Source organism: Mercenaria mercenaria, chromosome 5 (assembly GCF_021730395.1).
Source record: "Mercenaria mercenaria strain notata chromosome 5, MADL_Memer_1, whole genome shotgun sequence".
Taxonomy (NCBI): domain Eukaryota; kingdom Metazoa; phylum Mollusca; class Bivalvia; order Venerida; family Veneridae; genus Mercenaria; species Mercenaria mercenaria.
This window is the reverse complement of record NC_069365.1, coordinates 70,494,582-70,566,670: the sequence shown is the minus strand read 5'-3', so window position 1 is coordinate 70,566,670 and position 72,089 is coordinate 70,494,582. Positions and strand designations below refer to the sequence as shown.

The following is a 72,089-nucleotide window of genomic DNA, read 5'->3' as shown; positions in this document are numbered from 1 at the left end:
GAGGATTTAATGTTTATTACGCGTTAAATATAGATATTTATAATCGGAGCAGTTTACCTCAAATAAAACGTTACAAACCTTTTTCGATTTTCATCGCAAAAATAGTAAAAACAACTAATTATCATGCGTTTCCTTTCAGTAATTTTGTTTCAAAGTATTCTTAAGAAATACAGCATCAATTTCCAGATATCTAAAAATACTACCTTTTGTTGTCATACGATCTGGAGGCCGGTGCCTTTAATAGTGCCATTATTAACTGATATTGTAAAAAGGTAGTTAATACAACATATCACTATATGTTTTGATATATTTCGATAATGGAACTTTTACTTATTACGATAGCAAATGTCATGGCATCTCAGATTATTCTTTGGGCAATTACCAATGATCAGTACTTCATTCTGTTGACATTTCTGAAAGAAGGCAATAAGCCTCTCAGAATTCCCCAATAAATCTAGAAATATGTCAGCCGTACCTGATTTATAGGGATTCTATGCATAAATGTTACTCTAGATGCATTCAATTTGAAAGTTAAATTTGTTGTTTTCATCTCGAAGCGTTCCCATGTTGCGCACATTAGCCCGACATTGATAGAAATATTTCAACGTTTGCAGAGAAAGAAATCTTTTTAACATTGATATTTATACACATGCGCGTTGTGTCAAAGACACATTCTGCTGCAGCACTTTGTACAAACATTCTGGTGATTACATGCAGCTCTGACTGTCCTGCAATTTGCACTTTCTGTTTCCTTAAGATATTAATATAATGCAATGGTTTAATACATATGTAATGGAAATATCAGATAAAAAATTGAAGTAAGTGTGTGTTCGTAAACGGTTGTCATCAAAATGTACGTACTTATATCGCCGACAATAAGTTTTGCCTCTGTCAATACCGACGGATAACGTTTCTTGTATCTGCCAGAAAAACACTACACATAGGCTATACGATCATGACTGACAATACAGAAATACATGACTGACATACCCTGTCATACCACTTTACAACTGGCAAAATCACCTTACTCTTTATCTCCATGTTTTAACTCTACAACACAAATGAAGTAAAAGCTTTCTACAACATTAACGCGACGAAACGAAACTAGCAACGCGACATAACTTAACAGAGAACGAGACAGATAGAAACATTTTATGTCGTACTGGCGCGCGCACACTAATCAACAATGTTTTACGGAGAATGAGTATGTTGGCACTTTACTTCTTTGAACAGTTTGGCATGCTACGTTTCTAGGCGCCACTACCCTTTTTGAGGATAACTTTGTTTATAATAGCACTCTACTGACGCCGTAGAAAGAAATGTTCATAAAATGGTATGATCTTTGATTTTAATTGCAATTCAATGTTTTTGTTCGATTTTTTACGGTGAAGAAAACATTTACTTAATTTGTCTTGTACAGTTAAAACTTGAAGATAAAGAGTAAGGCGATTTTGCCAGTTGTAAGGTGGTATCATACTATGCCAGGGTATTCTATTTTTTTGTTTTGTCTGTATATTATTTACTTTGGCTATGTATTATTAAAGACAAAACAAAAATGGCCAGGACGACACTACGAAATGAGTTACATGGCCGCACGCACGCCAACGCGACAAAACGAAACATAATATTTTGTCTAAGCACGCGCGCCAGCACGCCAAAACGAAACCTTTGTTAATGGCGCACGCCAATGTGAAACAAAATGTTTCGTTCTGTCACGTTCTGTGATTCCTTATGCCAAGTTGTTAGTTTCTTTTTGTTGCGTTGGCGCGCATGCGAAAACGACTCCCAAAACTTTCAAAATTTCGTCATGGCGCAATAGCGCAGGCGGCAGGACGACACAACGAAATGTGCTACAAACGCCGAAACAAAGAAACGAAGATATGTACCCGTAAGAACACACTTTTCCAAGCATGTTTTCCATTTTTGCAGATGGCGATTCTATGACAAAGAGAAACTAATAACCAAGAATAAATCACACTTTTATGATTTAAAACAGTTTTTTTTTTCATTCCGAAAACAGAATTTAACGTTTTAAAAAGATAAATTTTTATCTTAGAAAGAATTTCCAATTTGTGAAGTTCTACAATATCTATTTCGTGTAAAATTCCAAAATGCACATAATTTGATTCCTTCTAATATAGTCTGCTCTAAATTGTGATTGATCACCCACCTAAAGATGTTTTCAATAACTCTCCCACTGGCATCTTTTAACAGTGGCAATAAACCACTACAATAATGTAGGAACATGTCAAATGTAAATGATTCATGGAGATTTCATGCATTCATAATACATTTTACGAAGTCTATTTTGAAAGTGAAATCTGTTTGTTCTGTCTCAGTAATAGCCTTCCCGTGTTGCTCAAATTAGCGAAAATGTTTTAAACTGCAGACATATCTCTTTTTTCGCATTTGCGATGTATCTAAAGAAACTGGTTTGTCTACAAGGAAAGGGGCAGTGGACATGATTTATATGTGATTTCTGTAACAACGTTTTTCGGCATGTTCGTTTTCAAATACTTAAGATTTGATAAAGTTTAGTAAATTAACAAACACTCAAATTGTGATTAAATAACTTTTTAATAAGTATTTAAACGATTTGAACAATTTTGATTATAGATTTGGCAAATTTCATCCATCACCAAATTTGATAAAATTGCATTTTGTCTGTGTGCGTATTTTATTTCCTCCCATACGCAGACAAATTTTGATCGATGCTACTTTTCTTGCTTAGAAATGTTAAATGCAAATGATGTTCCTGTAGATTTTAGTTAATATCTAAGTAGTAGTCTTTAAACCTAAGCTTGCTAAATTTCTATAATGGACTGGTCCATCATTCGATTTGGGCAATACCATTTATTTTTCCAAGGAGTGTTCACTGAAAATTTACTGACTGAACAGCGAACAGTACAGACTATGCAGGCTGGATCTTGGTCTGTACTGGTCGCAAAGGCAGAATCACTTGCCGCCAGCAGGCGAAAGTTCAAGTATCATGTTGTAGCTGTAGAACGTCTCCTCAAATTCGAAGTTAGTGTTGTTATATTTTCGAGTCTTATTCATCATCCTAGATCATGACTTACTCAAACCGATTCTACTATCCTTTTTTAAGGATATGTTTTTTTTTGTCTGGTTCTATGCTTCTAATGGATCTTTGTATAGGCCGTATTATTAAATTTGATGTTAGATTATTATATCCTAATAATAGTCTCCAGATGTGTGTCCGCAGAACTGCAAGTCAACGCGGGCTCCCAATCTTAATAAAATGTTTGACACCCGTCAAAACAATAGCCATTAAAGATGCATTCAAACATTAAGAAGTACATAAGAATAATAATTTCAATAATATTTCAAAGTTTTTTGTTGTATGTGAAACAGAAGTTGTTCGAAAACGAAATGACACAAACACTCGAATAGTTTTTGCTGTTGACTTTTTGTATCATAATACAAATACCAACAGAACTTGAAATAGCCGAATCACTTAGTGTTTTGTTAAGCACATCAAGTGAAACACAGATTGTAAAGAAAAAGCTAACGTTACGGTACCGGAAACATAATTGTTTACACAAAACAAAAGGAAAACACTAAGCTTCTATGTATGATGACTCAATGTCTTTATCAGTTTTGTGCCATTAGATGCGTTTATAATATGCACTTGTTTACTGTCACCAATGAATGAAGACTGTTACAGAAGAACGCATTTTGTCATACCTTCTTGTGAAATAAAGGGCAAAATTGAGGGGTACAATAAATTTTGCTCTATAAGGTCAGTGACTAAATAAACTTTAGCCGGACTTATTTTTTTCAAAACGACGCAATTTTGTTTTTCAGAACAACTGCTATAAATTATTTTTATAAACGAGCTTTTATTAGGTACGTGAGACCGTATCACTTATGTATAGCGTATGCCTACCGTATTTGCAATATACCATATTTTTTTTATAACGGAAACGCTCAGAGAAACGGAAAATGACTCGTCTGTAGTGTTTGTCTAGGATTTCAGCTTTCTCCACTTAAATCAAGGAATATTGCAACTGGAATGGAATGCTATTGAATAAAATCAACCTATTGTTTCTGTCAATCGTTGTTATGGCTTGTATAAATCTAAGTCACGTCTTGCTTGGTGAGTATGGGTATCCGACTTGCAACTGAACTTCGGATGAAACTTCACTTTGCAGCAAATAAGCATATTCAGCAGTAAAAATGGGTTTGGATACAAAACACAAGTTTATATATAGCCTTTGTTTTCCCGCTATTATTTGGGATTTTAAAGATCTATTTCAATGCAGTATGTGTATGTATCTTGGTGGGCGTATTAATTATTAAATACAAAACAGACACATACCTAGTTTGTGGTAAATGTTGATTAAAAATGGTTTAAAATCAGAAGGTAGGATAAATAAAACATTAGGTTACTGTCTTTAAAAATTTAAATTGATTAGGTTTGCCTACGAAAAAATAAAAGTCTCGGCTAAAGTGTCGACTATTATATTTTCTTCGCCTCCCCTAATAAATTTGAATTGATGAGACAGTAACCTAATATTCTTTATATATTTAACTGTTTGTGTGTAGACAGTCATACATATCGTAACCACAGTCATGGCAACATGACAAATAACACTTTACTGTTATAGACATCGTTTCTAACCAATTGGAAAGTATTGCGACAGCGCTATCGGTATTCCATTAAATAGCCGTTTCATTAGTAGAAAACGAAAACTGCAAGCCAATTTACGATGTAAAAGTAAAAAAAAAAATAATCAGTAGTGGCAGAAAAGGTGATCCCCTATACCGTATCCCTATAGCAGTGTTATTATGGATGCCCAAAACATTGACAGATAATGAAAAACGGATTTCCTCGCAAGGTGAACCTACACTATTAAATGCAGATTAATTAGATAACCATCGTTATTTATTTGTTCGCTTCATTGATAGATAACGAATATCTATTTTGGCGCTTTTGCCCGGAGGTGGACAGGCTCTCAACACAATAAAACGTTGTTTGAATGACAAGTTAATTTTAGACTGGAAAAAACAATGGATGATACCACATGAAAAAGGTTAATGAAATACTGCTTTCTCAAGCTTTCATAATATAAATATGTATATTGAATTAAAAACTAATTTCTTGTCATCTATCTGTTGAGCCAGTAAATACCATACGCTTGTATATTACATGTCAGTGTCAAGTATGCAATTTTAGATACCGGGTACTTGGATATTTAGTTTGAGCTTCATACGCCTCGGCAATAACAATCTGGGGTTAATATACGTTGAGTTTTGAAAATGTGTTACTGATATTCAGACTCAGTTATATAGGTAAATAAAGCTGTTAACTCAATATGACAGTTTTTCATCATAAAAGTATACACAGAACTTCGTGTTTCACATGTTTCATGTATTGATTTTAAAAGCGCCGGTCATCTCTTTTGAAGAAAGTTCTTATTTCATGTGTTTGGTGATGTGACGTACTCGATGTGAACCGTTTATCTAACACCAGGAAAACGCTTAATAATCTTATCATATGCAATAAATATTGCCCGAGTGGTTATTTCTATATTTATTTTCTCTATCGCAGTAATATGTAAACGTTTTTCTTTGTAGTGGAGGAAGTATAATATATTCTGTTTGTTATTCAATTTAAAGGTACAAGCTTTTAGGTGAAAACTTGAATTGACAACAGATATTATCAAACAACATTAAACACATTTTCCAAATTTTTATCATATAAATATTTTATTAAGTAATTAAAAGTCAAATGCCTTCTTCCTTGCATCACATTTCTTTTGATATATTCACATTTCTATTGCTATGCATGTTTAGATTTCTATTGATATATTCTCATTTCTATTGCTATGCATGTTCAGATTTCTATTGATATGCTCACATTTCTATTGCTATGCATGTTTAGATTTCTATTGATATATTCTCATTTCTATTGCTATGCATGTTCAGATTTCTATTGATATGCTCACATTTCTATTGCTATGCATGTTTAGATTTCTAAATGATATACATCACGTTAATCGAAGTCAGAGAAGGCCTGAAATCCAGCGACAAAGACATCCGCAGTATTACCAGCAGAAACCCGCAAGAGGTTCGAACAATCGCCAGGACACGAGTAAATGTGGCAAATGTGGACATACACAGCATAAAACTGGAAATGTGTGCCCAGCTCAGGGAGCAGAATGTTACGCGTGTCGAAAATTGAATCACTTTTCATCTGTGTGTAGATCAAAGAAAGTTTACGACATTCAATATGACAGTGCTAACGGATGTGATAGCTTGGATTACAATGATGTCGACACCCAGGATTTTTACGTTGACACGGTAAACAATTCTTCTCATCCTGATCGTGCATTTGTCACCCTACATGTTGGCCCCTCCTGTTCCCCTATAAAATTCAAACTTGACACAGGTTCTCAAGTAAATATCATTCCCTTGGATAAATTCCAAAGCCTTGATTATAGTGCCCCGTTGTTACCCCCAGACAGCAAACTATCATCCTACACTGGGAATGAGTTACCTGTAGTAGGTAAGAAAAGAATGCAATGCTCTTACAACGGTATCACTACACAATCACTGTTCTATGTTGTAGATTGTAGTGCATCCCCACTAATTAGTCTACAGACCTCACTTGACCTTAAACTCGTACAATTAACATATTCCGTGGTAAATACAGGCAATGCAATGACCACAGAGCAGGTTAAAACGGAATTTAAGGATTTATTCCAGGGTGTAGGACTACTCCCTGGAACATGCAAATTACACTTGAAACATGATGCTGTACCCGTTGTTAATCCCCCGAGACGCGTCCCTGAGGCTTTAAGGACACGACTTAAAGCAGAATTAAAACGTATGGAGGATCTTGAGATAATCAAGAAGGTTACTGAGCCTACAGATTTTGTCAACTCTCTTGTCGTTGTTGAGAAACCTAAAACTGGAAAACTTAGGATTTGTCTTGACCCAAACGCCCTAAATGAGGCAATAATGAGACCACATTACCCTATGCCAGCACTCGAAGATGTTACTACGCGTCTTGCCGGTTCTGAGTATTTTAGTATACTTGACATAACCCATGCATATTGGAGTGTAAAACTTGAGGACGAATCTTCGTACCTTACATGTTTCTCTTCTATATTTGGTCGTTATAGATTCTTAAGACTCCCTTTTGGCATAAAAAGTTCCCAGGATATTTTCCAACGCAAGATTCATGAAATCTTTAAAGGACTATCAGGCATCACAACAATTGTTGATGATTTGCTGATAAGTGGGCGCTCAAGACAAGAGCATGACGAAAACCTACGTCGCGTACTCGAACGTGCGCGTGTGAACGGTATTAGGTTTAACCCCGGAAAATGTGTAATTGGTGTCACTGAGGTGCCATTTTTTGGCCACCTCATTACATCTTCCGGCTTGAAAGCAGATCCGAAAAAAATTGAGGCTGTCACCAAATTAGGTATCCCAAAGAATCGAGCAGAACTTGAAAATGTGCTCGGTATGGTCAATTATCTTCAGAAATTTGCCCCAAATTTAGCAGAGGTTACAAGCCCGATGCGCGTCTTGCTTAAAAAAGATGTCGAATTTATATGGGATCAAGCCCAAACGGAGGCGTTTGAGCGCATGAAGCAAGTAATTACCGAAAGCCCCGTTCTAGCTTATTTTGACCATAAGAAACAGGTTACTCTTGAATGCGACGCTTCCAAATATGGTATTGGTGCAGCCATTATGCAAGATGGCCGCCCATTGGCATTTGCATCTAAAACAATGACCCAAACTGAGACTGGTTATGCCCAAATCGAAAAAGAAATGTTAGCCATTCTATTTGGGTGCAAGCGATAATGGTCCGCAGCTGTCATCAGCACTTTTTGCCGATTTTGCAAATAAGTGGGGATTTTCGCACCAGACATCAAGCCCTCTTCATCCTGCTATTAATGGATTAGCAGAAAAAACTGTGTCCATTGTCAAGCGTTTATTCCAAAAAGCTAAGGAAAGTAAGAATGACCCTTACATAGCTATACTAGAATATAAAAATACTCCATTAGATTGTGGGTATTCCCCTTGTCAGTTGTTGATGGGAAGGAGAACAAGATCTATCCTACCTATAACAAATAAACAACTTGAACCGAAAACAATCAACCCAGAAGAAGTTCGTAATAAAATACAAAAGGCCAAAAAGAAGCAAAAAGGTTATTATGACAGACAAACAAAGCCCTTAGCCCCACTTCTAATAAATGAGTATGTACGAGTTCAAATGGGAAAAATCTGGAAACCCGCCAAGGTTATTGAGAAGCACGATGACGTCTCTTACTCAGTACAAACTCAAGATGGAGCTATTTACCGCCGTAATAGGCGAGTATTGAATAAGACCAAGGAAAGATTTCCAGATATTACAGAATTCGCGCCAAATATTTTAGCTGGAACTTCAAAATTTTCCACTGAGATAAATAACCCTTGAGGAACCTCCACAGAAAATGCTGACCATTCAAATGTTCCCAGCCTACCTAGGCTACATTCCCAGACCCCTTATGTAACACGATCAGGTAGAGAGATAAAACCGAACAGATAGTATGCTAACGAGAATTGGATTACTGATAGCAAATAGATGGAATGTGCATAAGAACAATTTAAAGTATGAAGATACATAAACAGTTTAGTTATACAGTTAATTCATTGATTATCAGTACATCGATCTATCAGGAACTTTTAAATAGTGTTTTATTTGTATACTTCTAATATTATTTTATATCTATGCTATATTCAGATGCTGGCCTAAACTAAAATATAAAATTTGATTAATTGTCTTTAATTTCAAAAAGAAGGAAATGTAACAATTGGTAAATTTCTATTTCTAAATTTAACCTGTGAACCTTGACCTTAAGTTATCAGAATATGTCCATGAATGCATCACTGACCAGCTCTGCAATATATACATATAATTCCCGCCATAAAGGCAGTTCTTAGATAAAACTTGAATAGCTCACATCTGTGTCTTTCTTGTTTATTACCTCACGTTAGTGAAATCCCGGAATGAAAATAATACAAAAACATTACAATTGATATATTCTCATTTCTATTGCTATGCATGTTCAGATTTCTATTGATATGCTCACATTTCTATTGCTATGCATTTTTAGATTTCTATTGATATATTCTCATTTCTATTGCTATGCATGTTCAGATTTCTATTGATATGCTCACATTTCTATTGCTATGCATGTTCAGATTTCTATCGATATGCTCACATTTCTATTGCTATGCATGTTCAGATTTCTATCGATATGCTCACATTTCTATTGCTATGCATGTTCATATTTCTATCGGTATGCTCACATTTCTATTGCTATGCATGTTCAGATTTCTATCAATATAGATATACTTACGCTTTTTACTGACTATAAGAAGTGTTTTATAGATAAGCAATATGTACTGATAACAACTCACTTGTTGTATATTAACCATTTTCAAGTAGCGGAAATAAATTTGAATCTTTTATGCAAAACTTTATATACATATTCTTACAATTGAAAACAATTTCTAAGTTTTTAATTTTATTACATGAATATGAGGCGTACCTTTTCTAGAGGCATTTTTGTTGTACGTAGACAACATTTAATACGTCTAACATTCAAGACAGACAACCCACTCAAAAAGAGATAAAAATTACAGTTTTCCATCAAAGCATAAAACACTACAAATGCAGTGTAAGTAGCTAAACACAAGATCAACCAGTTGAGTCAAAATCGACCACATCGTACGGCACATGAATTTTCCAACATTGTGTATTTGTACCTTAAAAGGAAGAAGAAAATAGAAATCCAGAATGAGCTAGAAATTGGCTTACGTGTAGTAGTGCTCTGTGATTAAACATATTGTCACTACTGCGTTTCGACTTTGCAACGTTGGGTTTTCCGCCAGCCATTGCATTTTAGAAACCAGTTCAGACTACATCTTCTCAGGCATTGAGAGTTACTACCAGCTAACGTACACTTACTTGTTGTTTCTATTAACATCGTTTTTCAACAATATTTCAAGAGAGTAAAGCGAGCAGTTAACCTAACCAGTGTTCCTCGATTCTGTACCAGTACAAACCTGTTCTCCGCAATTAAATGCTAACTTCCCCACGAATCAGAAGTGGAGGACGAATGATTTGATTTCAGTCTTAATGTCTTTTATCAAATCGTTACGGAGAACAGACGACTTGTCGGGGGATCGAACTCACAACCCTGCGATCCGTAGATCTGCGCTGCCCCTACCGGCTTTAAAGTACGATTATAGTACAAAATCTTATTGTTCCAAAATATGCGCAATAGAAACTTTCAGATATGCCTTTAAATGCATACAGCAGGGCATCCTTACATCATTGGTGGTTACATCATACCACAAGACATCGTGTCTAGCAAATGGTAATTTAATGTGACAGTTGTTGCCATTATTTCACATAATTCCCGCGCTTTATAACTTCAAACCAATTAATGATGCAAGGAAATGTCATGTCAGATTTTGTCTGGAAATAAAAAAAAAAAAAAAAAAAAAAACGATTCAAATTGCAGACTTGCTGTGGAATTATCGATTGTCTGTAGGGGTTAAAAGTCCTGGTCCCTTGTTTGTTTCGGAAAGATAATGATAGCTAACAGAAAACAGTATTTTATTGTTATTATTATTATCATTATCATTTTTTTATTATAGAACTTAATCAGGCATGAATTATTGTCTGTGACAATATAGACTTAAAGGCTTTAAAAGGGGCACGCATGTAGTATTTAGCGGCAGACATCTTACCGCTGAATACCTATTTATAAGCAGAAATGGTATACAGATAACATGATTTTGTTTATTGAAAACTATTTGAATTTTATATCAGACAAGCATTTTAAAATTGCATTGTATGGGACTGGTTCAGAACGTCTTCACACAGTCAAAATATCGAAACTGGTAGATAAAACAAAAGATAGGATAAACAGTTTTTGTTACAATTGTAACATGAAAGTATTAGAAGAAGAAAATCATTTTATCAGTGTGTCCAAAGTAAAGAAATTTGAGACTGAAATATTTTTAAAGATACTTTGCCGATTATGTTTAATTTTGAAAACTTTATGTCCAAACATAATTAAAGTACTGTAGTAATTGATGAAGCGTATGTTATACACTTTGCAAAAAAAAAAGAAGATACAATGTATATGTAATGATTTATACTTCTCTGACTTCTGTTAATATATTGAATGATGTTACTGCATCAATTCAAGTTCACATTTGTTTATGTATATAAATGATCGGTTATATACACCTTTCATATGTTAAATGCCTAATACATTTTGTTGTTGTTGTTGTTGCAGTATGTTGAATGCTGTTACTAGTAAAGAACTGACTGGAGTATTGTCTGTTTGTCACAAAAAGTGAATTCTTTGTACTACTGAAAGAACGAGAAATGGCCACAGATGATGTGAAGAAAATGTCTGCAATCGGTGTATATTGTCTCTGTTAATGTAGTCTCAAATGCAATTTTCTGTCGTCTTTAGAAAGATGTAAATGAACGTTAAATGCCGCCGAATTAGATAACCATTTATTAATTGTCTTCATGAATAATGTATGTCTTTGGTTTTGAGACCTGATTAGACCAACAAAAAGTACAGAATTGAGAAACTAATTGAATTTCTTATAATTATATAAAGCTTTCCAAATCCATCTAAAGAAAAAAAATGAATCGTGTAAAAGAAGCAAAAAAAATCGTCACCATTGTATAAGATTTACATTGTTGTGTACAAAGTGGAAAATTATTTTCTCACGTTAAAATACACTTGGAAAAAATAATTACATATTATCTTTTTTGAAATGATTATAACTCTAGCGTAGTAGATATACTAGTAGATATAGTAATTTCGAACGCTTCTGTAGTTTATGCATTTCCGTTAAAAACTACATCAACTCTATGGCAGATGAAAGCCTATTTCTTGTAAACAATTACGCAGAGTAGTTTATGCAAAATATAAATACGTCTTACGATATATTCTGTATCATATAACCTTATATTCTATATAATATAATCTTTAACATGTATATTTAATTGTTATATATTTTAGTCCGTTTTAATGGATAAAAAATAAACGCTGATATAAAAGACTTATGAAATTTATGACAAATGTAGTATGAATAGCTGTCTAAATAACAGATAGTAGTAACATTTGATTGTTGTTTTATATTTATTTACTTTCTGGGATCAAATTAGATTAAGTGGTTACTCAAAATACTGCCAAATCGTCAAAACTCTTTTGCACGGAAACAACGTTTAACTATAGTTTCATTTTTTTTTCTTCCTTTGCCTCCCCTTTAGTAATATTTATCAATACTGGAAGTTCACTGTTTGAATCAGGTCGTATTTTGTTTGAAGTTGAGATAAACTGATTGAAACTTGACAAGAATAAAAAATTGCAGCAATATTTTGCAATCCACAAAAATAACTATCTACGATTTTGCATTGTAGTCTGTTTCTGAAGCCGTTTGTATGCTAACCGCCTGTTGCTATAAACTGATAGAAATTAAGATTGATTTTTGTTCTGTTGTCATTTCTTAAAAGAGGCAATAAATCTCTAAAAACCCTCCAATAAATCTAGAAATCTGTCAGCTGTAAATGATTTATAGAGATTCCATGCATAAATGTTACATTCAATGCGTGCAATTTGAAAGTTTAATTTGTTGTTACGATTTCCTCTCACAGATTAGTTTGAAATTCATTGAAATTTTTCATCGTTTGTAGAAAACGGCATCGTTTAGCAAGAATGATTGGTGAAAATTAGGTATAATGACAAATGACGTCAGTGACATGTTTAAACAAAGTTACTTACTTTTATGAATCGTTATTTAAAATGTTTTACTGCAGCCGTACGAATATTCTTCGAGCATGCATTCTGATCATTACATGTGAATGTGACACTGAACACCTTTTCCCCATAGCATATAAATTTCCCTTCACTAAATATAGTCTTATAGCGGTAGGTATGGTATTCAAAGTCTTATTCTTTTTTATTTGTTATGTAATGTACAGATTTGTTCACTGTGTCTTGTTTCAACGTCGTGAATGTGGCTTGACCTCACAAAATAGTAACCTATAACCAGTTCCTACTCGATCTGTCAGAAGAGCCTTGGGTGCATGGAACGCAACCAATACTATGCATCTGACACCCAAACAATTATTTTAATCAAGAGCAAATAACTAAGATATACAAAATACTATTTCGATTCTAACATGTTACCACTATTATTGGTATCTACCTACTTGACGACAAGCGCCAAATATTTGCCGGTTATGTTTGTATTTCTTTTCCAGCGCACTGCAATGACGCTTAACTTTATGACGTAATAAATATGACGTACATGTACTTAAAGTGATGCATAATGACACATAATTTCAGACCTTTTTTTGTTGAAAAAGGAAGTCCAAAAATAAGTCATGTCGTAAAATGGCGTTAAATTCTTCATGTGAGAAAGCCATCCAGCTGGCTTACGGAAGGTCGGTGGTTCTACCGAGGTACCCGCCCGTAATGAAATAGTGCACGGGCCTTTCTCCACCATCCATCAAAGCTTGAAAGTCGCCATATGAACTATTATTGTGTCGGTGCGACGTTAAACTCAATAAAACAAACAAACAAACAGACAAAAGACATAAGATTCAGATTTAGTTTTTATGAACGACTTTACAGAATACATTTTTTAACACAAATCTTTTAATTATTTTACTGGAATATTAATTGCTTCGTTCGTGATACCTTTTTTATCGACACTGTTCTTGAGAAGTTGGGTTATGTTTTGTTCATACGATTTTATTTTCGCTTTTGATTTGTCAGTAAAATAGGTATGCAGTGATATGCACTAATCACATGTATCAGTCAGCTATTCAACGTTGCGTTTTCTGGCGTATTGCGCCGAAAAGACGATAAAATAAAATGTTAAATTGTTTTTTCGATCTTTTAATATTACTTGCATAAAATTTATGCGTTTATTGCAACATGTTTGTGAATTACTTTTAATGTATTTATCGTAACACCTATATGTATTACTCTATATTCACCTTACACTTTGATCTTGTCTATGTACAAATTAACCCCGCTGTATTAAGTGCTGGGTCATTTTCGGTGCAATGTACTAAGGTATGTGAATGATAGTAGGTGGTATTAATAATTCAAATAAAATCAAATCTGTCAGTTATGATTCTTAGTTTTATTTAAATGTATATGAATAAAAAGCAAACATTAACTATATGACTGATAAAATTTATTACGTTTAAAACGTTCATGTGTGATAATAATTTCAACGCAAACATTTGTTTTTTAATACATACTCTCATCAATAAATAGTTTATAAAAGCCTACAAGATGAGCTGCAAAAGTTGTCCAAAAAAAAAAAAAAAAAAAAAACTAAAATAGCATAAAATATAAAAGTAATACATGTACATGATCGTATTTATTGACTCGTAAATTCCGCTTATCTTATTGGTCGATAACTAGTCACATGGAGATCCATAAAAAAGCGATATTCATCGCTGAAAGCGGTACTCTTTTTTTTAATAAACAGACTTTAACAAGCAACTATTTTAAGTACAAACTCATGCGCTATACTAAATATAGATCTGTCAAAAACGAGCCAATTATATCTGCTTTCTGTAAGCGTGTTATCCAATCATCTGCCTCAGTACGTTGCGTTACTGTCTGTTATCATTGTTTCTTATGAATAATCTAACTGAGATATTAACCACACTGCTTTTGTTCTAAGTGCAGTCATAAAATAAAACATTTATTTTATTAGTATATCGGTGAATATCTAAGTTTACGGACCTCACGAAGGTTATATTTACAGTGGCCAACCCTTTCTAATACATGCAATACTGTCCGGTAGATTACCTACGTTTAGATAAAGTCAAACACGTCATGTGCTTTTCTGAAATAAAGTAGTGAATACAATACGTTGAAAATGCATAATGAAAGTGGGGGTGTCTTGTGTCAAACATTTAGTTTTTAGGAATGGCGTTTTTCTTGGATCAATGTCAGCACTACAAAGGGATCAGTCATTCCTATCTGCTGCAATAAGAACATGATGTTAAGTCATATGACATCCTTTCTGATATCTGTAATCGGTGGAAAACGAACATTTATATAAAAAAAAAATAAAAATAAAAAAGGTGTTTATATCCTGGGAGGACGACATTTGTCTGTGACAGCTTTCCATATCTTTTTAGCAGCATGTTGGCAGTTTGGAAATGCCACGCAATAGGACTGACAGGGATAGCCTTCCTCAGTGATATCAGGCATTATGACAGCATTGTGACAGTTAACCTCTAATCCATTCCGTATTTCCATCTGAAAAGACGCAAAATATTTCAACTATAGTAAAGAACTATTAGTTTCACTTTTGTTTGAATATCAATTTTCTGGAACAGTCTCTGTGTGAGTTTATGCATTATTTGGTCCGGCTTATTAATTATGAATATATTGTGCATTATCTAAAATATTAACTTGTGCATTGTTTTCACATTGCACAATAATAATAAATCCATTGTTTAATTATATATACATCTGAACATACAAAGATGATTTATTTCATGATGTACATAATTATGTATACGCCAATTGTAGAGTATGAATGCCGACGTCCGTTTTGGCACGCCGGTGTCATTGCCTTATTTCCTACTGTTAAATTTGTATTCAACATATATTGTTTGTCAACTGAAGAAGCTTATTAACGAGAAATATATTTCAACAAGACGGGTATTTCATCATGAAATAAATCTATGATTTATCTATTCAATTTTACGTAATAATTCAAACAAAACAGGGAATGGTTGTTTTGATAAAAAAAGTTCTTGCTGTGGACTATGTGTGAAGTCGCCATCTCAAATCGAGAAATAGTAAGATAGGTCGAATACATTATCGCACAAAATTGCAGAAAGTCGTTACGAGTCCACTGCCAAATGCCAAGTATCCTGCATAAACTTGATTACATTAAAGGCAGGGCCCCTCAATTTGTTGCAGTTACTCGCTGTCCTTGTTTGTTTATGAAACTTGTATATAATGTCCTCTCTGGTAGCATTGCAGTACAGTAATTTTGTCATTGATCAGAGCGCTAAAATACCTTACGTCCATTTGAAAGAATATCCTAATCACTCACGTTTATTTAAGTGTTGTGTTACTATAAAACGTTCGAGATACTAATTGTTACACACTGAGATTATGAAACGGGTGATTTTAATTCATCTTATTTAAGATTAAATTTGCGTCAATGCAATTTATTGGTAGCGATGTGTTATTAAGTCAACTTTAGACCATCTCATATGTTAGGGGCCTCTGTAGCAAAGTGCATAAGGACTTCAAACCATTTACCCATCATCGATGTGGGTTCGGGCCTCACTCGTGGCGTTAAATTCTTCATGTGAGAAAGCCATCCAGCTGGCTTACGGAAGGTCGGTGGTTCTACCGAGGTACCCGCCCGTAATGAAATAGTGCACGGGCCTTTCTCCAACATCAAAGCTTGAAAGTCGCCATATGACCTATTATTGTGTCGGTGCGACGTTAAACTCAATAAGACAAACAAACAAAAGACATAAGATTCAGATTTAGTTTTTATGAACGACTTTATCACGTGACTCAACAATGAGTGTTAGAAACAAGCTTCCACATTGCTTCTGAAGCAGTTTCGTCACTGCAAAACAGCATACTGTATGTGCACGGTATTCTTCCGGCAGCCATGAAATCATAGACGGTATGAGAGTGTACGGTCCCGCATTTGGATCTTGACCATCTGTAATTTTAAATAAAAACATGGAAATATGATTTAAATCAGGAATATATAAAATGCTTTCTTTTTCAATTCTAAATTGGAAAAAAAAGGTTTTTAATGCAGTTCTTAATATCAGTTAGGGATATTCGAGGGCTGGATTTCGTGGGTTCGATCGCCGGCCGCGTCATATCAAAGACTTGAAAAAATGATACCAGTAGCTCCCTTGCTTGGCGTTCAGCATTAAAAAGGAAGCTGGCTTCTCTTCTCTCCCATATCCTCGTGGCGATGGATTCCATCCGGAATGAGGTGTCAAGAGTGATTAATATAAGTTGTAGAACTTACTTTACATTCTACCTAAAATAAATTAAAATATACCAAGTGTGGAATAAGAACTATAAAAAATTGATTACAGCTTCTTAGAACTATGCTTAAGGTAGTTACATGTATATAATCGGCAATTTTCATGCGATTCTCGTGTGCTATTTCGGCACATTATTTGTGAATACTGAAATATTAAAAATGCCACTTGCCACCAACGATCAAATACCATAAGTTAATAGTTGAATCTCCTAACAGAAAAAAAGTCATTTGTTTACATAACAGGTTCTTTTCAGTATTTATGAATGTGTTAACTCTGCCGAATAACTCACAAAAGCCCCAAACCGTTTGCGTTAAAATGTGTGTGCGTTATAAGATAGGATAATGCATGCATATCCATTAGAAAAATGTAATTCCACACTAATTATTCACATTTAGATCATTTTATTCTCCAGAACAACTGATCATTAAATAAAACAAAAATGATCGTCGAAAGAGGTAACTGCTTTGTATGCTGATTTAGAAATATGAATGTTATCGCCATTTTTTTTTAAATTTTACTGCTGTCAACTCCAACATAATGCAACGCTGAAGGATATGTATAAACACAACATCAAAGTATGTTCATCTCGTTTGAAACAATCAAGTTATTTAAATTTATATGTACTGGAATTACAAATGTGTAAAGATTGGATAAACCTGTTAAGTTACTCGATTTCATATATATTGGGATTCATAATCATCAGCATCATCATCCTCGAGTAATCGCCTCAATATAGAAGAATATGCTTCCTAGCTATCATATTGGGAATGAACAGAAACGTGAATCATAATAATTATGGACCGTAGGCTATAGGTACTTACGATGAGGACATACGGCTTGCTTCAATAATGGCAGTGTCCATGGCATGTCCATAATCGTTTGTGTTGTAAACAAGCCACTTCTGGTTATCATACGTTGTGACAACGACACCATAGTGGTTATACCGCCATTCTCTTTTCCCGAAAACACCACTGCTACTGTTGCTGCTGCTACTACTGCTGCTGCTACTGCTACTGCTGCTGCTGCTGCTACTACTACTACTACTGCTGCTGCTGCTACTACTACTGCTGCCACTGCTGCTACTGCTACTACTGTCGGTGTTGCTGCTGCTACTGCTGCTACTGTCGGTGTTACTGCTACTTCCGCTTCCGCTGACACTTCCTTCGCTGCCAAAGTCAAAACCAAATCCAGTAACTGAGCTTCCTACAGGTCTGCAAAATTAAATAAAAATAATTTACAATGGTTACTGTTTAACATTGTTACTTTAGTAACGTATTTCACGTATTGATAAAAAACATCATTCAGAAAACAAAACATATTTTATTAACTGTATCAGGAGCAGTTTTGTAAATGATGTGTGGCAAGCGTAGATTATCTCCTCCTAATTGCAACTTGTGATTATTTTGTTTCTTATCATTTGGGATTAAGGAGTAAATAAAAGATTTCAAGATATTAAAATAGTCCTCTCAAACTGTTGCAAATGGTGTGATTTGACAGATTTAGACTTTTAGCTAAGTCCTTTTAATTCTGATATACACATACGTTATATGTTTATTCTAAGTATTTCAATTATCAAGGTATTCGTGGCTGAGTGGTTAAGGCCGGTGACTTTAGATGACTTGTGACTCACCGCTGTTTCGCTTAAACCGCGCATGGGGTGTATAATTTTCTCGTTTGAGGAAGTCATCCAGTTGTCCTACAGAAGGTCATTTGTTCTACACAACCCATACGGGCCCGTACGCCCAGAAGGTAACATGAGATTTTTTTTCCACCATGAAATAAAAAAAAATCACCATATGACCTATAACTGTGTAAATGTGACAATGACACAAACATAAAAAACGAAAAGAAACGAACCTTTTATACATCTCTGCATATACAACTGTCTTTGTGCCTACAATAGTTAGATCAACCGATCTGCATATGGCACACAGAGCAAAAAGTACAGCAACGTATAGTAGAGTCATGTTTAACAGTCCGATGGTAAATGATAGAAGAGGAGGTCAGTTTGAGATTAAATACAGGAGACCTCAAAGTAACCTTTTAACCTGTACTTACATGTCAGTCTTTATCAGACGAATGGTTTAAATTTTGGCATGAAAGAGCAAAATCAATTACAGTGCATCAGGGTTTACTTTGCATTAAGAAAGTACTGCTAGTTTAAAAATAAAGTTAAATATACGACAGAGAATAGACCGGTTCCACCGACACCTGCTAGGAGCGACATTCGTTGTAATACGATACATTCATATGGTTCTAGCATCTTTTCTCTGTATATTCATAAAAGTAAATACTGGGTTCTTCCATGTATTTTGATCATAATATATGTAATTAAAGATATACTTTGTCCTCCCTCCATCCCCGCCAATAATATACTACAAACTAGTAAGCATTTACGTAAATACAGATTGAACTAGCACGCACATAGATGGTACCAACGACCTTCCGTAAGCCAGCAGATTAGCGAGTTTAAAGGGCAAGCAAACGAGTCGAAGTCAGCGATCTTTATCACACGGATGCCTCTTTGTACATTGAATTCAAAATCAATTTCTAAAGATGACATTTTTTAGTAAAAGATACCCTTGGTACTTCTTTTTCCGTACTCTATTTTATTGGGTTGTCAAGAAGTCAATGCGCATTTATATAGAGGAGAATTCGAATTGACGTTCTCACCACATTAGCCGAGGTATCTATAAAATGCTATTGGATGAAGTACTTGTCATAGAGAATGATGGATACTGCAATAAATCCTAACAATACTTCGGCGTATCAATTTATTGTATTGGGTTTACTTGCAACAGTTATCACGCTCTCAATTGAATTTAAGTGATCTATACTGCTTGGAACAAGAAAACGTGTTTTATTACGAGTTTTTTTCTGGTGTTTTAAAGTTCTTTTTGATGATATTTCTTCTCACGCTGAAATTTGCATAGTTGGTGACACCAGTCGAGAAAAGGCGTTGAAAAGATTGGCTTATAAGAAAGCTTTCAAAGTTTTCGGAGTAAAATGTGTACACATACAGCGGAATTAATTTGGATCATATATCATAATTCATAGCTTCCGCCTTTTAACCTTATGTTATTTATTGTATCAAATCATTATCATTGATACTAAGTATTTCGCAAATTGATATATTGTCCTCTGTAGACACATTTCTTACCTGATTCATGTCGTTATATGCCTGCAGACTTTTAAATGTCTTCTGCTATACTAAAACATATTACAGAAACATATCTTATTTTAAGGTAGATTCATTGCCGCAAAAAGCCAAATGTCATTCATATGGCAGAAAGCTTTTAGAGGGAAACAATATAAGTTATAAATATTTAAGTTGGGTCCTGCTGTGTTCTGCAGCCACTGGAAGTTTTTTTGTTAACTTGATACATATTGAGAAATACCATTCATTTAGTATGTTAATATCTATAGCGGATTGAGGAGGCCGTAATGATTAGTCATTTCATTTAATATCCCATTTTCTCCATACCATGTGTTATATAATTACTAACTTATTTTGCATTTATATGTAAATATGTAATTTTTTTTTTCAATAAGAGTATTTTTCTTTTATTTTGAAAATATCTCTTCGTAAAACACAATTTTCCCAACAACTAGCATTTATGTCTCATATTCAGTACCAGCCTTCATATAAATACTTATTTCACTAAATATCTCAATTAGAGTATAATCATTTTTTTATGTCCGCAAACTATAAATAAATGTTCTATTTCCTAACGTTGCATTGACGTCATTGATAAGCAAAATGAAATTGTAACGAAACAATTACATTTATCTTCTAAAGTTAAACACTTCACTGCAAAGTGTTACTCTGTAGCATTTGCAGGAATACATTTATATAGGATATTGTAGATCATGCATGCCATTATATACTTAGGGGATTGAGAAGTAGTGCTTGTGCAGCTGTTTGGTAGCAATAAATTTAAATTTTCAAAGCAATATATAATACAGGTAATACACAGTTAATCCACACATCTTTTCTTAGCTAAAGTGTTTCAATTTTTTAACAGTTTTACGCATTTTTTTTGTAATTCGAGTATGCATTTCTAATATATTTGTATCGTTTAGAAGCACATCGACAAAGCTGTGGTCTTATGGCGACGTTTCCAGATTTTTTGTTATTTATTTCAGGCATGGGAGGGCCCTTGGCGTTTAAAAATCGATTGATGTTTTCATGTTATAATTAACTTGGCTAAACATTTCTTTTTCCAGTGTAGCACAATTAAATTCTCTTTTGTTCTGTGACACTAAAAATTTCAACAAATTTACTTATATAGCTTGTTTTGAGAGATGTCATGTTAGTTATATTAGTATTGAATAAGGTAGGTGCATCATTTAATTATTTAATAATTGTGTCAATATCTGCTGTAAGGTAGCTTTGAAAATGTTCTTGAAAAAAAAAAAAATAAAGTTCAGAATTTTGGAATAATGTTCAGTAAAAACGTATAACTAAATGCATGTGCTAGGTCTTTAATATAACAGTCTTGCATAGACTTCGCATATATTTTATCAGTTCTTCGTTAAGATTTTATATCAAACCACAAAAAATGAGCTCAATATTTTAGATACACTGTAGATTGTTTCCTTGGTCTCAGAAGTTTTTTTTTCTGAATTGAATACTCCCTATTATTGATGCTTCTTCTCCATTCAATTGTAACAGAAATTTACAGCACCGAAAAATGAAATAAATCATAGTGTCTGGTTGATATACAAATTAATATTACATAGTTATTGTTCGCAGTGAGATGAAAGATGCCATTAATACGGCCGAACCATGATATTTATTGCAGATTTTCACTGGCTCAGTTTCGCCGATTTCTTGTAGTAATATCAAATTGTTTGAAATGATTTATGTAGATTTTTTGTTGTCTTTAAAAACCATACGGATATATTATAGAAAAACATTGATGTATTGCTTAAGTTCAAATGATGTGTAGAAAAAGCGTCAGCAGGCGTAGAGTGTATTGTGATACAAGTAAACATTTCCTGTAGATGTATCATCTCAGTATTTGATTTAGTTGCTAAGTCTATAATCATAACAATCAGTAATAGATCTCTAGTCAGTCAGTGAGTTTGGCTTTACGGCGGAGCGCAAAAACGGTTATATATCGCCGACTTTATCTCATAGTCTTAAAAACGGAGGTAGCAAAATGTTTGATATCAAGGTTTCAAAAGGCGTGCAGATGTCTTCTGTCGATTTCAAGTGTACGTGTAAGTGTTATCTTATAAATGCATTGCAAATGGCTATCATTTACACGTACACTAATCATCTGCCGAAAGTTTAGCATTTGTAACAAAAGTGTAAAATTCTGATAACATATTTATATACGGTGGAACATGTACATGATATTGATACGGTATGTGTGTGAAAGCGTAGGCTGAGGTCTGATCACTGTTATAGTTTTCAAGAAAATGATATTATTGTCGATTTATTGCCGGTAACGCATTTCCTTGTCAGACAGATACCTCCAATGAAGATATCTCCAATGTGCTTAATACATCAAATACATTAGACTGGTTAATGTTTTTTTATACTGTAGTTTTCCTGTATTAAGTGTTGTTTGTTTAGCACTCTTATTCAAAGTGTTAAGAATTTGCAAAACGTGAGTGTTTGTGTTTTAGTGTTTAGGACATAATGCGAATAATTATGCACGAATATGTTGAATAAGCGAGTGGCGAATATTAGGGAAAATTAAACCATCGCGAATATTATACAATCTAAATTACTGAGATTTTTGACTTGGATCATAAAGTATCTTCAATTGTTATTATAATAGAATAGAAAGTGTGTATTCTATACTCTCAATTGAAAAATCTTAACGCTCATTGAATAGAAAGATGCTCTAGAGGTTAACTTCCAGCCACTTATCACGGAAGTTCGTGTTTAAGCCCTATATTGCTAACTTTGAGAACAACCACTTTCGTTGTATTTGAAGTAGCTACAGGAAATATGTTGAGAGATAACTATCCTCAAGATCTGAAATATTATGTCTTTTCAATGGGAATTACACCAGGCAGAGAGTTGTTCTGTTCTTCTGTTCTGAATTCAAAACAGGACAATCTTATTATTAACGACTTCCTGAGCCATGCATGTTAAGGTATAATTAAGCTGTACGCCAGAGATGGTCACATCAGATTCAATTCAAACAGAAAAAACAAGAAACAGTTCACGTTGCGCCAAATTTGGATAGTTAAGACTTAACGTCCATACTTCCGTAGAAACATAGTTCAGACTGTCGTGGTGCTAACAGGGCGTGATCCAGCTTAGACTATATATTGTAAATCTGATCGTTAGGGGAACAGATTAAAAGGAAAATTGCATATTATCCAAATTTGAAATGAGACTTATTTGTAGTTTGAAATGCACGGATCACCTAAAGAGACATCTAGTACTTTATTTATTTTATACTAAATTGTTTTTTTTTATTTAGTGAATTACAAAATGTATATCGTTTTTTAAAGGAGTAATATTTCGATTTTACGACGAAAACATGTTATACATAAAATAAAGATACAGATTGATACGTAAAACGCAAAAAAATATTTCATTGTTTAAAAATCGTATAAACGAAATATTATTTTGTATAAAACGAATATGAGTAAATGTGTTTTTCTAGAAATATATTCAATTATTACATTTGTAGAACCTTGACGTCAGATTTCAAATGAAAGCAACAAATACGAAACTAAAACACAACGTCTTTCTGTAACTCCCTAGCGATGAAAAGATTTCGTTCTCAACGTTTTAACGAACCTGTTTCAATAATATAATTTTATCATTACTTTGAGAATTTAATATCTTATAGTAGCTTTAATGTATTCTTAATAAACATACAAGAAAATTTGAAAAATTTGATCAAATGGAATCAAATGTTGCTTACATGGTACTTTTTGTTATCGATCATATTAACGCTTTTGTCTTGGAGTACTTCAGAATAATTATAATATAACTGTCAAGAAAATATATTTACTATTGACCCATTGCCGGTAACAGTTGTTATATTTTCTGGTCCTTTGGGATCATGGAGTCCATTCAATAGAAGTGTAATAGAATTCCGCTTAAGCCGGTGCTAGTGACCGTGAGAGATGTTGCACATTTCATTACCTCTCATGAACAGACTCCGTCGAACCGAGTCTGCTATTATTCCGCTTAGATGCATTGTTTGCTTCCAAAAGATCTTTTTCCAGATTTTATTATGTAGTTTCAGTCACAGTGTATCTAGCGACGATGCCATGAATATCACTTCGTTCCAAATATGGCTGTAGAGCAATTTTCCCATAGTTGAAAAACATAGAAAAGACCAAATAAACATTATCGTGGTTACTTGAAACTTGCTTATTTATCTGTGATAAATCCAGCATTTTACCCGTTAATTTAGGCAGCATCATAGAAAAGTCATTCTAAATAAGTAAATAATTAAAGTACGCTCATGAAGAGAAATGTGTTATTATTACAACCGCAGTTTATAGAGTTCAATAACAGAAGCAGTGCAAATGATGTGTGTAGTATTAAAGCCATAGAATCATGTATCATGTATTATAATACACTATAAAATATGACATTTTAATTTTACACCAAGCGATATGATACGTCGGACACGCTAAAATATATCAAACACTAGCAATAAACACATTCGACGATGCACTAGTCGATACACTAAACACATTAACGCTATACTACAACAAAAACGATTCACACACTCGAAGACACACCTAACACACTTTTGGTATAGTATGGTTATTTATTTCTCAAACAATGTTGCTATTGTTTGTGCTTTTTTCCGATTAAGCTATGAAAAGTTGCTTCTCTGCCTCGAATGTTTCGTTGAATTAACAATTGTTGACTTCTATATTTGATGGATTACCAGCGACATTAAAACAATCCAGGCCCCTGACGGAAGCAGCATGCACATCAGCAACCCGGTTTCTGTATTTCTTCTCGATGTTATACTGAAAATCAGCCTTGGTTCTTCAACTTTTTGCTGTCAGTTTTACTTCAAGAGTAGGTAGGGGTGGGGGGGGGGGGGGCTTTTGCGGCGGAGTGGCTTCGGCCGCTTGCCCCTCACTGCTCTTGGTTAGAAACCTCGCTTTGCATGGGTGTAAAATAATTCCATGTGAGGAAACCATCCAACTTGCTTACAGAATACCGGTGGTTCTACCCAGGTATCCGCCGGTGATAGAATTATACATTGAGGGGCAGTGAGGGTCTTACCTCATCCTCAAATCTGAAAATACGACCCAAATTGTTTTGGTGTGATGTCAAAACTTAAATATTCATCGTTCTCATTTGAATGTGTTTCATGTGGACTTTCTATGCAGTGTAACAGACTATAAGAACGATCTTATTCTAATTAGAATTGAAAACCTGTATATGTGAACATATGGCGGATTATTTTTACATCTAGTATAAAATTGTATTTCAGACAATATTGCGAAAACAATCTTTGCACTACATTTTACATCAGCATGTCAACTGAAATAAAGTAAAACGATATTTTACTGGTTTGAGTGAAACCAAAATTTAGGAAACATTGTAAGTACCATTAATTTGAAAACTAAATTATTGAACAGACATTGCGTACAAGTTTCTTCTGGAATCTGTTTTACATATGACGTGTAAATATAGCACTAGAAACTGTTTCAACTGTCAAACCTTAGACATTGGTTGAGATTTATTGTCATCGGGGAGGATATTATAGAAACTTTCACAGGTATCTTTTGACAAATACATAACGTAAATTTGTTTACAGGGAACCTATTCGGAACTAATCAAATATGAACTCTTTATGTTTTATACAATTTATACGATTGGGATATCTGTTTTTCTGCTTTGTTATATCATATTTAATATCTCTACAAGAAAATAAATGACATAATATCAAAACCATCCTCAAGGGACTAACATATGTCTAACATCTATGTCATTTAAATATGATTACCATAAATAAAAGGAAGATAAAAACCAATCAATCTATGGGATATAAATGATATAATTTCGTTTGGTTTTGTGTGAATGCCCCTGGGGGTTTGTGTTTGCTTTTGTTGTGTTTAGGTTACAGACACGCCGACGCAATTCAATTATAGTCATGTAACAACTTATGGTGGTGGAGGAAGACCCAGAATAAGAATAATAATAAACATTTCCAGAAAAAAATCAGAGCACACAAACTGTCACACAACACCCCACAAACACACACCAATTTGTAACAAAAGCAACAAGATGTTAAAACTGACTCGACGGGTACCAAACCTCACTCCCGGTTTTTTGGAATATTTAAACCTTTTATTGAGTGCATATACTCTCTTTGGTTTTCTCTTAATGTTAACTTCGATTAAAAAATAAATCTAGATGGTGTCAATCTAATAACGTTTGGTCTGTTGCAGAGTGGACTGTTTGGTCATATTCCATGTGTTGCGAAGTTCGATGATATTTAAACATCATGTCAATGCTAATGGTTTTCATGTCATATTAGTTATCATTTCAGTTAGATGTCATTTACAAAAATAAGAAATGTATATAAAAAGAAAATATACCAAACCTATACAAATATTTTCTTTACTTTTGCAACTACTTTAATCGATCGAATATATGCGATTATCTATTAAAGATATATCTTTTCAAGTGAACAACAGAAATACATGTTTGAACAGATATTAAATTCTCTAAATAACAAATCACATATATAGGTAGTGCTTAAGTAGATATTTTGTTAAAGTAAAAATAAATATTTTCATTTTTCGTAGTTATTTCTGATACGTTAGTCACACTTTGAAGAACAAGCCTATGTATTTTACAGACTACACTACGGCAGTTTTTGTAAATAAAGTTGGTATTTCTTTTCATTGAAATTCAATAAATAAACATTTTCTTTAATTTTGAAACCTTGCATGCCCCTATAAGTCTTAAATGTGATTTAACGATATTATAATCTATTTTGCATATTAACCGACGTGCTTTCAAACTTTACTGGCTGTTTTCGTCAAGAAACATGCGAGCATAGCGACAAGAGATTATTGTGTGACGTTGTTAAGTGGCATTATCAAATGACATGACACGCAACACTAAATGATAACATATTGTCAGAGCGTGTATGTCTAGAAAATTTATCACATACTGTCAGATTGAAATATCTACATTCGTATTTAATGGCAATAATTAGAACAGCAGTATAACAGACTCATTTTTAAAACAATCTTGTATGAATTAAATCTATTGGAAAATCCTTTGGAAGCATAGAATATAACCAAACAAGATAATTAATAGCACATTTGGTTTGACAGCGTCTGTTCATGAAAAGTAACAGAAAGTGCAACACCCCTCACACCCCACTAGAATCGACTTAAGCGCAGATATTTTACACAGATATACCAAAGTGTCGGAAAATATAACAACACTGAATCATTATACGGGGAGATCTTTTACGGCCGCCACACGGCACTTAGAGATTGCAATACTTAATAAAAACTATAAAAAGATCATTTGGAAGCATATAAAGCTACCAAGCGTGATCATAGCAGTAAAAAGTAGGGATGTCAACGGATATCCGGATATCCGGTTATTCGGTCACGGGTCCGAATATTCGGATCTAATTTAAGTATTCGAATATTCGGTAGTACTATACAGATTACTGAAATATTTATTTTCATGTTCATAGCATTACAATTTTTCGCCACGTAGACAGCGTGTCAAAACGTAATACACAGTCGCCATGGCGATGACACCTACCCGACAGGTGTGCGAAACATACTTGACATCTTAGCTAGTCCTGTTTGATCAAACAATGCAATTATTGTCAATTAATAATTATGCAGAATTTAAAACACGTGTTTACAAATCGTCGGCAAATATTGCAGCTTTAAAGAAAAGACGCAAGAAAGTGCGAAAGTGATAATTAGTACACGTGCATTATATGCTCTTTTATTGATGCCGGCTGCAACAAACATTTGTCGATAAATATCGGCGCTGCACTTGATAATGTGTTTGTATAATTAAAGAAACAAATCCGTCTTTTCATACTGAGTTTGCAATTATAATTATAAAGCCTATTTTTGAAAGAATATATTTTGGACCCGGACTTATATAAATAATTACATATATCTGACAGAAGGGATTCGAATCCTTCCAATTTGCATAATAAAACTAAACCGAAAGTAGAAAAATCTTGTCAGAGTTACCTTTCTTCCATTTCAAAATGGCGACCGCTAATTTACTGCAAGTACGACGGGTCCTAGAAAAACGTCATAAGCCCTTATATAAATACGTTTAGGTCATCAGAAAAAAGAGGTTATGTGCGGGAACGAATATCCGGATATTCGTTCGGATGGTTGACCGAATATTCGGATACCAGTTTTGGTATTCGTTGACATCCCTAGTAAAAAGAAAAACATTTTAAGCTGTATGTACAATATATTTGGTTTACAGGCAAGAAAGATAGCATACAACACATACAAACCTGTATTTTGTAGAGATGGTACCTAAAAAATTCAAATTCATCTTTATAGGTTTTTTTCAGAGTGAAATGGTAGCTAAGTGCACCAATTTTCTAAATATATTTATGGTTTTCCTCTTCTTCATGTCAAAAATAGAAATATTTGTTATCTAAAAAATGACTTTCTCAAAATATCTGAAGCAAAATGGACAACTCTTGTATTGACCGTTTTTCAAAGATTTTAGGACTTCCCCAGTTATAGTCTATATCGAAAGCTCCCACAGCTAAATAAATTCAATAGAGTATAAGGTAAGTTTACTCTACTTTCAACATTTTGAAAGAGCCTATACTGAACTGCCTTTTGTCTTTAAATAAAGTCAAAGTCCAAGACTAGCCAAGAGTCTAAGACGCTTGAAAAAAATCTGAGTGAAAGAGAATGACATGCTCTTTATTATAAGCTTACCAAAACCATACCAAACATGTACCTTAAAGAAGTTATTAAAGATTTTATGTTGTAAACAAACCTCTACACCATTTTACAATCAATATTTTCCACTCATGAATGCACTCAATTCATGAGATAATTGTTGATATATTTGTAAATGAGAGGCCCCAACAAAAACCTTTTTTCAAGTTGTGAAAACAGTATAAGTTTTGAATTAATGTTGATATCTGAAATTATCCGATTACTTTGCTTTTAACAATAAATAAAACACCTTCTAGTTTGTTTAGGGTAGTTGACTGGTAACGAAAGTCATCAAATAGAGTAATCTCCATATGCTTTTTCAGGATTTATTCGTTTTTCAACGAAAGCAAATGATCGTGCTAGTTCTCTCCAGAGAATGTTTAAATTCAGAATTGCATAAAATACATTACATAGAGTCATTACCTGTCAGCTACCTTAACATGTAGTAATTACAACCACTACATTTAAACATTGTAATTATATTTGACGACAATGTATTTTTGTGTTACCAATTTAACTTTATTTCTTATTTCTTATTGTTGGATATATACATTTTACATTTTTATATATAAATGTTGTGTAAACCAATGTATCACCATTGAGAACAATAAATAAACAACTTCGGCTAAAAGATCAAAACTTAATAACGTTTCTTAATGTCGTTAATTTTCTTCAAAGGAATGTATGCATTATTCTATATAATCTTCATGCATAACTAAACTTTCTATCAGGGCCTCACTACAACTTACAAAATAACTGTCAGTGTAAGTCATGAGAAAAGCGTGCATATTGTATATTGAATACAAAAGGGATTTAAACAAATGTAGGTCATATTTTGTCTGCCCGATAAATTGTTTGAAAAAGGACCTATCTGACCTATCTCACTTTTGATCAATGTTTAATGTTGGCTTCAGTTTATTGATCAATTTAGAGTTGTCCCCCTTTGATTTATTTGGGTAGGTACAATCTCTATATTTTGAATCGATTTTTACCAGACAGAAGCAATTGATAGCATGTCTGACCTCAATTAATCCTGTTACAGTTTGGATCAGACGATGCATTTAATATTATAGACAGAGTGAGGTAAGATTTTGACATGTTGTCATTTGACGTTTCTCAAGTTAAAGATTATGCGTTTTCTAGCAGAGCTATGAACGTACATTCATTTGCAAATCAGAATTTTGTCTGGAAAAAAGAAATTATTTCATTAATCATATACACTGTAATTATTACATCTTTTGATAAATATATGTACTTTTATGATATCATCAATATTATAGACTACAAAATGCAGCATTTTTGCTCGACGCTAATATACCAAGACGTATTTCAATCTACAGTTTGCTACAGGAGAAATTTTCAATAAAATCTCGAAAAGTGCTCTCTTTTTTATCATTAAAAAAATAAATATGTTAAATATTGTAGATCAGGGAACACTTAGTTGATATGTCGAAATCATATTTTCTTTGGACAATTAATAAGCAAATGCTAGTCCCAAAGGTAATTTAATGTGACGTCAACCAGCTCAGTGTACATGTTGTCCCTTTTTCTGTTTTGCATTTGCAAAATCGTTACTTGCAAAGTACCTATTTCTCAAGCTTCCTTCTTTCAAATTGGTTGAATATAATCGTGAAATGTAAACAAATCGCCAATAATGTCAAATTGTAAATGTGATATCATTTAAATGTTTGGTAGGCATATTGTGTTGGTCATCGCTTGAAATTCAGTGTTGAACTGAGGCATGAGATAACATTTTGTGTCTTGAATCAAAATCATTAGCATGACAGACTATATTTATCTAAAACACAATTTGATAATGAGTTCGGCCTATACTGACCAAATGTGAAGCTAACGGCAGTACTGATTGTCTCTCTGAAATATCGACTTTCCTCCTCACGGAAAAGTCGTGAAAGCTAAGAAATAGACTTGCAGTGACTATTTATTCTCTGTTATTAAAACGGACTGTTTGTTTTAAGTGATGTTGAAATATTCGACAATAAATTACGGTAACTTTTACAGCAATCGCATTATAAACTTCATTTGCAAAGGAACGCAAAACGTAGAGTAAAGGAAAAATATACAAGCTATTGTCACACAGTGTTATGTACTGTGGTCTTATCTATTAAATGAAATAACCTTACCATAAAGGGCTAGTTTTATTATACAGTTAAGTCCCGAATTGAGTAAGAATGTTCATTTTAAAAGTAGTGATAAGTTATGATAAAACATAAGTTCTGAAAGATCAATAAACAATTTAGTGTAAGATATGTGCATTCTGAACAAAACTTTTATGCTCTGGAATTTCAGATTGGGAATTTGGACTTAAACTGACATGTTTATGTCATGACGTAAATACAACATTTCTTTAATATCCACAGTATTTTTACTGTCATTCAGTTTAGTAGAATTTCGTAACTTTTTCTTGTAATTTCTTAAAATTTCTACCAGACAAAAGAGACATTTTCACACATTTGATCTATCTCCTTATTAGATATTCAAGATCGTATCTTGTTTGAACAAATATTTGTGCTTCGGGATGCAATATCGTCATTTCAAATCCTGCAATCATGTGTAGATAAAATAGAAGTAGATGATTAAAGATGTAAGGAGATCACCGTTAATCGTGATTGTAACGCAGAAGTCAGAACATGTCTTTGCTAGAGTTTACAATTTTCTTCGTAGGAAGGTAAGATGTAAAGCAATACTTTTACTAGTTTCTGTGACAAATAATTTAAAAAAGCTGATAAGCATCACGTGGTATAACAGTAAATTTATTTATAGTTAGGGTGAAAACTATTGCTCTGTTTGAAATGCAATATTTTATATACTTGTAGTAGGATGTGGGTGGTTGTCGCACGTTATAGTACTTAGTAATACATATATTCATCTTTTGATGATAAATATATAATGGTCAGACAATACCGCTATTTTGACCGTTTTCATTTTTCTTACGATTCACGTCTTTATAAATACAAAAATAAATATTTTATATATTCAAAACAAAAAACCTTTCTCAAAATATGTTTGAGAGGTGTTGAACATTTCATTACCTCTCATGAACAGACCCTGCAACATTTTCGTTTTTGTTTTTGTTGTGTTGAGCGACCTGTGGAGTTTCCACTTTTTCTATTTCATTCAAATCGAGTCTGATTTTATGCTTCTTGGTTGCATTCTTTGCTTCCAAAGGATCTTATTACAGATATTATTAAATATTTAAAGAAAATTCTCACACCTGTAATGACATCTGGCAAGTTCCGTACGATTCGGTATTTTCCCTATGCAATTTCGACATTTCCTTCTTTTTTTGCCGCATTAACTATATTAGCAATCGGAAAATGTCGAAAAAGCATTAAAGGAAATCGGAATCAAATTTGAATTGCCGAGTGTTTTTACGGGTCCATTTTCGGAAAAGAAAACATGAAAACCTACAAATTTGGTCAGTAAACACGTGTAATATTATCACTCATTTAAATGTATTTTATATATTGAGTAAGCCTTTGTTAGGAATATACCATGTCTGAACATATTCCTTAAACTAAAAAGAAAATAGTTTATACAGTTATATACCTGGCGTAATAAAGGAAAATGTAGACTATTTTGCTAAAGAACATGGTTATGCTGATTATGTCAATAATGATAAAAGGTTATTTTACTCGTGGTGGGAGTAATGATAATAGAATTATGACTAATAGCATCTGTTACGAGAAAGACAACTTCTTTACTGTAGATTCTAACCACATTTTAATCTTTAACCTAAATGTATTATAATCTATTGTGTTTTTACTTATTTTATCTTTCTTGCACTACGGCAATTACCTTATACTGCAAGATACTTCATTACATCATTGGAGATACACTTAACTGTCTTAAAGGAATAAGTCATAAGAATATATAGGACATATCCATGATATAATGAAATTTTCTTCGATATTCAATGTTTGTATCATTGACATAACTCAAGGTATTCCGCAAACCAACGTAAGGAACAATGCATTGGTTGTTGGGATGACATTTCCCCAATAGTTGTTTTAATGACATTTGTTTTTAGTAATATTTGATTCTTTTAATTTAATACATTTTTCTTCCCCTTCGTACGAATCTGCTGTGAACATTGTGATTAACGTAGTGTTGGAAACTCTACAATAAACTACCATTTCATTATATCAAAAGAAGGAGACACGCAGTCGCAACCTCTCTCTAGAGACACCCAACATCTGAATGTCACGTCCTTTCTTTATGTTCAAACAAACAAAAATGAAATGGAGACGATTGTATTAATTGACGATGTATGATTGAACAATCGGCTGAACATTTCCATGAGGAAATAACATGGTCTGTACGTGGCAAGCAGAATAATATTATATTTTTTCCATGAAAGGACGTTTGCCGAATCAGTGTGTATAAATATCCCGCGTCAAAATGCTGTATTGATATACGGACTACACCAAAATGGGATAGGCATTTTACTAAATAACTGTTAGTCCTGATATATGAAGCTTTAGCATATAAAATCCAAATCATATGGTTTGTTTGCATAAGTTTTATAGGAGTTCTTGTTTTTATGTAAAATGTTGAGACGTCTAAGGCTTAATCTAATCTCGAAAAGCAAGGGTTTAAATAAATATGTGCTTTCTTTTCCTGTTCCCATAATATTCCAAAATATCACAAACCAACTAGAGATAAATCATCGTTCTGTAAGTCTTGGCAAATGCAAATCATTCTGTCAGTATATTGACATCTAAAGGCTTCCAGTAGAACAATAATGTGTTAACAACTAATGTCTTGGCACGCAACTGAATTATGACGTGTGTCATAACGTCCATGTCTAAATGTGTTGACAGTTTGAACAAAGATATCCTCCGATATGCTTAGTACTCTGAAATGAGAGGTGGCGAGTTCGATCCCAACGGAGAGGTGGCGAGTTCGATCCCATCCCGACAGATGGAAATATTATTGTTATTATTATTAATCAATTCAGTTAATCAAACTAAACCATACACATTTATCTGACAGACAACAATTACATTTCAGTCATGTTCCATAAAGAATTCTGACAATTATAATGTTATCCTGATGCCTAGCTCAAGCAGTTACAGGACTAACTAAGATGTATTTATAACAGGACGAACAACTACAGAGAAACTTCTACCAGATTTCGTCTTTCTCTGATAATTTGTTTAAAGCAATTTCAGATAGTGTTTCATCAATAGTTTGTAGCGGCTAAGCTGTTTCAGACATACCATGTGCTAGTCTAAGTGTAGATATATGACACAGGGTTCTTGCGTTATAAAACTGATTTTGGGGACTAGCCTCAAAAGTTGTCACTTTGAAAAGTATTACCAAAAACAGCAAAAACTCTTGGTTATAAAAGCAGTAAGAAATACTGTCAAAATGATTTTCTTTCAATAGACAGTGAAATTTGTCATGATTTTTTAAAAATGTGTAGTCATTTTAATAATATTTTTCTTGTATTGCCTCAGTTTTAGTTAAAAAAAAATACCGAATGTCGAATCTGAATTTTTGTCAAGATTCTATAAATAAAAGAACCCTGATAACAGGGAACTTCACTTGAAACATGTTTCAGAAGATTTTGTTCTTAAGGTGTTGCGTTCTTTGAATGCAAGTAAAAGTATAGGATTAGATGGCATGCCTGCTAGGTTTTTAAGAGATGGCGCTGATGTGTTGAAATTTCCAATCACTTTTATTGTAAACATGTCTATCTCTGAAGAAGTTGTTCCTTCTGATTTTAAACAAGCTAGAGTCAATCCTTTACACAAGAAAGGCAGAACATTGGACATAAATAATTATAGACCAGTCAGCATATTAAGTATTGTCTCAAAAGTTTTAGAAAGAGCTGTCTACACTCAATTGTACGAGTGTGTGAGTGTTGGTATGTATTAGTCTTGGTAGGTATTAGTCCACGTACTGTGAGTTGCGATGTTTAGAGGCGGTGTTTTAGGAACACCCTTTTGTACAGTTTAAACACTTGCACGCGAAATAAGAGATCACTTAAATATACTGCTATTAAAACCAATAAAACTGCATAAAAACACTTAAGACAACTTGCAAATATTTTAATTAGCAAGCTAAGTATATTTCATTTAACTAATATAAAGTGATTGAGGGTGCGTTGCTGAAGAAAAATCTTATAAAAAATGGCATAAATAAATAAGAATATTGGAATTGTCCTGAATTAATCTGCTGTTACCAACGCTCTTTATTGGCTTCCTCTACAGACAGAAGTTATTGAAATCTTAGCAGAGTGCAACAACTGACTGTGCCGCGGCGAAATATCTTTATTTTCTTTTATCTGTTAGATGTTCATAAGCTTTTGTTGGTAATAACAGGTTTTCATATTGGAACGTAAAAACTAGGGTGACTTAAAACTGTGAGACATGATTGTAATAAATTTAATCGTCTTTCATTTATTATGTTAAGAAAATGTCTTCGACCAGTACAGAAGTCATAGTCGAAATAAATTTCATTGGTATTAAATGTAATTATAATGCTGCAGAGAAACATTAGTAAATTGACGTAAAAGCGGACTATCATAAAAGCGACGTGACCTTTACAAAAGTTGTAATGCAGAAGTCAGAAACGCTGCTCGTAAGCGTCTATAAATTTCTGAGCAGAAAGGTAAGATTTTGTTAAATTTTGATTCACTTTTTTCCATTTTAAATACTTGAATTTACTACAATTCAATTCGCCTGATTTTTCTGGAATGTTTCATTTAAATACTTGACGGACAAAATTAGGTGTACACCATCTTAAAGACATCGGAAAGTTTAGTTATAAACAATATTTTAATGTTTTTAATGAATTTAGTACCTTAATTCAGTTCATTCTGGAAACACTTTATTTGTGGAGTACATGATAGACAGGTGAACCAAAAGTGCAAACTTCAAGTAGGCACTCTTTATTTTAAATATATTGAGTAGTTAAATGATTCAAAATTTAATCAAAATACTAAACAATTTGGAAAATAAAGGATATTACATGAGTATCTTTTCATATTGATTTTATTAAACGAGTTGAATAAAAATAATAAAGCAAGCATAATAGAGCATTTTATCAACTTCATTCAACGAGTTTAATAAATTCAGTATGGAAAGACACACATTTAATGTTCATTTTTATCACATGTAATCTGAAACATCAAATTTTCTTATTTTCTACTTATAATAGACCAAGTAAATTCGTCCAACGTCTCCTATACTTAAATTGACGTCAACGTCAAATCTTTATTACATTAGTGTATTACCAAATTTATGTAATGACATTATTTCACTCCCACAGCGTCAAACATGGGATACAAATAATTAAAGGAACATTTTTCTGATAAAGATATATCTAAGTACAACAATGATCCTGCGTGAAATATTTTGAAAACATGGAGAAAACTTCGCTAAAAAGTTTAGGTTTAGGTGACTACACACTTTTTATCTCCTGCAAATTATGCACGTTTTCCTCTGGGCATGGAAAACGCACGCATAATAAGTACTGACCGATATGAGCAAATCTTTAATTGTACAGTGATCAACGATGTGAAAGATAAAATCGATTTGTTTAAAAAAGTTAAAACTCACAGAATTTCTTCACAAGGTGAAATATTTTGACAAAGCAACTGATGGAAAGATAACAATCTCTGCTGATCATATATGCGTCGAAGCATAGGATATATCAGAAATACGAGAAAATCAAAGAGAACAATAAGAGGACTGTTACATGACTGTTTTCTTGTATTGCATGATAAAGAGATAGATTACTTTTCTATTGCATTGAAATGGATGAGATTAGGATTCACACAATATTTCCATTCAATACACAAAGCCCGTCCGCTTACCTTATTAGGGAGAGCGCAGATCTGCGGATCGCTGGGTCGTGAGTTCGATCCGGGAGAAGTGTATGTTCTCAATGACTACTTGATAAAAGACTGTGTATGAAATAATTTTTCCTCAACTACTGGTTCAAGTGGGGCAGTTGGCAATTACTAGCGGTGAACAGGTTTGCACTGGTAGAGAATTCAGGAACACTAGTTAGGTTAGCTGCCAGCCGTTACTGTTGAAAAACGGCGCTAAACCCAAAATAAACAAACAAATTTCGCTCAATACACAGGTTATTTCCCTTGAGTAAAGTTTAACGTAAGTCTATATACATAATTATGTCCTTCCTGTAGTAAAAATACTTATTTTATGGATTTTCGTATTTCAAAAGGAAAATCGAATGCAAAATTCAGTTATTTTCATTCAAGCTGTAATCATTCCTAGACAAAATAAATGTTTATAGATAGCTTATAATGCCATCTGACAAAACTAATCAAAATTGTTCTTTGTTGTGGTGAGGTGTACGAAACATATGTATTAACTTCTAACAGTAAAATTACTCCAAAGTTAACATAATTCTATGAAAATATCTATTACATAATGTATCCAAACCATGCATACATTCTATTTTAAGTGCAATATTAGAAAAATACCCTATAGATGTTCAAAAGAACCCCTTAAACGAATATACCACTATAAAATTGTTTCTAACATGTTCAAGTATTTATTTTTCTGAAAAATAATAAAGAATTGTTCATACATTTTACATAATATCATTCAAAGAAAAAATATTGGACAAAACAGTACTAAATTTTTTAGAAGATTGTTCTTTAAGGACTTGAACCCACGAACGGGAAATGATTGTTGGAACTGCTAATTCGGAGTCTTAACCACTACACTACGGAAGCTAGCCTTAATAGTTACATTGTACATATTGCTTATAGTAGTTGAAGAGATTTTTATTTACTTAAATCAATTAAATTATTTACAATTTTGTTAACGATAAAACAATCTTGTTTTTCATCTTAAGATATACCATGTCCATTTATTAGAAATAGAACTATTAGAAAAATGATGCACCAACAAATGCATTGGAATTTCCTTGCCATTATTGAAGCTGCTATTGTCACAAAAAGAGAAACACTTCTGAGTTTAATCGTTACAACAAATAAAATAATTATCGCTTTGTTTCTTTCAAATTTTTTAGCATTATATAATCGTGTTGTTCTGATACTTGTCATTAATTACAAATGTTTAATGTATGTACTTAAGGAATTGTTGCGTTGGTGATCGATATCCTTTTTATTTGCTTCTAAACAATTTCGTGAATTTCAATGTAAAACTGTAACACCCGAGTAGCAGACTATGACTTGCACATGTTGAAATAATACGCCTATAAGGCTTAAGTCAAGCTAATTTAGGCTTATCTTGCTTTCACTATCTTTCATTCCATACTCAAAAATAAATGGTAAGTTAAGCGTATATGTGTTCGCTAGGTTGAAGATTCATAACTGTTCCATTAAAACGGTCAGTCTCATATTTGGAGAAAAGAAATTCCAAATAAATGAAAGAAAATGTTGTTTTACATGCAAATTTAACAAGATATAAAACATGTATAGCACTCCAACTCCTGATCTATACGTTGATTTCCAGAAAAGTACAGAACTGCTTTAAAGAGCCATACTGTTATCCATCGCCTTTTACATAAAGACCTGTTACATATTTACATTTGCAGTGAAAAAGGAAATACCTTCTTTGAACGAACAATTATATATTCATAACATTGAAAAACAGATTGTTAATTATAAGTTTGAAAAAAAGAAAAAAAAAAGAAAACGATTCTAAGTGAACCGACAAAGATGAATAATTTAAGTATACAAGGATTCTTACATAAGTTAATGTTATTCGCTTGTGTTTTATTTTTACTTATATCACATATAATTTCGTTAGGTAACTTTATATGATAACGCTTGTCGTCATGGAATCCGACTTTTGTAATTTATATTGCTGTTTATATACACAGAGTTGTGTAAAAGTTTCAAATAAAAAATAGTCAGTTGGTTTCCACACAAGGACACCACAACGTATCAATCTCTGTCACCTTAAAAACATTTTATGGTATTTGCAAAAATCTGTTCTAGAACTCCATTAATGAAGTCAAGCTAACAAGAGACTTAACCAGCAATAAATCAAGGCATCTAGATGATATCTATTAACGCTTCGTATCCGCTGGACGCTTATTGTGTTACACGTATTAAAATAAAGATAAAGCCAGAATGGCTTGAGCAATCACTTATCAGCTGATGATGAAAAATGAACAATTTGCCTCTGCTAGAATATAGCCATGTTAATACAAGGATTGAAATGAGCCTCATAATTATTTACTGAATAGAAAATGCGCTAGATTTGTTTCGTTGAATTTTAAATTGTGAATGTTTTATACATTTAAAAAGTTGTAGCAAATAATATATTCGAATTTCATTTTAATTTTTTGTCGTCTGTTGCAAATTAAGTTCCTTGACGGATAAAATGACTTGGCCTAGTAGATCCTGCAATATTAAATTTATTGCTGTCAAAACAGTGCCTGTATTGTATAGAATTAGGAAAGCATGGGTCTGTTTTAATTTTGGTATTTATAATACTAAATTGCGTGTGAATGATCTAAGAAGATTAAACCCTATGTCTTATTTATGTGCTTTCAGGACACAAAAGCCGAGGATCATTCCGGAGGTTCAGAATCCCCATCAACACTAGACCCAGTGCAGAATATTAGTGCATCATATAAGAGACAACAACCAGAGTTTATCATACTTCACTATAGGTGAATGAAATACTACAACTGAATTCAGTTGAACCTGTGTTAGCGGCCACTTGCATTAAGCAGCCACTGGCATAAAGCAGTTACTGACACAAAGCAGCCAAACAGCACAGTTTCCAAAATTATATTTTGTTCTCGTTTTCACATGTCTTAAGGTAGTAGACCGGTAATAATACTCGGCGATTTCAATGTGACTACGTATTCTTGTAAGGTAATTCGGTATTCTTCAGACATATCAAAGCACAATTCAATGTCCATAGAAAAACGGAGAGTGCGACATCGTATATGGATAATACTTAATTTGCCGATTGCCATTGCGGGCCCATTACCTTAAGCAGACATCTTCAACCTTAAGCAGACAGACTGTGTCGCTTCGTTGGATGCTGCTTCATACCTTTTCACAGGAATTACCTTATTGTATATGTAATTACGCAGTCATTCAGCGCATGTTCTTTTTTATAGGCAGTGAAAGCCTTCAGTTAGTACATGTGAAATTCAGTTGTTCTCGAAAAAAAATGTTGTTTCATGATATTGCATATTCAATATGGATAAATAATAGACAGATTTTATTAATATCTTGTTATTGCTCACAATATAAATGTATCTGTCTGTATTGTAAGTTTGTGGAGAGATGTTTGGTCACCTCAATCAAAATTGTGGAGAGATGTTTGGTCACCTCAATCAAAAATTGTTCGCAGTTGTTTCGTGAGGTTACGTTCTATGCCTTGATATAACTAATCTTGCTTTCGGATTATACGCATTAATGATATTCCCCTTTATTGCGCAAATTATTTACCAGTCTTTCTAGACAGTTATTCTTTTTTTCAGCCCATTCAAGGCAGTATGGGACTGGGTAGTTCTAATTCTTGTACTGTACACCGCAGTCTTCACACCCTACCAGACAGCCTTCCTACTAAACGAGGAAGACGCCACCATGAAACGAAACCGAGACGCTGTAACCCGGACTGAAAGTCCAGAATCCTCCACAGCCAGCCCCCTTGTGATTATAGACTTGATAGTTGACCTGATGTTCATTGCGGACATTCTAATCAATTTTCGGACGACGTATCTCCACAACGGAGAAGTGGTAACCAATCAAAAGAAAATTGCAATTAATTACGTGAAAGGGTGGTTTGTCATTGACACAATAGCCGCTGTGCCCTTTGATCTTCTTCTCTTCGGATCCGGAACGAGTGACGTAAGTAATTCTTAATTAGAGAGGGTGTTTATAGCTGTTAGAACTTGTAGACATGTTTTATTTGTTTTATTTACTCTTTGTAGAAGCAGGTTTAACAAATTATACTGAGCAATGATAACTGCTCTTTTCGAACAAACTATCTGGATTTGGCAGCTTCGTGAATATTAAACTTAAATCCAGATGAACAAAAGCATTTCTATTTCTGTCCACGAACGAAATGTCATCAAATTTTCGTTGTTGCCGAATCCAAAAACATACATCATTAATGAGGAAAACCCTTGCCTATAATTAATGTACACGTGTTGTGTCAAATTCTAGCATCGCTTTAATTAAGAGATCAAATGATGTTTTTCGGTGTTTATGCGAAATGAACGACAGAATAGGATCGGCAAATCCATGAATCGCTCTTTTTGATTTTTATGAAGTTCCATCGCAAAAAAACGTTCAACATGTCCAAACATCATCTATTCACGACCTCTATCACAGCATATATGCTAATAACAATGCTGTTATTCTGATTGAAGATTGATCAATATTCATGAGACAATTACTAGAAAGCTGTCCAGATTTTTCATGATATATCGTAAACAATTTTCAGAGAATAACAAGTTCATTAATCAGTCGGCTAATTTGCAAATTGACATGTAATGGATAGCCATACTCCGCTTATGTTTAAAAATGAAACAGACAAAAAGAATATTTCTTTTATAAAGTTAAACCTACGGAAATGTGCGATTCTCTGAAGTTGAGAAAGTTTATACTTTCAGCTCCCCTAAGTTACAAAAGGAACGGGAGACCCACTGGTAATGTAAACAGCACGAGTCATGAGCAAATTTGTAAAACTATCAGTCGCACATAGTGTCAGACGATGAAATATATGGAACGCCTAAACTGCCTTGGCGTGATAATTATTTGTTCGTCATGTGCCATTTCCAATAGATTCGGTACAAATCATATTTTGTTATGTAGATAGAGCAGTTTGTTGTGTACATTTATTAGTTTGTCCGGTACATATCTTAGTTCGTGCTGTGCATTCACTAGTTTGTGCTGTCCCACCCTCTGTTCCTACGGCCCTGGCTTTTATTGTTTTATTGTACTTAAGGACTGAAACGATGTCTGTAAATGAACATTCTTTCTTTATAAAACACAGAACATATTTTGTTGGCGGCATTATTTAACATTTATTGTCATGTAGCCTATAACAGGCATATTTTTAGAGAAACAAGACTGTGATTAGCTAGACATGCATAAGGTGTGTTCTATTTTAAACCTACACAGTACTGTTTTTACATACAAGCATGTTAAACATATGTTTACACAGAGAAACTCTTAAGTAATTGTTATTCTTATATGCTTGTCTGTGTTAAAACACTCTTACGTTAGAATGACGTCACGTTTACGTGCGGTGAAGTCAAAGTTTTTGTTGCGACCAAGGAAGAGCGCGTCGACATTTTGTCTACTGTTTTATATTAAGGGCATATTAGAATCAAAATAATTTATAGCTAAATTGTCTTTTAACACTATTTATACACTCGGGTGGTAATACATCGTGCGCCCTCGTGAAATTATTACTCCCGTCATTACTGTAATAAAGAAAAGATAACGATTAAGATACAAGTATCACAAATGATTATCAGAAGAATATTATATAAGCTTTGGCTGAAAAGCCGTGAATTGTCCAGCTGAAGTTGCCTGGCGTTAGCTAGCCTGCAATCACTTTTCCGACTTTAACTAGCTTGCCATGACTTTCTCAACTTTAGCTGGCGTGCCAAGCCTTTGCATATTTAGCTAACCTGCCATGCGTTTAACAATTTTAGCTAGCATGCCATGACTTTTCCGTCTTTAGCTTACATGCCATGACATTTACGACTTTTATAAGCCTGTCATGAATTTTTCCTCTTTACTAGCTTTCCACGAATTTTCCGCCTCCAATATACATATGTATTTTAATTTAAACTAGCCTTGCTTGAACATTTCGATTTTAGCTATTCTTCTACGTACTTTCCTTCATTGAAGTTCTTCCAAGAAAAAGATCAATACTTTGATTAGAAGTATGAATTTAATGCTATTAATTATCGCCATTTTCACAATATTAAAAGTGCACATTTTTAGCTTTTGCATATTATATGCAATAATAATGATGTTATTATATGAAATATATAAAGAAATTATATTTTGTGATAATAATATGGAAGGGTTTTGCAAATCAAATGAAACATGACATGCCTATATCGTTAATAATATTACATGACCAGACAATTTTTCCAAAAAAATGGGGTATTTTCATCGTTAAGTTGATACACTCGAAATTATATATGTTTTCAACATTACGTAGTGAACGGAGCTACTGTAAGCTTTGCATATTAATATACTTTAAATAGTAATTCATTTGAAATTATATTACCGCTTATGTTAAGAAAATTTGGTAACAGTTGGTGGAACAGTGATATATATAGTAAAGTCTCTGGTTCGTTATGCGTTTTTTCCCACTTTTGCCATATACATTACATACTTTTATATTTAATAGAAAGTATCTGTATAGAATTATCCATCCTTATGCTGAGTTTCAGATGAAGCTGGATTTGTAACTCAGTCGAGTATTGTGTCCCAGACATACTGTCAGAAAAGTATCGATTTAATCTACTTGTTCTTACAGCTGGATCAAATGCAAAATGTAGTGTCCGTGCCGCTGTAGTGTCCGTGACGCAATAACATTTTGTAATATGTTTCCAGTCATTGGTCTGGTTTAATAACATACTCTTCTGAATGCTGTCTTATTTTATTCATCACTGTTTTAACCACTCTTAACTTCATGTTACACAGATGCCTTAATCCTTCGAGCATATAACAAACATCCTATTGAAAATAAACTGTAAAGGTCCATCTGAAATTAAAAGTATTGGGAAAAAGCTATAATGTTCAAATGCTAAGCTCCAAATATAAGAATTTTCACCTGAAATTTCTTTGAGAAAGGGGATTTTGCTTTCATTTTATCCCAGGAAGAAATATTGCTAGCATCACGGACACTACAAATTGGTCAATCAGAAGTATAAATGTGGTGCATCACATTTAGTCAGTAACTGAACCTCTGGCTCCCTTTATAAGATTGGAAACGCTGGCATTGCAGTATAGAATATTGCTATAAATGTTTTAGAAGTTGTTTAGGTGACCTGACAGCTAAGTTAATAAAAAACCAAGCTGAATTGTATTCAGATGTCTTACATTCAAGTCTCGTTTTTACTGGTTGTTTTCCTCAGCATATGCCATTTCTGGGCCATGATTGTTTATTATGCTTCGAGATTTATTTTGTTCTCTTTCCAGTAGGTAGTACAATTTTATATATAGCCGATGTGTATTTCACATTATAAAACTTCATTAAAAACTCAAGAACGTGTGCAAGACGACAGGCTCATCAGAATAATATCTTTAATGCACTCTACATTTGATCATTGCATACAAACATCTATTTTGTATTGTTCATGACAAAATAGCTAAATGTCGTAAAAAAGATAAATGTTATAGTATCCGTGACAGGAATTATTGTAAATCAGTTTGAAAATTAGGCATTGTCCTGTTTATGTTGTTTAAACTGTTGCACATTCACATCACAAATTTCCATAACAAAGGTAGAGTAAGGTTACATGTGACAAACAAACTGTTGATTCCGATTTGAGTTGTTGACAGAGAATTAGTTAAAACATTTTTCTTATTTTGTCCCAGATGTAATAGAAAAAATGTCATTTTATTTTAATTAGATACTTTTCTGTGACAGAATTAATGTAAGTTAATATTTTAGAAAGAAATGCCCCCAAAAATGCATTAGAATACTTGTGATGATGTGTATTGTAACCACTGTCGAGGTTACATGTAATTTCAAAACAAAACAAAAAAGATATTTAATTATTATCTGTTAAGGATTACTCTGTATTCTGAAGTAAATAATGCACACTTATTGGCATTTTAGTGCCATTTTGATACAAACATTTTAATTCAGTGTATGCTTTACTGTTTTATTTTGTTTATAAACAAATATGATAGAATATATCTTTTTTTTTGCTGAAAGCATCATCACTATGATGCACAATTAAGGGTTTCTGCTTTAATGTTACAATTATAAACATACTTTGATAGAAATAGTCAGCAAAATGCAATCATTTGTATTTAAAAAATATGTAGTGTCCGTGACAAATGATGATGTAATTTCTCTGTGACTGTATACAATATTCCTCTTGTGACTTTCTGGCGAAGCTGCATGACTGGTATCCTGTAAACGCAGAATGAATGACTTGAAAAACACTGCAGTATGACATCCTGCGAAACAGAGAATACATAAATCAGTTATTTCCTTGACTTTATTCGCTAATATTAAACCGCCACTTTCATGGTGTTCTATTGGGAATGAATAGACACCTCTGTCACTGCGAAGGATCAAAGATATTCTAAAATGACATTTCTTTGATAACGTATATGCTAATAACGTGATCTCCATTTTGATTGAAACTTTATTAATATTTATGAGAATAATGTTCTAGTTCACTTTTCTATGAAAATGACAATGAGTGTAAAAGGATGATAAAATCAGGTCTTGCATGCCCATTTTTTAACAACATCTTATATATTTCTGAGCAGAATGGCGACAGAAGTCAATAATCAGTATCATTGGATATTTCTATTTAGGATATGTCATGTTTTTTCACGTTGAATGGCAGACAGAGATTAAGTGGATAGGAATGATTTACATGGAAACGGATTCGTTGTGACTTTTAATATCATATATTATATGATTTAGAGTGGCTGCTTGACATTGAATATTAAATCATGAAATAAAGTTTAATAGTTACTTCGTATTACAGTATACGTTTGCAGCGTTAATTCACAAAATGATATTGGCGTATAAAAAAACAGACCGAAAATAAAAAAATATAGTAACAAGAAAGCGCGTCACAATCCAGTGACACTGTTTTTGGAAAGATAGCAAACGGACCCCGGGCAATAGTTTTGACCACTGACCGGCAAACCAGTCAATAATTGTAAAATGTAACATGCCGATCAGTGGTTGCGTTTGATCATCACTTTCTCGTAACGCGTTTTATTTAATAAATTTCTAATAAACTCTATATTGGACCAAATAAAGACATAATGATTTTCAAGGACATGCTAGTAAAAAGCGTCTTCGTAAACGATAACTAAGAAACATATTTGAGTTATGTCACTTCAAACACAACATTCTGTGCCAGGTTGAAACACAAAATATTAAGATTTAATATGTCAGTTTCCTCCTTAAAAATGATTAATACTTGCACATACATGTGGCAGTTTGTATGTTTATTGCTATCACCAAATCATTGTTAAATCTACAAGAACTCTCTTTCAGTTCATGCATGCATTTTTTTCAAAGACTATATATAGCTCTATGCACCAAATATTTAGTTTAACAAGAATAGCTCATGATATCATAACTTATATAGGGGAGTTTTGTAAAGTAAAAAAAAAAAGAAACGAAATTGCAATTTCATTTCGAATCAAATTTAAACGAAAATCGCATCGCAAAAGTTACAAAAATTTCCAAGCGATCCAAATGTCTTCCAAAAGGATGTTATATTTGTCATTAAGATTCACGTTTGTTTGTTGTTTTTTTAAGTACTAATATCTAAAACTAATAAGTATTTGCTTCTTTCCTGTCAGACAATGACGATAGCAGGTATATTAAAGACAGCAAGATTACTACGCTTACTTCGTGTGATAAAGCGCATTGAACAATTTGCAGAGTATGGTGCTGCCGTACTACTTTTGTTAATGGTTACGTTCTCTCTGGTAGGACACTGGCTAGCTTGTGTGTTTTATGCCATTGCGTACTGGGAGCGACCTCACTTGGAGAACGCCATAGGCAAGTAATTATCATATATAATTATTTTTTTCCGCTGGCCTATAACATCTTCGTTTTGTTTAAATGAATTAAAACATGGTTCTACTATATATTTTTTCTCAAGTATTATCTAGTTTTATGCAGATGTGCCTTTTAAAGCTTTCATGAATATTTATCAGATATATTATTATTGATTATTGCATAAATTTAAGTAAGATGTTCATATTCAAATATCAAAAGTCTAATACGCAGTAGAGTAATAATTGTCCTTTATAAACTGTAGAGTGTTTTAAATGTATCATACATTTATGTCATATTCTCAAAATCGCTCACTTTTTGGTAGTCTTCTTTCTCGAAGAATGAGAATAATACATTTAGAATTTAAGGTAGTAGGACCCGTTATTATAATCGGCCAAATTTGTATATCTTCGTATGCGATTTCGGCATTCCTTTATCAAAGATACTCCATTTACGTTAGTTTGTTTTTGGCTGTGTTTATGGCGTCACACCGACATAATTATAGGTCACATGGCACTTGCTATAGAATACACTTTTTTCTGTTTTAATTTTAATGCGTAAATGCTTTCTACAATTCATTTTCTGAGATGAAATGTAACTTGGATACCATGCCTTTTGAACTGTAGTTTATACTGTAAGGAGTCCGCTAGTAAATAAATATTTCATTATGTATAAGTTTCATATTCTGCCATTCAATAAGCATGTAAAGAGGCGAATTCTTTTTCAAAATGAGCGTTTCTATCGAAATATTGAAAGGCAAAATGTCTTTTAACCCTTAGCCTGCTGGCGGCAAGAGATTCTGCCTTTGCGACCAGTGCAGATCAAGAGGCTGATCATGGTCTGCACTATTCGCCATTCAGTCAGTATCTTTTTGGTAAGCACCCCTTTTAACAGTTAATGGTACTGTCCAAACTGAAAGATGGACAAGTTCATTATATCAATTTAGCAGGGAAAGAGCTAAACGTTAGCGCGACGTCTTCTTCCTATAAATTTATATAGTTCCAAGTGCTTTACCTCTTTACTCGTTTTATTCTAGGATGGTTAGATACTGTAGCCACAAGTATCAACGAGCCTTACGTCGCCAACGTTACAGACAGTGGACCCAGCATAAAGACGTATTACATCACAGCATTATATTTTACGTTTACGTCGCTGACGTCAATAGGATTCGGAAACGTGTCACCAAATACTAACGCCGAAAAAATATTCTCAATATTTGCTATGTTGCTTGGTTGTAAGTAGCATTCGATTTATTGTTATTGAATGGACCTAAATTAATTAATAAAACCTCGGAATGTTTCTTAGATATTGAATATGGCTACACGTTACTGAATAAAACCAGAAATGTAGATTAGATAATGAATAAACCAGGAAAGGAGATTATTTGCTGCATAAAACCGGGAAAGCATAAATCATGCTCCCCTCCAGATTATACCTATTAGCAGATACAAAACAACTTATACGTTATAAACGTAATAAGGGTACTAACGTTGTAAATATGCGTAACGTGGTAAGCTTTCTAGTTATTCAACTAGTAGTAGTAAAAGAAATATGCGGCGTGTCTGATAAGATGATCTGAAGTATGCTCCGCAGTTTTCATGATCTCAGCTGCTTAAATAATGTAAAATGTCATATTCAGATGGATAGATTATGGACATTTTGTGATTCGTGGAGTGGGAATTACAATTTTTTGGACGGAGTTTATATGTTTGTCTATATATTTTTACAGCACTGCTGAGTGCTGCAATCTTTGGTAACGTCTCTTCTATAATGATGCGAGTGTATCAGGGCACGGATGAGTACCACGAGAAAATGCAGAGTATTAAAGAGTTCATTAACTTCCATCATCTTCCAAAGAATCTTGCAAATCGATTACAAGAGTCCTTCCAACACACCTGGTCATACACTAATGGAATTGACATGAACACGGTACAGTATACAAAGACTTTTCATGAACCTATTGCGTTTAGTACCAATTCTAACTGAAGGCTGTGCCCCGTAATGACAATCGGCAATTTCCGTTGGATTACGTAAACTTCATGTGTGATTTCGGCATAACTCTGTCATGATAGGAAATTGTTTTTTAGGTTTAAGGATAATAATCGTCGGAGTATGAACATGCAAACCGTCTCATGTCATGCAGAATGTATCTTAACAGTGCAAAGTTTGATAAAAGTTGTTTTTTTTTTCTCACGATTTTGCGAAAATATGGGCAAATTAGAATCTATTTACTTTGGAACTCTTTCGACTACATCATGGTAGCACATTTCCGACCGAACTGCTGACTTAATTCCTTCACGCTGAAATCGCATCGGAATATGCATCTTCAAACGGAAAATACCAAATAACAATTTGATTATTCATCGAATCTCCGAATTTACTTAATGTTTTCAACTTTAATTTCATTTCTGTTGCATGTCTTATGAAATATCAATTGCATTAAAATCCCCAATGTTGGATTTCATAAAAATCGAGTTTTGTTTTTTCCATTGATCGAACGTATAAACGATGTGTTTTCAGATAAGTAACACAAGATGTAGTATTCGACACAAATGGTAACACTTTAAGCGGTGTTCGACATCAATAGGTAACACTATAAGCAATGTTCTACATAAATTGATAACACTTGAAGCAGTACTTGACATAAATCGGTAACACTACAACACAATATGCGACATAAATGGGGGAAACACTATAAGTGGTGTTCGACATAAATGGGTAACACTATAAGCAGTGTTCGACAGGAATATGTAACACTATAAACAGTTTTTCAATAAATTGTTAATATTAAAAACAGTATACAACAAAAATGTGCAAAGCTATAAGCAGTGTTCGACATAAGTGGGTAACACTATAAGCAGTATTCGACATAAACGGGTAACTATAAGCAGTATTCTACAAAAATTTGTAACACTATAAGCAATATTCGACATAAACGGGTAACAATATAAACTGTTATCGACATAATAAAATTATAGGGAGCACTCTGTTTATATTTTATTGCACGTTACACTTTCCAAAATGCACAAATGCTTGCCGTTTTGTCCAATGCTTTCTTTTGACCTCTTTGGATTTATTCAACCCAATATCTAACGTACATAGAGGAAATTTATCTAAGATCTTATTAATTATATGTGACAGAAAAATGGTTTAACCAAAATTGTTTATCTGCGTGTGGCTAGCAGGAAAGATACGTTTTCCTAGATAGTATCCCGAAAAAGGACAGAGCTATTATGACATCCATTCTCATGCTATTTCATTCGGCTAAATTGGTTTGTACGTTACTTAAGCAGTTTATCCTTTGATCTATTATCTGTGCTAATATTATTAAATCTTGGTTTGTCATATATTCATATTGCGGCAATCAGATATGACAAAAGTTGCGGCAATCAGATATGACAAGAACAATAAATGGATTTTATCAAATGTTGTTATATAATAGCATTGTAAAAGTTTTGATTTAATTACTCCATTAACATTCATAAACGGTAGTTATTTTTATTATCATATGGTGCTGACAAAGGTTTAAAATAGGGCCAATGTAAAACTATTCTCTCATAAAACAAATTCACATGAATAATATTGCTCGAACTTGATAATATTCGCTCGGTTTGAAGATTGATCCGCAGAAATTTTAGACCAAATACGTAATTCTAAACGAATTGACCGACGCATTAACTAATAGACCAAAAACTTAATTTCAAAATAAATTGATCTACGCATAAACTTTTAGACCAAGGATGCAATTCAAAAAGAATTGACCGATGCAGTAACTTATAGACCAAAGACCTAATTCAAAATAAATTGATATACACAGTAAATTATTAACTAAATACGTAATTCAAAACGTATTGATCTACGGAGTAACTTATAGACCAAAGACATAATTAAAAAACGAATTGATCTACACAGGAACTCATCGACCAAAGCCGTTATTCAAAACGAAAATGCAACCACTTCGAGGACTGCTACAAGTCAATGTCTTTCTGCAACATCAGTCAGGTTGTTCAGTTCCATTGTGAACAAAATGGTTCGGTTTTATGTTAATTGAAACAGGAAATGGCTTACAAAATGTATTTAACTGTGGAAGATATTTTTCTCAGCTTTAAATTTATATTTGGATAGAATAAATTTCTGAATTCCCCGCTAATTGTGAAATAGCAATTTTCTGTCATGTCCGAGGGATGCCGAAGTAGAATACTTAAATATATATACATAACCACACAGAAAGTGCCGACTGTCAGAAATGCCTCAAGTCAAGCTTAATAAAGTGTTAAAATTTGGTTGAACAATCGCATCAAATGTCTCGTGCTTTTATACTTAATTAACATATAGAATAATTCTTAGTTCGTGTTCGGCATTAGTTTCTGTAAATGTTTGTTCAGGTTTATCTTTCTTGCTTTGTCTTGTTTGTTTATGCAATGTGTCTGCTGAATAATTATGTACTAAGCCTTTCGTTATCTATGAACAAGATTTATTATATGTATTGCTCTTTTACCAGTAATTTTATCCAATTTATACATAGACTTAACAATAAAATGATTCCAATAAAATGTACTTTATTAAGCACACACGTTTGTAGTCTAATGCATGTTCATCAAATATTATTTGATCTTGGTGAAAATAGTATTGTTTCAAAATGTTTTACCATAATGTATATTGGTTCGTGGCAGGACATTTATGTATTTACTTTGTTCGGTTTAAAGCCATACCGACGCAGTTTAGGTCATATATGTGACTTGATCGTGGAGGAAGACCCCAGGTGCTCCTCAAGACATTGATGCAGGCATGGGCTAGCACATGTGTAGAACCACCGATTATCCGTTAGCCAGCTAAAGGGTTTCGTCAGATGAAGAATCGTACACCCTTAAAGAGGTCTGGAACTAGCATTGGTGAGGGGTGAGTGATGAGTGGTGAGTGGTTCGAAATCAACGACCTTAATCGCTCGGCTAAGGAGGCCCCGCCGGACAGAACATTAGGACTAGTCTCAGAAAAAAAATCTAGATTAATGACAAATATCAATTTTGAGATCTGAATACTGCGTGTTCAAATCATTTTGTATCGATCAAATAAAAGCGTTACCCTCATCTCTTTGAATGTGTTTATTGTATATTATAAGATAGTATTTTCTTCTTTGCCCAGCATATCTATATCATTCTGATGAAGATTTATGTGTTATGTGCGTGAAATTAGAATGATACAAACATGTGTTGTAGGTTTTAAAGAGTTTCCCTGAGTGCCTACAAGCGGATATATGCCTTCATTTGAACAGAAACCTGCTGAATAATTGTCCAGCCTTCCAGAAGGCATCTACAGGTATGTCAGTATTATTTTTGATAAATTGCGCTCAATTTTAATGATGGAAAGTTTCCTTAACAGTACGATTATTTATTTCAAACATTATTTAGCAAGCCATGAAGTGCCTTTATTGTTGGGTGTAACGTCACTACAACAAAGTTATAGGTCATATAAAGTTTCCTTCATTTAATTGCGGAGAAAGACTCCAGTTGTCCCCTCGAGCAGTATTTCAGGCATGGGTGGACATCTTGGTAGAACCACAGACCATCAAAAAGTCAGTTAGATGGCTTTTTCATATAAAAGAGTTCTACTCCCAAACGAGCTTTCGAACCTTTAGCGGTGAATTGCAAGTGATTTGGAGTCAGCGACCGTAGCCAAAAAATCAAAATTTGAGTAGCTGTTAATTGCATTTATTAATCTTAATGAACTTATTTACTTTGTTACATAATTATGAACCGGTTAGCTTTAATATATTTAACAATAACAAATGAAATCGAATACCACTGAAAATAAAATATTTTCTTTTTAGGATGCCTTCGTGCCTTATCTATACAGTTTAAAACAACACATGCGCCCCCTGGCGACACATTGATACATCCGGGTGATATACTGACCGCACTCTATTTTATTGCACGCGGTTCCTTGGAGATTGTGACAGAAGATAATGTAATGGCGATACTAGGTAAGTTTAAATGCTTGATTTAAATTTAAATGTTCTTTCACGTAATATTCAAATAAATTAGTCAATATGAACCAGAACGTTTGGACAAATCAAGAAATTAGATTTCATTAGAATTCCCCCTTCTTCCCTCCATCATTTTTGTCAGATATTCGACGATGCATCATCTTTCGGTGTTATGAATATATCAATTAACTGTGAAATTGACATTCAATTTTTAAAAGCTATACTTATCACACAGTAAGCCAGAAATATCTTTACAAAAATATATTCGCCATTGGCGGGGATTTAATGTATTGAAAATGTTGAATTTCAGTGTGGATATAGCAGTATAACAATACAGTTATTTTTTCATACTGTGCATGCTTTCTTGGAATGTCCTCTTTAACCATGTGAAGTTTCAGTAAAATATCTAAAATTGTCAGTCTCCCGCGCGTTGTTTACATAAGAAATACATTATATGACGCTTTACAGAAGAGTTCGAATAATCCTGTGCAGTTTTAAATTAATAATGCATTTCTTACACTGTTCAGTAGATATATCAGCGAAAAGACGGCATTTTGTGAGTCATCTTCACGGCATTTATTACTATTAGTTTAATCAAGCGGTGGAAATCAATCCGCAAGTACATTCCAGAGTTTACAGAGATAGACGAGCTCACCATAACCGTCGACTACACTATACATAAATAGTACTTTTAAAAGTTCTAAGATTCATGTCATTAAAACCCTATCATCAATCTGGTACATGTGCCTACAGTAATCTTTTGTGCTTCACTGATAAACGTCATTAGAGACAATATCAGCTGTATCTAGTACGTAATATTCTGTTTAAATGTAACGAAACTTTGTGTGAAACAGTATATTTATTACCGACAATTAAAAGTATGCATGTACTAGTTTTCATTTCTGTCCAATCCAGCTGCTTTTGTTGTTCGAAGAGCTGTAAATTTACAATTTTTGTGGTTCTTTAAGTAGGTCAAAAGCTGGCTTAGACAGCTACGCCGAAAAAAATCAAACCGTTTAACAGTTAGGTTAAACTTGCATTCAGTCATATTGTATATTGATTTGATAGATTAATTGTGGCGTACACTAAGGCGGGGTGTGGTGCTATGATAGAATAAGACAATTGGTAGAATGGACATTTGATCGAATACGACAAGTGATAGAATGGACATTTGATAGAAATAATTGGTATTAGTGTCCAATTTCGTCGAAAACCTTTCGAAAACTTGCCGAAATTACCTGTTAAACATAAAAGGCAAAGAATGAGTTATAACAAAAGTACGAAGAGAATAGACTGTCTTAAAAGTTTGATTTATTATCAATATAAATACATAAGTGAATCGAACTTGTCAAAGGAGGTTAGGTAGGGGTGGGGCCGAGGGATAGGGTGTTGGTGTCGGGGTGTAGTTTGTGAGAAGCTCTGGTTCTTCTGAAAGAATTAATGCACAACGGCGTACCTTGAATCTTACAACATACATTTTTTATTTCATTTCAGGTAAAGATGATATATTTGGCGGTGATCTCAATGACTTGGAATGCTCGGGAAAATCATTCTACTTTGTACGTGCCCTTAGTTACTGTGATATTAACAAGATAGAGTTACACGTACTGAAAGAAACTCTGCATACATACCCAGAATTTTCAAAAGAATTCATGGATAAAATACAAGTGACATTTAATCTTAAACGGGTAAGTATAAAATTGTAACTATCAAATCCATCATAGTTATGACATAATCTCAAATTCAAAATTGTTCCAAACTTTAAAGAAATGAACAGGGCTTGTTTTACATTCTGAAATAAACAAGATATCTCAGATATTTCAAACGTATCAAGTCATTCAGTCGTTTTTATCGCTATCATAGATATTTTGTTCAAAAGGCATTTTTATGCCCCCGAAGGGAGGCATATAGTTTTTGAACCGTCTGTCTGTCGGTCTGTCGGTCTGTCAGTCTGTCGGTCTGTCCGCATTTTTCGTGTCCGGTCCATATCTTTGTCATCGATGGATGGATTTTCAAATAACTTGGCATGAATGTGTACCACAGTAAGACGACGTGTCGCGCGCAAGACCCAGGTCCGTAGCTCAAAGGTCAAGGTCACACTTAGACATTAAAGGTTATTGCATTGATGGGCGTTTCCGGTCCATATCTTTGTCATCGATGGATGGATTTTCAAATAACTTGGCATGAATGTGTACCACAGTAAGACGACGTGTCGCGCGCAAGACCCAGGTCCGTACCTCAAAGGTCAAGGTCACACTTAGACATTAAGGGATAGTGCATTGATGGGTGTGTCCGGTCCATATCTTTGTCATCGATGGATGGATTTTTAAATAACTTGGCATGAATGTGTACCACAGTAAGACGACGTGTCGCGCGCAAGACCCAGGTCCGTATCTCAAAGGTCAAGGTCACACTTAGACATTAAGGGATAGTGCATTGATGGGCGTTTCCGGTCCATATCTTTGTCATCGATGGATGGATTTTCAAATAACTTGGCATGAATGTGTACCACAGTAAGACGACGTGTCATGCGCAAGACCCAGGTCCGTAGCTCAAAGGTCAAGGTCACACTTAGATGTTAAAGGTCTTTTTTCATGATAGTGCATTGATGGGCGTGTCCGGTCCATATCTTTGTCATTCATGCATGGATTTTAAAATAACTACGCATAAATGTGTGACACAGTAAGACGACGTGTCGCGCGCAAGACCCAGCTCCGTAGGTCAAAGGTCCTAAACTCGAACATCGGCCATAACTATTCATTTAAAGTGCCATCGGGGGCATGTGTCATCCTATGGAGACAGCTCTTGTTTTTAACTGTTTTGATATGTTGTACTTGACCTTTTCTAGACATAATTTTTGTCCATAATTTGACACAATAAATTCATTTACGTCTAAAAGTGAAACTACTTTTTGATTTTGCATACAACAGAGGCCGAATGCACCGCCTCGGTAGCCTAGTGATAGAGCGTCCGCTTTGAGTGCGGGAGGTCGTGGGTTCAATCCCCGGCCTCGTCATACCAAAGACGTAAAAAATGGTACTAGTAGCTCCCTCGCTTGGCGCTCAGCATTAAGAGGATAGTGCTAGGACTGGTCAGCCCGGTGTCAGTATAATGTGGCTGGGTTGGGTATCATGCCACGTGTCTACGGCATGATATTCCAGTGAGGCAACACTATAAAGTTGGGCATTGTGCTCACTGCTACATGTAGACACCGTCGTTTATATGACTGAAAAATTGTTGAAAAAGACGTTAAACCCGAACACACACACACGCGCGCGCGCACACACACACATATATTTTGAGTTTGGGGTTTTCAATCAAGTCTTTATTTTATTCTCGTAACACTGCTCATCCAAGGCTGTAAACCCGTACTTGGACGTATGTTGTTATATTGTGAATATTTTTAGACCATAGAACACATTTAATGTACACGTATAAAGTCAGAGTTTTTCTATGGCCACTGCTAGGGGCGTAATTAAATCATTTAGCAAAAAAACCAATGCCTTCCAGTTGTTTTTTGTCTAATTTATCACTGTTCAATGTTCAGATGCGTAGGAATTGAACCACAAGGGCGTTAGCCTGAGTGGTTAAATACTGAAGCATCCAAACGATGAACCGTGGTAAATTAACCTTTAGCCTGTGTCAGGATACTGATTATATGACCCAGGGAAGTGCCTACGCCTTTAGTATCTTGAACAATGGTTTGGGTCCAATCGCTAAGGTGACTATGTCTTAGACTAGCTGACAAACGATGTAGATTGTCCTTTGTTAAAACGTAGAGCTGGTGAGACCAAATATCTCAAATATAGAATTTTCCTCTGGCTACCTTGCCTAAATGATTCGTGTACCAATGATTCGTAAATGATTTCTTATTATGAGCTAGACAATTTCAGGAATCAGGCAAATCACTAAATGTTTCAAACTAACAATCTTCAATTAAAAATGATTAGCTCAAACTCCTATAGGCTGGAGACTCTATACTTGACTGGTCTTTTTGTTGAAGTTCCCGTCAGACAATGTCTTTGAATCAACAACATACGAGTCCTATCGCATAGATGCTCGGCCTCTGTCCTCTCAAACTCTATAAGATTGCCCTGACTCCTGGATGCTCAGCGCCTATATGCTATCATATGTAGCATTCAACTATCATATAGGTATTATCCCCGATGCCTTGGCTGTACTTCGCCAATAATGCTGAACCGTCTATAAGCTGGAACTCTCCTACTATCTCAGTAGATTACCAAACTCTGGGTCTCTGTCTCAGCTTCCCGATGCTCAGCCTATATATGCTATCGTATATAGCATTCAACTACCCTTAAGGTAAAACTCCTATGCGCTGGCCCTATAGCTCGAAACCTTATTGAAATTCTGCAACTCTTCTTTAGTCTATAAACTTCCAAAATCTTCTTTTTAATAATTTATCCGCCCTGACAGGGTTACTGCAATAGTCTCCCTATCAAGGTACTGGGATAAATTATTAGTTGAATCCTCGATGTGTCTTCTTCAACCGCTGGATACCGAATGAGCTCTCTGTCATCCATCTACCTATTTATACCCCAGCAGACGTGCTATTTTTAGAACTTGTTTCTGATTGGTCCAAATTTAAACATAACGTTCTACAACGAGTACTTGCTCTATCAAGTATCTGGTTCCCTTTAACCTTTGTATATGATATAATGTGCGAAGCTGGGACCCAGCTATCCACATAATGAACCCAAATCAACCATAAATGACCCAAATTCTATTATTAACAGCAATTCAACAATAATTATAGCAATGATAGCATGGAAAAGGGAGTCAAGCACTATCTGTGCTTATGTGTTACGTTATCAATACATCAAACATACAAATTATTCTGACAATAGCCCCCTTCTCAAGAAAATACTTTTAGTTTTTCAAACACTTAAGGAATAATTTGTGTACAAAACAAAATCTCCTTTTCTTTTTACTATTTCTCGATTTTTACAAATCATGTATCACTGCTATTATTAACATACATTCACTAATATACTGATTAAGTCAGTATCAAAGATCAAACATCTCTAAAAGACTCAAAATAAAGTATATGATTTCAAGAATATCATACAACGTTCATCTGACCTTTATATTTCTATTATCATGAATGATATTCATTTGTTTCTCTGATCGTAAGAGTATTTGTCATCTTTTCTGTCGACATGATAATTGTTATCGCGAAAACCTCCTTTTGCATGATAGCTCCTGTCAGACCTACGGATAAACCCTTTACCGAGATCATCTCTCATGTCATTTTGTCCCCATGACTTCTCATGCTCAGATTTATTTGGGCCATGGTCTTTATAACCCCTGTCATCTCGCCTGTTAATATTTCTATCCATACGCTTTCTGATATCACAGCGTGGTCCTCTATTTATGTACTTAATAGATGACCTCCCATGATATCGGTTGAATCCTTGATCATCAAAATTGCGAGACTCTGGTCTGTCATCAGATTGTCTCCAGTTTCTTTCTGTTCTATCATGATGCCTGTATTCTTGCAAACCATGTCTACCGTAACTGCTCTTTGATGACAGGTCAGTCTTATCTTTCTGGCATCCATCACATGACCGACAAAACCTTGTTACTTCATTTGTGATGCCTGGCCAGTGAAAACTCGTTCGTATTTTATCAAGTGTCTCTTTAGCTGATAAGTGTCCCCTGGCTATTGACTTATGAGCTAATGTCATAACACTTCTCCTGAACTGTGTTGGGACTACTATCTGTTTAACAACTCTTCCCTTCTTCTTCTCGAAGATTCTATATAATACGTTTTTCTTCACTTCATAATGAAACCTGAAACCTCTTTTTGTTTTCAGTTTCGCCTTATCTTTAGCATAAGTCCAAAGTTTCTGTAACGTCTCATCATCTTTCTGAGCAATTTTCATTTGCTCAACATTAAACGTTTGCTCTTTGACTTCGCAAACCTCAGAGGGTTCTGTAATACCTACATTTATTACGTGTTGGGTTTCCGTCATCCCAGTTGCAGCAATATCTTCGCCGGATGAAGACTGTCTTTCATCTCGGGTTTTCCAGTTTTTGTCTGGTTTATCTGAAACTCTTTTTATATTTCCGATTATCAAATCACATGTTATGGTCGACAAAACCATTGCCTCAACTTCACCTATAAAATATGGTGTATCAACCTGTATCTTTGCTACAGGAACTGTCCTTGAACGTCCATCAATCGCAACCATAAGATATTGCTTATCTAACATTTGACTCTGAGACACAAGGCCTTTCCTGACAGCCGCTAACTCACAGCCTGTGTCTCTCAACACCTGAACTTCTATATCACCTATATATCCTTTCTTCAATACCAAGTTCCTTTTACTTGTTGCTGACTGAATGGTACAGGTGCTTGCTATGACCGAAACGGATTGTCCATCTCCTAATATAAGTCGTCCATCTTCTATGTTCTCTTTTACTTTTTTGTCATATAATGGTACAGCTATGCATGAAGCTGAAACGTTTCTGTCATCAGCCTTTCTGTCTTTCTGTGCTTGACCTTCCTTTCTCCAGTTTGTGAGTGTAGACTCTTGCGTTCCATGCCTATTTCTCTGTCTTTCCTCGTAGGATCCCCTACTAGCTAAAGCTGCACCGCTTACCTTCCTCTTGGATAGGTCTCTGCATTCTCGTGCTATATGACCTTCCTTATTACATATGAAACATATTGGCTTCTTAAAAGCTGGCTTTTCTCTTTGTGTAGGCTGGGACATTGGCTGAACCTCGGTCGAAGGCTGTAGCTCCTTGCTGCATGACAAATTACTTCTATTCATCCTGTTAGATGTGATAGAGCCGCCATGAGCTTCAATATATTGTTCTGCCAACTGTGTAATCTCAGCTCTCGACTTTGCAACTCTTTCCTTTAGGAATAAAGCAAGGTCCTTGGAACAAGTTTGGATGAACTGTTCTCTGATCATAAGGTCTTTCAGCATTACAAACGTATTGTCAACTTCTGCCATTTCTGTCCATCGACTGAAATACCTGTCCAGCCTTGCCATAAACTGGAAAACAGTTTCACCACGCTCTGGCTTGCATTCTCTGAACTTCAATCTAAAACCTTCCTCTGTCAACTGATAACGTTTCAGCACTGCTTTCTTCAATGCTGGGTAGTCATTTGCATGGTCTGGAGGCATGCTTGTGTATACGTCCAGGCCCTTTCCTGTAAGTAATGAGCTGAGGCTCACAGCCCATGTTTCTTCTTTCCATCCCTGGCTTTTTGCAAAACGCTCAAATCGCTCGAGGTATGCATCCATATCATCTTTACTTTCCTCGAACTTCGGAAGCCTTGGCCGCAATGTTTTACTGCTTAAGTGCTCAGCACCTTTATCAGCTCCCAAAGCTCCGGCATCAGCCTTTATTTTAAGCATCTCCAACTCCTGTTCCTTCAAAGCTCGTTCTTCCCTCAAACGTTCAATCTCAAACAATCTTTTCTTCTCAGCCTGTTCTTCCTCATAATGGCGTAACTTCTCGGCCTGCTCAAGCTCAAACAGTCTCTTCTTCTCAGCTTCTTGAGCCTCCAACCTCCGTTGTTCATCATCATGACGCCGCCTTTCCTCATCTCGTCTGTGTCTCTCGTCTTCCCGTCTCAACATACGTTCCTCACGTTCAGTATACTCCTTCTCTTTTCTATCCACATAATCACTAAGCTCGGAACCTGAAAAGCCCATTCGTTCTCCCATCGCCACCCATCTATCGTAGTCCATCTTAAAACCTTACGTTTGAACTAATGCTGGAAGTAAAATATATATAGCTCAGGCTACCCTCAGTCACAGTGCTTTGTGGTACACCAACAGAACGTTAAAACCACTAGTCTCTGTACCTCCTTGGATATAGATCCTGGACGAGCCCCCAAATTGTCAGGATACTGATTATATGACCCAGGGAAGTGCCTACGCCTTTAGTATCTTGAACAATGGTTTGGGTCCAATCGCTAAGGTGACTATGTCTTAGACTAGCTGACAAACGATGTAGATTGTCCTTTGTTAAAACGTAGAGCTGGTGAGACCAAATATCTCAAATATAGAATTTTCCTCTGGCTACCTTGCCTAAATGATTCGTGTACCAATGATTCGTAAATGATTTCTTATTATGAGCTAGACAATTTCAGGAATCAGGCAAATCACTAAATGTTTCAAACTAACAATCTTCAATTAAAAATGATTAGCTCAAACTCCTATAGGCTGGAGACTCTATACTTGACTGGTCTTTTTGTTGAAGTTCCCGTCAGACAATGTCTTTGAATCAACAACATACGAGTCCTATCGCATAGATGCTCGGCCTCTGTCCTCTCAAACTCTATAAGATTGCCCTGACTCCTGGATGCTCAGCGCCTATATGCTATCATATGTAGCATTCAACTATCATATAGGTATTATCCCCGATGCCTTGGCTGTACTTCGCCAATAATGCTGAACCGTCTATAAGCTGGAACTCTCCTACTATCTCAGTAGATTACCAAACTCTGGGTCTCTGTCTCAGCTTCCCGATGCTCAGCCTATATATGCTATCGTATATAGCATTCAACTACCCTTAAGGTAAAACTCCTATGCGCTGGCCCTATAGCTCGAAACCTTATTGAAATTCTGCAACTCTTCTTTAGTCTATAAACTTCCAAAATCTTCTTTTTAATAATTTATCCGCCCTGACAGGGTTACTGCAATAGTCTCCCTATCAAGGTACTGGGATAAATTATTAGTTGAATCCTCGATGTGTCTTCTTCAACCGCTGGATACCGAATGAGCTCTCTGTCATCCATCTACCTATTTATACCCCAGCAGACGTGCTATTTTTAGAACTTGTTTCTGATTGGTCCAAATTTAAACATAACGTTCTACAACGAGTACTTGCTCTATCAAGTATCTGGTTCCCTTTAACCTTTGTATATGATATAATGTGCGAAGCTGGGACCCAGCTATCCACATAATGAACCCAAATCAACCATAAATGACCCAAATTCTATTATTAACAGCAATTCAACAATAATTATAGCAATGATAGCATGGAAAAGGGAGTCAAGCACTATCTGTGCTTATGTGTTACGTTATCAATACATCAAACATACAAATTATTCTGACAGCCTGCTAAATTTCTAAAATAGCTGAACAAAGTAAATAAATGATCTTCATCTTGGTTTTATTCGTAGATTTGAATTGAATTATTTCGAAAAACTCACGACAAATATCCAGATTTTGTCATTTCCAATTTGTATAATATGATTTGAAGAAGTAAAAGAAAATGAGTTTATTTCAGATTCAGAAGGCCATAGGCCACAGTGAACATATAAATATATACAAAAACACAATAGCAAGTATTCTATGTTACCTAACAGGGAACTTTGATTGAAAGAAGGAAGACGTCAAAAATGGATGACGAGACGTTAAGGTTTATACGTCAGAAGAGGCCGCATATGCAGTCAAAAGGACGAAAAATTGATACAGAGGGTTCGTTCAGTTTTACATCATTAAACTCTAAGTTACAATTGATATTAGCTCCCAATGTTTAACACCTGTGTTTCCATCTGCTTAATTTGTTTTATTGATTGACTTTCTTCTAAATGCAGAATTTGTTAAAATGAACAAATCAAATGTGATAATACAGTTGTAAACATTATAACAACAGAAATTCAAATTAAATTTCAAGTTTCAATTGATTAAGAGATTACAATTACTTCATCTAATTACGTTAAAATTTCCGACTTGATTATTAAACACATTAAGATACGTTTCATTTATTCAAGAAGTTAAATTATGTTCTCTTTTGACAGTAGTTCGACGAAGCGGGCGATCCTACTGGCGCAGAAGAATGACTAGCACGGGACCGCAGATGGGAGAAGATGAGCCGACATGTAAGGCATTCGAAATTTCTCCGGAGCAAGCGTATAGTGACATAGATACAGCGTTCAAAGACAGATCAGTGAAAAGTATAGACTTTCTGGATTATCTAATTTACATTTTAAAATATTTAAATGATACATGATATTATAGTGTTAGTTGGAAAGTTTACTTGGAAGCAAAACATATAGAATTTTGAAAAGTATCTCAAAATTTGCAGACAATTGTTTGCTTTCAATGTAAAAACATATTTTCCTCGATTCTTTATTTGGTCGGGTCCGTGTAAGGCCTACCGTTCTCACGCTAACAAAATAATTACCATAGGAACAATATCGCTTGGTAGGACCAACTGTGTATGAAAATATTTTTTGAAACATCTTCCAAGACAACCGTTCATTTTGGAAAATGACAACCGCTGTATGTAGTAATATTATAAAACGTTATGATACGTATAAAAACGTAATATTATTTAAAGAGAGTAGAACACATGCGTATATGGTTCTTTGGGTTGTCTTTATGGTTATTTAGTATTTACCGAAGTTGTTTAGTGTTTACGGTAGTGAAGCCGTAATGACACTCTGCAAATCCCGTGTGCATGCGTGTTCTCATTTGGCAACTAGACATTCTTCATGTATAAATGTAGCTCAAAACACACGTGGTTTGTCGTAAAAACCGAGGAAAAGCAATATAATTTACGGAGAATACAGATGATTTGCCGATTTTCATTACGGGTCATTTACCCTAAGATATCCTGTAAGCTGCGAGGCCGTGGTTTAGTTTGCACTAGGTTAGGTTTTATTCGCACTGTGCAAGGTCTGGTGCGCATTATGTTAGGACTGGTGCACACTGCGTTAATAGGTCTGGTTCGCACTGCGTTAGGTCTGGTGCACCCTGCGTTAGGTCTGGTGCGTCCTGCGTTAGGTCTGATGCGCACTGTGTTAGGTTTGGTGCGCACTGCGTTATGTCTAGTGCGCATTGCGTTAGGTTTGATTCGCGCTGTGTAATGTTTGGTGTGCAGCACGTTGGGTCTGGTGCGCAGTACGTTAGGTCTGGTGGGCACTGCGTTAGTACTGATGCACTCTGTGTAAGGTTTGATTCGCACTGTGCAAGGTTGTGTGCGCACTGTTTTAGGTCTGGTACACACTGCGTTACGAGTCTTGTATGCACTGTGTGTTGTGTTCGCACCCAGTTAGGTCTGGTCTGTGCAAGGTCTGGTGGGCACTGTGTTAGGTCTGGAGCGCCCTGTGCGAGGTTTTGTGCGTACTGAGTAAGGTTTGATGTGCACAGTTAACTGGTATAAACACTCCAGAAGTTGTTTTACCTCTGACTGTTCCATGATGGTGTGACATTGTGCTACTTTCATTATTTGTTTGTCTTTGTTATCTATCGCTTTTCTTTGTCCTTGTATATTGTGTAAATGTCAGTCATACACTAAAGTAGGGTTTAGTTTCCTGGATACGGCAGTTTCGAAATATTGTTTCTTTTTGATGGATTGTTGTCTTCGCTGAAATGTTGTATGATTTTCAGGTTTTAACATTTAATTATCAAATCTAAATTTTATTCAGGTACAAGTGTAAAAATGCGAAACCACAACAAACATTCCGGGCCTTCACCCGGGCACAGTCGCACAACGTCAGCCGGTACAAGTAAGTGATGTCGTCTGTTTATAGAACATGTAATCGTCGAACATTCGTGAAAAAATGTGTATATAACAGTTTCTTTCATGCATGTATAATTAAGACAAATTATTTTGATGTTCATTCTCATATTATATGATACTGGTTTACTTGTCCGTATCCAGATCCTATGTTTTGTTCGTAGCAGAAAACACCCGAGGCTGTCACAGTCAAATTATGTATAAGTATGCCCAATTTCTTCTCAAAACCGGACAACGCTAGATGAAAGAGGAATTCTGCTGATATTATAATAGAAGCGAAAAGTAAAAATTTTGAAAAGTATTGTTTTTAAAAATTAAAAAGTCAGAAAACTAATGTTGAAATTTCTCGATTAAATTTCAGCAAGTACGTCAATGCCACAGTCCGTTTCCGGCGGAAGTAACAGGTTGTCCTTAGAAACATCAGACAGTGGAGCGCCCTCTAGTAGTCGTCCGCATTCCTTGGAAGCTGGTGGTACAGCGCAACCCGGAAGAGTAAGACAACCGTCACAGCCAAACTTCGAGGAAATCGACGGCAAACTCAACCATTTAGCAAAGTACACGAAAATAACTTGCAGTTTTAAGATCTACGAGTTCCCTTTCCGTTCATGTTATTGTAGGGATTCATGTAACTTGCTGCTATTGTTCAACTGTATTAAATTTAATATATAATCTGTTAGTTGATGTTTACAGATAAAATGTGCTTTCTCATTTTTAGCATTTATTTCTCAAGTACATCTTACAAATGCATTTATATTTCATTTACTAGTGTCAGTTCTATGAACATTATGTCAGCGGATTTAACTTTTAACTGTTCCTTTTTTTCCAGTCGAATGCAAAATTTCGAAAACCAGCTCTGTGATACTGTAGACAAGATACTGCTGTTGCTTGGGCAGAAACCGACCATGCCTAGAGAGAAAGCACCGGAACCAGTTCGCCCTCCCACAACGCATTGCATAAGGCGAGGTCCTCGACTTGTCAAATCTCCAAATGATCTCGCGAGACTTCTCGATAAAATGTGACTCCACCTAAGAGTGTGCATGTTTTTCATTGACTGCTGAAAACATTTCTTTAGAAATGTGCAGCGTGCAAGTTTTAATCTTCACCATAAATGATCTATAGTCAAATCTCCAAATCATCTCGCGAAATGTTTTAAGAAATTGTAACGCTTTGAATGTGAAACCTTAGTTTATATTAGACAGTCAAAAACGTATTGCCTATCATCTCTGAGAAATTAGCAGAATAGCATAATAACTCCAGCAGAATAGCAGAAGAGCAGAATAACTCCAGCGGAATAGCATAATAACCTTTTTCATTTTACTTGAAATTAGCCTAAGACTATTTTTGCGGTAAACATGTAACCATAATTTGTTCGAAAACCATTTTTGTCAGTTGAAAGAACAACTTTTAGACCGATTTTAAACATTATACGTCTCGCATATTACCTCGCACAACTAACATTAGCCTAAGCTAGAAGAATAGCAGAATAACTCTAGCATGCAGAATAGCATAATAACTCCAGCAGAATAACAGATTAACTCCAGAAGAAAAGCAGAATAACTCCAGCAGAATAGCAGAATAGTAGAATAACTCCAGTAGAATAGCAGAATAGCACAATAACTTTTTCATTTTACCTCGCATCTGTATGACAATTAAAATTAGGCTAAGACTATTTTTGCGGTAAACATGTAACCATACTTTGTTAGAAAACCACTTTGTACATTGTACGTCTCGCATACCGGTATTACCTCGCACAATTAACATTAGCCTAATCTAGAAGAATAGCAGAATAACTCCAGCAGAATAGCAGAATAGCAGAATAATTCTAGCAGAATAAACAAGCGAAACAATTTTCGGTCTAAGCTGGGTTTCATATTGAAATTTGACAGCTAGATTTACTAGTACTTAAAAGTACTGAAAGATTAAATTCCAATTAAGACTGACCATCGATACTGAGTAGTCGCTTGGAAAGAGTCATGAATTGAAAATCTAAATTTTAACAGCATGCCAAAAATCGGGGTCCGAAATTTCGACCCAAAACTGCTACTTTTCCTGACCCTCCTGGTTGGAAAATCCGCCATATTGGGATGGTCATATTCCCGTCAGTTTCACTGCCTATATCGAAAAGATAATTGGTGCTTGGGCATCTAGGACCATCCTAGCATCAATTGCGTGTCAAAACTTGGGGTCAGAAATTTCGATCCCAAACTGCTATTTTTCCTGATCCTTCCGGTAGGAAAATTCAACCGGTTTGGGAGGGTCCTATTCCCGTAAGTTACACTGCCTATATCGAAAAGTTAATTTGTCCTTTGGCATCTAGGACCATCCTAGAATCTATTGCATGCCAAAAATCGGGGTCCGAAAGTTCGACCCAAAACTGCTATTTTTCCTTACACCCATGGAAGAAAAATTCGCCGAATTGAGAGGTTCCTATTCCCGTCGGTTTCACTGCCTATATCGAAAAGTTCATTGGTGCTTGGGCATCTAGGACTATCCTAGCATCAATTGCATGCCAAAAACCGAAATTTCGACACAACTGCTATTTTTCCTGAGCCTCATCCCCACCCACACAAAATTCTGAGATTTGGAAGGATCCTATTTCCGTCAGATTCACTGCCTATATCGAAAAGTTAATTGGTGCTTCGGCGAGTAGGACCATCCTAGCATCAATTGCCTGCTAAAAATCGGGATCCGAAGTTCGACCCAAAACGGCTATTTTTCCTTGCATCCGTGGTAGGAAAATTCGCCGATTTGGAAGGGTCCTATTCCCGTCAGTTTCAATTCCTATATCGAAAAGTTAATTGATGCTTTGGCATCTAGGACCTTCCTAGCATCAATTGCATGCCAGAAATCGGGGTCCGAAATTTCAACCCGAAACTTTTATTTTTCCTGACCCCGCCTGGTAGGAAAATTCGCCAGTTTGGGATGGTCCTATTCCCGTCAGTTTAACTGCCCATATTGAAAGGTTAATTGGCGCTTGGGCATCTAGGCCCATCCTATTATAAATTCCATGCCCTAAATCGGGGTCAGAAATTTCGGCCCCAACCTGGTATTATTCTTGCCCCCGACCCCCCGCTCGCCCCCTGATATGGTAGGGTCCCACTGCCGTCAATTTCTCTGCCTATATCGAAAAGCTAATTGGTATTTGGGCTTCTAGGACCATCGTAGCATTAATTGCATGCCAAAAATCTGGGTCAGAAATTTCGATAAAAAAACCTGCTTTTTTTCCAGACAGCCCTTGTAGGAAAATTCGCCGACTTGGAAGGGTCCTATTTCCGTCCGTTTCACTGTCTATATCGAAAAGTTAATTGGTGCTTGGATATCTAGCACCATCCGAGCATAACCTGCCTGCCAAAAATCGGGGTTCGAAATTTCGACCTGTAATTGCTATTTTTTCTGACCACCTGTTTAGGAAATTCGCCGATTTGGGAAGTTCACTTTCCCGTCAGTACATTGCCTATAACGAAATGTCAATTGGTGCTATGGCATCTAGGACCATCCTAGCATCAATTTCATGCCGAAAATCGGGGTCCGAAATTTCGGCTCAAAACTGCTATTTTCCTCAACCTCCTGGTAGGAAAATTCGCCGATTTTTGAGAGGCCTATTCCCGTCAGTTTCACTGTCTATATGGAAAAGTTAATTCGTGCTTCGGCATATAGGACCATCCTAGCCTCAATTGCGTACCATAAATCGGGGTCCGAAATTTTGACCCAAAACTGCTATTTTTCCTGAAACCCCTGGTAGGAAAATTCGCCGATTAGGAAGGGTCCTATTCCCGTCAGTTTCACTGCTATATTAAAAAGTTAATTGGTGCTTGGGTATCTAGGACCCTCCTAGCATCAACTGCATGCCAAAAATCGGAGTCCCTAATTTCAACCCAAATTTACTATTTTTCCTGAGCCCGCTTGTAAATTCGCGGAATTTGGAGGGTCCTATTCCCGTCAGTTTCACTGCCTATATCGAAAAGTTAATTGGTGCTTGGGCATCTAAGACCATCCTAGCATCAATTGCCTATAACGAAAAGTTGATTGGTATATGTGAATCTGAAATAATGATTTATTGCCGTACAGTGAATAACTTTATATTAATTTAAATAATTTGAAATTAAACCGAAATGAAATAGGTAATTAAATCTATTGATTGTGTACTTTATATGCCATGAATTCTGGTTGATTGTTTAATTTTTAACTGATAGCAGCTGAAAAAAGATGCTAGCCGGTACAAAGACGATGGAGGACAATGCAACATGACAAGTGTGGGATGATTCAACAACATACCAAGTGGATGGCGATGCAACAACATGACAAGCGGAGGATGATGAAACAGTATGACAGTTTGAGGACGATACAGCAACATTACACCTGGAGGACGATGAAACAACATGCCAAGTGGAGGACGGTGCAACAGCAAGACAAGTGGATGACGATGCAACAACATAACAAGTGAAGGATGATGCAAAATCTTGACAAGTGGAGAACGATGCGGCAACATATCAAGTGGAGGACGATGCACAGCATGAAATTGGAGGACGATGCAGCAACATGACAAGTGGAGGACGATGAAACAAAATGACAAGAGGAGGACGATGAAAAAAAAAACACTACCAAATGGAGGACGATGAAACAACATGACAAGTTGATGGTGATGCAACAACAAGACCAGTGGAGGATGAAGAAACAACATGCCAAGTAGAGGACGATGCAACAACATAACGAGTGGAGGGCGATAAAACAACAAGACAAGTGGGTGACGATACAACAACATGCCAAGTGGAGGATGATGAAACAACATGACAGACAAATTATGACATTTCTCCGATTGAAAAATTACAGACAATATTTTTTATCACAAAGGTTAAGGTTTTATGTAAACATACTGACGAAGGTATAAGAAGTGATATTGATATTTCTCTGTGGTACAAAATAACCGAACCGAATAAACAGACAGGAGAAATTTAAGATCACATTTACATAGACGTTAGTTACTATAAATCAATCAAGATTTCCAATCAGCATTTTCTCAGCGTAAGACCATTTCTTAACTTAACATTCTCCCAATGGATGTGCTATAATTGTACTGCTACATTTTTTTCGCATTTTGCTATTTTAAGTTTCAAAAATAATAAATACATGTTTGTGATTAGTGTCAAATTCTTGTATCACATATAGAGTTATGGATTAACGAAGTAGGTGCAACGTCAATTAGTTTTCTTGGATTTCTTAAAAGTAAGTTTAAACTGAATGCTTTATTATATCATAATTATATAAATAAAAGTAACTATTTGTATGTAGCAGTCTAACAATTAAGATGATTTTAACTAACATTGTAAATTGTATGTAATTTTCTTGATTCTTCAATTCGCAACAGCAGGGTTTCGTCTGAGTAGCAGACTACTAATTTCAGAGGCCTGTCTAAGACTGAAATGATGCCATTGGTTAATTTCAAGATTGAGCTCGCGACTAACCAGTCAGAATCAAGAGTTTTGAGAGTGGTGTATAAAGTTTTGTAACCCCAGGCTCTGCTTTAAACATTGCCTTTTGTTTGACTCTGTAATTTTCAAACGAAATAATTGAGTAAGACAGTATATTAGTATGGTAAATAAATAAAAGATTCAATATGTTTTTACATTTGGAAATGAAGATCATGCAAATGTTAAAAAGCGATTAAAGACCAGTACTTTTCTTTATTTTAACGATTTGCAAATACCTCTATCTTCTCAATATATTGATACTGAGGTATTTTTTTATAATACTACTTACTGTTTAAAGGTTATTTCTTAACTGTTTTGTTTGTTCACAAATAAACGTTATCTTGTTTCTGTAGTAATAGTGATTGATCTTTGAAATCATTCTGTTGTACATGTATGTTTAAGGTAGTGGATCCGTATTGCCGACAATCAGCAATCTCCGTGCGATTACGTATTTTCTGCATTTTCTAATTGTTAAAGAATTTTCTGTCACGGCCGGAATCGCATTATATATAGCTTCCGACCGCTACATGTACCTGAAGGTGAGAAGGTCATGTGTTAGGCCGGCTTCTTTAGTTAAATAACGATTAATATCGTAATTACATGTAATACTGAAACTTATTATTATTATTATTATTATCATCATTATTATGTTATCATGGTCATCAACATTTTATGACATTTTTGAATGCGGGTGATGATGATAAATTGTAAGTGAGAAATAAATAAAACATTTCTTTTCAAGTAGTTCAAATAGTATTCGACAATAGTTTTGGCAAGTGACCGGGAAGCCATTCAATATGTGTCTAAAACATGACATCATAGATAATTTTCATCCTATTTTTCAAGTCCGTTGATGTTGAACTATAAAGTGGTCAATAGCACAAACTATAAACCACCCATATATCTTTAAAGAGCCATGTAATAAATATAAATATCAAATTCAAATGTACTTTAGCAAGGAACATAATCGTAGACAAACTAATAACCGCAAGTAACGTCCAAATGTTGTATCGATAATTTGTAGAAGTCTTAACGACATGAAGAAGCCAAAAAGAAATTATTGAATTAGTTTAGATTATTAATAAGGAAAAATTTTGTACTAATGACATGTTTGCATTGCGTGGGAATCGATAACCTTGGCAAACAGTTATCATATATCATTTCAATAATTGAGTTCAGAGAAATGTGATTAAACAGAACTTGGTAAATAAGGTCAAAACACTCGACAAACTGGAGTACAGTTTTATTATTCACGAGTACGAGTGGTTTTCAGTAAAATAGTACCGATTATAGACATATTCCAAACTAGTAGGTGTGTGTTTGAAGGTGATTTGTGACATTTTTTAGTGTTCATATATTCTGTTAGGAAAAAAAGACCCATTTCACAGTGTTAGATACCGACTCGAAATGAGTATTTCTAACTATTTTATTACTTTTGATCAAATTTTGAAATTACCTCCCCTTTGTTTAAAATTTAAAAAAAATGGACTGTTTCTTTTAATAATCTCTAGTTTTACATTTGCATTTGAAAACTTTGGAGATATTTCAACCTGAAACAAAAGGTAAGTTTTAAAACAGCGTGAAACTTCATCTATGTTAAGATACTGATCTCTGAACACTTGAGACAGGCAGCTTTCAAATATTCGTGTTGCTGGATTTAAAAGATATTATTAAAAGGAAGTAATTCTTCTATTACTTTTAGCTTAATTTCGTTGTCAATTGAGGGATCATTCGCACATTATGTAGGTAAATATATACATACATACTTAAGCATTCATTCATACGGCAAATATCAGAACTATTGCAATAACTGTTTTATCATATGACATATGAAATTAATTTTCCATTTTCTCTCAACTAGAAAATTGTAATGTTGAATTTACACTGGTCAGTACCGGTGATTTATAGGAGTCATGTATAAATACATCTTATGTTTTGCAGACCGAATGATTTTATCATTGATATATAGTGCCTATAACTTTATAAATCCCGTTGTGTTATTTTATCCATAATTGACGACAAATGAAAGATTTCCCTGCATTTCGTTAAAAAAATTAACATAAATCTCGCGGTATGCTTTAAAAAATTGCAGTCATTTACACTAATTAAATATATGTTTATATTAATGGTGTTCAAAGACGAACTTTTTCTTTTTATGTGTAACTATTGAAGCTCATGTTCAGTTCAACATATTTATCTCGCGCACCAAATAATCGGACTGACAAAATGCTGTTTGTGTAATCAGTAAAATATATACTAATCAAAAGTTCTTTAAATACTCGATATAACAGGCAATACATTTAATAATACCGAAAGTTGATTTATTGAAGTTCATGGACATTATGATAAATATAGAAATATATGAAAAAAAAACA

At 34.6% G+C, this 72,089-nt stretch overlaps 2 protein-coding genes across 2 annotated transcripts; one reads left to right on the top strand and one right to left on the bottom strand.

Moving 5' to 3' along the window:
- Positions 1-16,590: 16,590 nt before the first annotated feature.
- On the bottom strand, positions 16,591-19,131 carry LOC123557563 (osteocalcin 2-like). Its single transcript, XM_045349091.2, has 3 exons — positions 18,980-19,131; positions 17,944-18,333; positions 16,591-16,782 (listed from the first exon to the last, which is right to left on the bottom strand). Exons 1-3 carry the CDS (start codon positions 19,087-19,089, stop codon positions 16,629-16,631), a joined length of 654 nt encoding a protein of 217 aa, XP_045205026.2. The 5' UTR covers positions 19,090-19,131; the 3' UTR covers positions 16,591-16,628.
- A 16,192-nt stretch (positions 19,132-35,323) lies between these two features.
- On the top strand, positions 35,324-69,907 carry LOC123557568 (potassium voltage-gated channel subfamily H member 7-like). Its single transcript, XM_045349095.2, has 14 exons — positions 35,324-35,668; positions 39,558-39,676; positions 40,502-40,871; positions 46,557-46,758; positions 47,792-47,989; positions 48,485-48,684; positions 51,972-52,071; positions 52,583-52,735; positions 54,233-54,426; positions 62,088-62,199; positions 62,523-62,678; positions 64,155-64,235; positions 64,608-64,800; positions 65,073-69,907. Exons 1-14 carry the CDS (start codon positions 35,615-35,617, stop codon positions 65,263-65,265), a joined length of 2,325 nt encoding a protein of 774 aa, XP_045205030.1. The 5' UTR covers positions 35,324-35,614; the 3' UTR covers positions 65,266-69,907.
- The last annotated feature ends 2,182 nt before the right edge of the window (positions 69,908-72,089 follow it).

Bases quoted from the DNA above. Each gene is read 5' to 3' on its own strand.
- LOC123557563 (XM_045349091.2), bottom strand. From the start codon at position 19,089: ATGACTCTACTATACGTTGCTGTACTTTTTGCTCTGTGTGCCATATGC. The intron at 18,334-18,979 runs GTTCGTTTCTTT...TTAATTTTGCAG, and splicing joins TATGCAGAGATGTATAAAAG to ACCTGTAGGAAGCTCAGTTA. The intron at 16,783-17,943 runs GTAAGTACCTAT...TTAAAATTACAG, and splicing joins GCAAGCCGTATGTCCTCATC to ATGGTCAAGATCCAAATGCG.
- LOC123557568 (XM_045349095.2), top strand. From the start codon at position 35,615: ATGCAGAAGTCAGAAACGCTGCTCGTAAGCGTCTATAAATTTCTGAGC. The intron at 40,872-46,556 runs GTAAGTAATTCT...CTTTCCTGTCAG, and splicing joins TCGGATCCGGAACGAGTGAC to ACAATGACGATAGCAGGTAT. The intron at 52,736-54,232 runs GTAAGTTTAAAT...ATTTCATTTCAG, and splicing joins TAATGTAATGGCGATACTAG to GTAAAGATGATATATTTGGC.